Genomic DNA, 72089 nt, shown 5'->3' with positions numbered 1-72089 from the left:
ATTGTTGTTCTAGAAGGTGATCATACTTCATTAATTATTCTCATTAAAGGTAATTATCATGTCATTAGTCTTTACCAATACTTAATTTCCTTTTTTTCCCTTTGAAATCTATCTGTCGTTGATAGAGTTAACTATCCGCGAGATACTATTTAGTTGATTGACCTTAGTTATGCTTGTCCACTTCCAGGGAGCTTAAAATCTATGTGGTAAATGTTAATGGATAAACATGTTAAACCAAAAAAAATAAAAGCAAGTAAAACCTCATTGACTTCAATATTCCGGCTGAATTCAATGACTAACAAAAATGGAATATCCAAAGATTTCAATGGTATAGTGGTTCAAACTACTCTCATGAATAGAAACTTACCAAACACCTTCCCTAACTCCCAAACATAATCTTCAAAGTCATTACAGCCCACACAAAACAAAGGATCCCAATCCAATGTACCTCGTCCTACTTTTTTCTAAAGGGTGCTGCTATTCTAAAGAGTGCTGCTAGTTGGCACAACTCGATTAAAAAGTCTGTTGTATCCTTAATGAAGAATTGACTCCATAGTTGATATTTCCCTTCAAATCTTTTCCCTCCAAGACAAAGCATTTATTACACTTAGCATGCTTAATCTTTTTATTCTTCCAACACTTAGAGATCATAAATTGATATTTTATAAATATTTTTTTATTTTTCCCGCTAAAATGTTTATACATATAGACATACACCTAATTTAGTTATACAGTCAACCTATTTATACGGTCTACAATACAAACTACATGTTAATGTGCACTATAAATATCTTATAAACAATAGAAGAAAAAAAAACTAAATTAAATAGAAAACTTGTCTACTTCTTGACGAAATTTCATTTATTTTATAAGAAAAAAATGATTGAATTGAATCAAAACTTAGTAAAAAAATTTACTCAATTCGATACAATATATTTAGCTATAATGAAATAATTTAATGTTTTAATTAAAGTCAATCATATGTTGACTGCTGGTTTCACATATTATTTGCCATTTAAAAAAAAAAAAATTAAATAAAAACTTGTTAATTGTTCCTCAATCATATATAATACTTATCGATATTTTTTTCTAAATTAAATATTTCATTCAAAGTCAACCATAATGTTAACTACTTGTTCCATCCGCTGTTTTTGTAAAAGAAAACTGATTGAAATAAATCAGAACTTGTTAATTGTTACTATATTATATCTAATACTTACCTAATTGAGATAATTCAATGTTTAAATTAATGTCAATCATAGTATTGACTACTTGTTACATCTATATTTTTTTTTAAATAAAGATTGAATTAAATCAAAATTTAGCAAACATTTTACTCTATCATGTATAATACTTAGGTAAATTGAAAGCAATTCAATTCAATTAAAATCGACCATAGTGTTGACTGCTTGGTACATCCACTGTATTTTTTAGATTGATTGAATTAGATTTGAACATGCTTATTGTTACTCAATCGTATCTAATACTTAGTTAAATTGAGATAATTCAATAGTGCAATTAAAATCAACCATAGTGTTGACTACTTTTTATATACATTTTATCTTGAATTGAATCAAAACTTAGCAAACATTTTACTCAATCTTACATAATACTTAGCTAAATTGAAGCAATTCAATATTTCAATTAAAGTCAATCATAGTGTTGACTACTTGTTATCCACACTTTAAAAAAAAAATTGATTGAATTAAATCTAAACTCACTAATTGCTACTCAACTCTATCTAGTATTTAGTTAAATTGAGATAATTAAATATTTCAATTGAAATCAACCACAATGTCGGCTTTTTCACATATATTTTATTTATAATTGAATCAAAACTTACCAAACATTTTACTCAATAATTTATATTAATACTTAGCTAAATTGAAGGAATTCAATGTTTCAATTAAAGTCAACTATAATGTTGACTACTTGTTACATCCACTATTTTTGTTTAAATTGATTGGATTAGATCTAAACTTGCTAATTATTACTCAATTATATCTAATACATACCTAATTGAAATAATTCAATGTTTCAATTAAAATCAGCCATAGTACTATTGACTACTTGTTACATCTTTTTTAAAAAAAAAAAAATTATAAAAAAATTGATTAAATAAATCAAAAGTTGCTAATTGTTACTCAATCATATATAGTACTTAGCTAAATTAAAGAAATTTATTTAAATTTAATCATAATGTTGACTACTTATTACATCCACTATTTTAAAAAAATTGATTGAATTAGATCTAAACTTATTAATTGTTACCAATTCTATCTGATACGTAGCTAAATTGAGATAATTCAATGTTTCAATTAAAGTAAACTATAGTGTTGACTACTTGTTACATCCACATTTTTTTTAATTGATGAAATTGAATCAATAGTTATCAATTTGTTTTACTCAATCTTATGTAAGTAATACTTAGTTAACTTGAACCATTCCGATATTTCAATTAAAGTCAACCATAATGTTGAGTTGTTACATCCACTATTTTTTTTTTAAATTGATTGACTTAATTTAAAAAATTTAATTGTTACTCAATTATATCTAATGTTTAGCTAAATTGAGTTAATTTAATGTTTCAATTAAAGTCAACCATAAAGGAATAAATGAAAAAATAAAAGATGAAGAGAAAAGAGGCTAAATGAATGTTGGTCATCAATGTTAAATATGAACTCTGTTTCATCATAATCTTCAAAAAAAAAAAAAAAAAAAAAAGCCATAAAAACAAATAAAAGAAAAATATAAGCTTCTCCCGTCTCTGTGGTGACCAATGAAAAAATGAAGAATTTATATACATGTTAGTATGTACTTTTATAAATCTTTGTTAATAACTTTATTTCTATTTTTACTAGAATATTTTTTTATGTAACCACATATATAGCCTTATATCAAAAAGTACAAAGGTATATAGATCCGAGGAATTGGAAGAAGATATGCTTTCCAAAGAAGATATTTTTGAATAGTATTTTTTTTGAAAAATAGGCATGCAAAAAATTGTCTATACTGTATAAGAAAAAAAGTAGGTTGTATAATAAGTTCTACTTTTTTTTCTTACTATAGGTAAATGGTCATCAAATAGATGATGACCAATAAAACAACAAGAAATAAATAAATAAATAATGGGAATATACATATATATATATAGGTTGTATACTAGGTTCTACTTTTTTTTCTTACTATAGGTAATTGGTCAACACCTATTTGATGACCAATAAAACAACAAGGAATAAATAAATAAATAAATAAATAAATAAATAAATAAATAAATAGAAAATAGGAATATACGTATATATATACTATATAAGAAAAGCATACATTCAAAAAGAATGCACGTTTTTCTCTAGTGATTGTCATTGGGAAGAAAAATGTAATAATGATCTTGGGTGAAGAGAGTAAAATTTGAATGAATTTGAAATTTGCTTCTAAAATTTTCAGAAAGGGCATAAACGTAATAGACAATGATGGCGTTTGTGCAATTTGTGCCAAAAGTCCACTTGAATTTACATTAATACCCCTAAAAAGGTGGAGTTGTCTTAGAGTTATCTTAGAGTTGTGCCAAGTGATGCCATTTGTAGTTGTGCCAAATATATTTTTCATTTTCTAAAACAGAAATAAATAAGTAAAATTAATCTACCCCTTTTATGGATTTAACTTATACACTCACAAGGTAAATCCCATTTTTATGGACGATTCTACTAATTGTTTAAATCGTTGTAAAATCAACATTTCTTATTTCTTCCAAGTATCAAGTACGTACAACATGATTATCAATACCTCTATTTATAGAAACACATTGAGAAATGTCAAATGGTGTTATGAACATGGAATTAACTATTGAAATTATTGGGTAGATCATGAGGCAGGTGAGAGACATGACATTAAGGGCCTGTTTGGAAAGCCACCTGGTAATTGGAATTGGTGTAATTACTAGGGTAGTAATTACGCATCCTAGGGCCTGTTTGGAAAGCCACCTGGTAATTGGAATTGGTGTAATTACTAGGGTAGTAATTACGCAGCCTAGGCCCTGTTTGGAAAGCCACCTGGTAATTGGAATTGGTGTAATTACTAGCCTAGTAATTACACAGTAGTGTAATTACAACGACCTTTTGTTTGTCATAACGTAATTACAGTGTAATTACAAGGGTGTTGTTTGGTTGCACGAGTGTAATTACGATTAGTTTAATTTAAAAATAAAATTTAAAATTAATATTTAAAAAATATTTGCCTTTATAAATGATAGTATTAAATTAGTTATTTAATAACACATTGTTTCTTGAAAATATATTAATTAATAATCATATATTTGTAACTAATATTGTAAAAAATAATTGATATATATTTTTCAAATTAATAATATTTAATTTTAATTAATTATAAGACTTAAAAGAAGATTTTTTTTGTGAGAATGTCATGGATTGGATGTTTGACAAAAAAATAATATTTAAAAACATAATTCCATAACATTATTCAAATGTTTGACACAAAAAATCCATCAAATGTAAGTAAAAAATAAACAACATGCAATGTGAAAGCAAATAACTTAAAGTTGAAAATATAAGCTAAATTGAAAATCCAAAAGAAAAGTTTAACATAATACTCTTGTGTCAAATTCTACCATTACATAAGTAAGTTCCAACGTAACTGCAGTAAATAATTCAAACGAAAGGGAAAATATAGGTCTATAACCTCATTGACAACGAAATTCTACTTTAATAACGTCACTCGTTATATGGCAAGTTTGTGAATGACTCATTCTTTCCAGTATTAAGAGGTGTAGTTACAAAAAATAGAATAATAACACGGTTATGCTAAATGAATAAAATAAAAAAATAAAAATACGAACAATTACATGGAACCACAAGAAGTAAAGGTTGAAAATGAGAAGAAAGGAAATGAAAAATAAATAATATCAAAAAATACATTTTAAAAAATAAAATAATTTAAAAGTTAAAAAAATTAAAATAATAGAAATAAAAAATAAATTAAAAATCAAAAGAAATTAAAATAATAGAAATAAAAAATGAAAATAACTTAAAATAAACAAAAAATAAATAAATAAAAAAAAGTAACCTGTAATTACATGGTGTAAGTACACCCAATTCTCAACCCCCACCCGATTGGAGAAATGACTTTGTGAAATGTCAGATATTTCATGTATGGAGAAAAAGAAGATAACTATGTCAAAAAAGTTGACCAAATTCAAAGTCCATAAAAAGGGAAATACGTAATAAGAAAAGTAAGAAAGCAACATATACAGAAGACCCTTAAATAAGTCCTAATTAAATCTGAACAAATAGTTTAATTTTACACAAAATCATGATTTATAATCCAACCCAATCTACCATACCCAACTTCCACATGTATACTCTTGCCAACTTAAAATATAATTTCATATCTGTGTCAATTTAATTTGCCAAATAAGAGTGCTGTTAGAGTCATTAGCCACACTGTTAATAGCCCCAAAAACTATCGCTGCATACCACTACTGCATTGTCAACCACAAATGGGTAAAGAAAGACAAGACCACGTTATCATATCACAAGAGGAAAGGGGTTCCAAACCTTTCTAAGTGATAAGGGAAAAAATGAAAGGCTCAACATACTCCTTACAGATAATTTGGAGAGAAATAAGTTTTTTTTTTATTTTTTTTTTATTTTTCGCTCGGCGTTTGATATACTGGGGCCCGAGGAATTTGAATTTTCACATTAGAAAGTTTTAATTTAGGGGTAAAACGTTTTCTATTAAAGACAATAGAAAGTTTTAATTTAGGGGTAAAACGTTTTCTATTCCGTTTTTAGGACTTAAATTCAAAACTTCTAGTTAAAGTAATACTTGTTGCTCCATCAAAACATTTACTGATAATTTGAAGACAAACAAGTGAAATATCAGAATCTGTATTAGATATGATATGAAGGCAAAAATATATGGTTGGGAAGTGCAAGTACAAACGTAGGTACATGCCCAACTAAATGTCTAGCTGTCTCAGTGACGCAAGGCAAGCAAATTTAGTTACTCCACTTAATAAATGCATCCTTATAAAGTTCTACTAATACAAAGGTGGATCATTAATACCACACACAAAAATCTCCAGCCAATCATCTACACGTGGCATAAGATTGTGAATCTATTTTTATCTCTTGGAATAAAGATCCAATCCTCTGTTCCTACCTCCTTCGAGTATTCCACTAACTACTGTATAGTATAGTATTCCCTTGTCACAATTACATGTCATCGTTTGACTCGACATAAATTTAAAAAAGAGAAAAAGACGTTCGAAATTTATGGTCTAGAATAAATCTTATATATTTGTATCGGTATAAATCATTTTATTAAGATTAAAAGATAAATTTTAAGTTATATTATTTTTAATAATGAAAAAGTGACATTAGACAAATTAAAAAGGATAGAGTATCATATAAATTGAGATAAAAATTAGTGGTAAAGGACGACGTGAAAGCCAACAATTAAACAACAAAACGCCCACTTGTCCTCATTTACAATTGCCTGCGGGCAATACTCCTGTCTATCATCTTCGCATGTTGCATTGGATTTAATTTCTATAAAGTAACTTGATAACATAATCTTTTTACTATCAAATCACTTAAACGGAAGTACAGATAATTGCTTATTTGTTCCTTTTCTCATATTCATTATATTAAAAATAGAAGTTTCATTTTACTTGTCCGCTTTAGTGAATCAATAGAATATTAATTATATATTTTTTCATTTTACTAAGTACTCAATTTGATCCCAAAGCTTAGTAAATATGGGTAATTTAGTTAAATAAACATTTAATTAATGCTTTTTAAGGGTAGTGCGAAATGCATACTGGACAAGTAAACAAGAAATGATGGTACTTTCTTACTTAAAAATAATTTAATTTTAAACATCTCATCTTATCATCTAATGATATAATTTATAGTTACATAAATGTATATGATTATTTTAGACCATAAATTTCAATATGGGGGGCGTTTCTTACTCTGCTTTGCTTTTTTCAAGCTTTAACAGATACCATGCGGCACAAAACTATATGTTAGACAATTCATTTCCCATCCAAAATGAACTGTTAATTTCGTAATCCATGTAACACCTGTCACTCAAGGAACGATTTAGCCTTCTTCCAACTTTCCTCATTAAGAAAATGATTAATTAAGGAGCTCAACTAATCCAAATTAAAGTGCTTAAAATGATACTACAGTTTATCTGGAACAACATCTCTTAATCATTAGCTAACTCACACGCCACGCCTTCATATATGGGGGAACATGGCATATATTGACATGGACATGTGGAGTACAATTAACAAATTAAACTAAATTATCGCAGTTACATTTAAAATCTGTTCTAATATCTGCATGCTAGATTTAGATGCTATAACTTGTATCCCGCTAATTCAACTAATTTGTTTTAATACTGCTATTGGGTCATAAGTCATAAGGCCCAAGTAATGAGGTAAATCTTTTGATTTTCCGCTTTTACTTTACAACTAATTAGCCCCACTTGTTGTGTCACTTAATGTTCTTTAAAGAGTCAAATTCTTCTCTTTTTGGTGAAATTTGTTGCAACTTCTTTCACACCCTTTATCTTTTATTGTTCTTTTAACTTCTCCTTTAATCAAACGGCCTGTACTAAAGAATGAACTTTTTACCCTTTGGAATTCAGTTGTTAATTAATAAACGTTCTAAAATAGAGTAGAAATTAGTTGCAGTTGGTGTGTGCATTCAACTGAAGTTAACTCACATCTTTGATAACCGGCAAAGAGAAATTAATACATCCGTAATTTGGTGTTGAAACAGTCTGAAGTACTCAACTTCTTTATTGCGTAACTATTTGGAGCATGATATTAAATGTGTAGATTTTTTTTTTTTTTTTTGCTTCAAGCAAAGGGGCTATAATGTGTATATGCTATGCTTCTTATAGAAGTAATAAACAGAACTAAATTTAAAAGAAAAACAAAGATATGTTAAAAGAAAGGGCATGCAGTTCAAGTACAAATTTGTTACTAGTAAAAGTTAAAAAGTCGGCATCTGATGGAATCTTGTTGTATGATTGGTGCATTTTAAAGCCAAAAAAGAAAACTAGATTGCCACATCGGAGGATAATCAGAGACTTGATTTAGAAGTTAAGAACCACTAACTAGTAATAGGCCCCTTTTAGTCACTGTTTGAGAATGGTTTAAACCGCAAGGATTCCAAGTATGTTCTTCCTTTACCATGAGAAAAGCAAATTTTATTGTTGTTCCAGAAGGTGATAATGCTTAATTATTCTCCTTAAAAGTAATTATCATGTCATTACAAACACTTATTTTCCTTTTTTTCTTCAAATGTCTTCATTGCCTCCATTCAATAGATTGGCCGTTAACCACTTTATTTCACCTTTGAATTATGTCTCTTGTTGAAAGTCTAAACCATCCGCTAGACATTATTTATTTGATTGACCTTATGCTTGTCCGCTTCTATTAAGATTAAAATCTACGGTAAAGTTTAATGGATAAACATGTAAACTTCATTGACTTCAATTTCGAGTTGACTTCAATGCCAATCAAAAAGTGGAGTGTCCAAAGAATTCAGTAGTATGGTGGTTCAAACTACTCTTATGAAAAGATACTTACCAAACACCTTCCCTAACTCCCAAATTTAATCTTCAAAGTGATTACACACCACACAAAACTAAGGATCTCAATTCTCAATACAATGTACCACGTCCTAACTTTTCCTAAAACATAAAATAAAAAAATTGAAATACACCCATTTTTCTAATATTTAAGTTAAAGACTCCCAAGGTAAAATTAAAATATTGCACTATTAGTGTATTTTAGATTTGTTATAACAAGTAACTTATCTAATTTTATATACTAATTCCATTTAATTATGTACCACACAGTAGTTATGTTTTAATTGATCTAATTGTATAAAAATTCTTTCACCACTTTCAATTTTCAGAAGTTAAACTCATTTTTATGGTGAACTATTACCATAGTTTGCCACATGGCAGAGACCCAATTGGCCAGGTTATTGTAGTCCTCTAGCCTACTCAAACTGCCGTATGGCCACAAGCATTTAGCCACGTTGTGAATTCTCGTTAAAGCAATCGTCAAACTTTTAATGAGAAAAAGTGAGTCCACCTAAGCTCTACCCAACTTATTTGGCTTATTTGGAGTTTTGGACATCCACCCTATTATATGGTGGTACTCTATATATACACACCTCTTCTTGTTTCTAGCAAACCAAAAACAGAACTGTTTCAAAAATTCTTTACCTATCAAATAAGTAACCATCTACTTCTTCTTCTTCTCTTGAATGGATTGGACTAGAGGCCACACCATAGGCCACGGCTCTTCTGCCGCGGTATCCGTTGCCAAGTCACGTTTCTCCGATGACGTTTTTGCTGTTAAATCAGTAGAGCTATCCCAGTCGCACTTCTTACAAAAAGAACAGAAAATTCTGTCCAAATTGAGCTCACCTTACATAGTTACCTACAAGGGGTACGATGTTACAAAAGAGAGCAACAAACTCATGTTTAATCTTATGATGGAGTACATGCCTGACGGTACACTTTTTGATGAAATCCGGAAACAGGGTGGTCGGATCAACGAGCCACTGATCGGGTATTACATGAAGCAAATTCTGCAAGGACTAGAGTACATACATACAAGGGGGATAGTACACTGTGACATAAAAGGACAGAACATTTTGTTAGGTAAAACCGGGGCCAAAATTGCCGACTTTGGTTGTGCCAGGTACGTTGATCTGGCGGAGAGGGACGGAGGCGCAGAGCCAATTGGTGGAACGCCGATGTACATGGCACCAGAGGTGGCACGTGGGGAAGAACAAGGGTGTCCTGCTGATATTTGGGCATTGGGATGTACTATTATTGAAATGGCCACTGGTGGATCACCATGGACTAATGTGACCAACCCAGCTTCATTACTTTACCAAATTGCATTTTGTGGGCAATCCCCTGAAATTCCAGAGTTGCTGTCTTTACAAGCAAAGGATTTCTTAAGCAAATGTTTGAGAAGAGATGCAAAAGAAAGATGGACGGCTAAACAACTCCTCAAACATCCGTTTCTTGAAGAATCCAATTCGAATTCCACGAAAAATCAAGATTTTGTAACAAGCTCTCCAACAAGCATTCTTGATCAAGACATTTGGAATTCAGTGGAGGAATCAGAAACCATAAATTCTACAATACAAACAGTTAGCTCAATGGATTGTCCTTTTCAAAGGGTAAGAAAATTGGGTGTGAATTCAGGAAAACCAAACTGGTGTTGGGATGATGATATTTGGACCACAGTTAGAAAAACCAGTGAGCAAAATGGAGGAGTTGATGACAAGGTAGCTTGTGAGACAAAGACAGCTATTTGTGAAAGTCACGAAATGGTGCTGGAAAGCTGTTTTGGTAGTGCGGAGTTGGAAATAAATTGCTTAGATAATATTTTTTGCTGTAATATAGGAGTAGTACAAAAGAGCTCTGTAATTAGTAGTCTCACTTTTCCTAGGCATTTGACATATTCAGTAAATAAAATTCAGTGTTCATAAATCAGTCCCTCTTTTTACCATATGTTTGGGGTTAAATTCTCCTTGGTTCTTTCTTTCTTTCCTTTTTTTTTTTTTTTTTTTTTTTTTTTTTGGTGTTTTTTTGTTTTTGTGTGTGTGTGTGTGAGGGTTTCCACGTGTTCAGCACTTGCATTGGAGTCCTGAATAATTCAGATTCGTGTCTTGTAAGGTCCATTCAAAGTGGAAGCACTCTCTAGCACAATTTCTTCTCCATTCTCAAGGCTCGAATATGTGACCTCTGATTAGGAGTAATAGATCGTATCCATCAAATTCAACCCTCGGTGGTAATTCTGCTTTAATCATGAATATTTAGAAAGATTTTTGTAATAAAACCAAGCACATTCACTAATAACGGGGTTAAATTTTTTTTAAAGAAAGTTCATTTTTTTTTGTCGGTGTGCAGAGGTTAATTATAATGAATGATATGGGGCTTAACCAATTTGCTAAGGAGGGCAGATCACAGCTTTTAGGAAAGGAGAAAGATTTGTAGTAAATAACAAAACATGTTTCACGTATTAGTTCTATTGAAAATGACGACTCATATGCACATATGTGATGTGATCTTGCTAAGATTTATTTAATGAATAAATAATAATGCTGGTGAAAGCTACACTTATACATGATTTAATATCTCTCTAAAACTATAAGGGAAATTGAATTCACAATTAATACTGGGCTCCTACTTTCTGCCCACTCTTTCGTGCAGTTGGTATGAGTACAATTTATCATGTAAGAATATGTTTCGTGAAAAATGTGTTATTTTTAGAGTTAGGATTTTTTTTTTTTTTTTTACGCTCATCAATGACATAAGTGATTGCTTATCAATTGGTGTGACATTTTTTTTTTTCCAGGAAAACATCCTCGCGAACTTATTTTTCCCGATGAATTACGTAAAAAATATAAGTTCCATAAGTAATATTTTATGTTGATTGTCTTCCCCTTGCTTCACCTCCAACACTCCACCTACCCCCTCGCCCACCCCCACCTTTACCCACACCCACCACCACTCCCTGTTCCCCCCGATCCCCCAACCCCTCATTCCCCTCCATCCCATTTTTGTCTACATTAAAGGGGAAGAAAACAACAAACAAAACAAAAGCGCAAATTTCCTCACAGACTACAGCTCCCGCTATTCGCCGGGTTTGAGGAAGGACCGGACCACAAAAGTCTATTGTATGCAGCCTTACCCTGCATTTCTGTACGAGGCATTTGTGTCTAAATTATATATAAATATTCTTGAGACAACATTTTTTATTTTCTTATCAAACACAATCAAATAAGTTTAAAAATCACTTATTTTCCATGAAAATATTAAGTCAACAAAATCAGTTTTGCTATACCAATGCACCCTAAATAAAAGGCCTAGCAAGACTTTTGAGACTAATTTTTTGGGTATCACCATGATTTCGAAAAAATATTTTCAAGGGCGTTAGAAGATGAATGAGTGTCACCTTGGACATGAAGAGGAGACTTTTACTTTCTATAAAATGGCCCAAAATGCATTTGTTGGGCTATCTCAATTCTACACCTAATTTGGAGGAAAGTTAAAAATGAAAAATTGAACAAAAATCCACTTGCAATACTTTGACTCTACTCACTATCTGTCTAATTTTCAAGTTTGAAACACCAATTACTTGACTTCGCCTGCAACGTTGTTGTTATTTATTTGAGTATTTTCCTTTTTACAGGAATCAGTCAAAAGATATCAATTTTCTAGTGCGAGATATATTTGGTGGAAAACAGAATATTTATTATGGCATCTACCACTCAAAAGGGATATAACATACTCAAATTCCGTCTTCACTTGTTAACATTTTTACAGCCGCCAAATTATGAGCAAACTATCTAATTTAGATATTATCTTCAAACTACAATTTTAATTAAATGTTTAAGATTGAAAATCCAAAAGACATCACTCACCATCTTTTCTCCTTGTTCTTCATGTTCCATGTTAGTGCCGTTGACATGCTGCAGAGGAAATTGCACGACTTGACCGTCAAATGGGCTGGTCTTTAATTTTTGTCCTTTAGCAATCGAATTTATGGCCAATGGGCATAAGTTCTTAAGTCATGCTGGGCATAAATTTATGGGTTGTTATAATACCAAAATATAAACTTATGCCCACGAAAAAAGTCATTACATGAAAGTGACAAAATTAGCATCAAAGACAAAAATAAGGACATAAGTGCAAATGACGTGCTCGCCTCATAGTTTTTATGCACAAGTCCGACTTGGGCAATTCGTTAATTGCCCTTCGTTTGTTTTCGTCTTTAAATTTTGTCCCTCATATTTGAAATCTTTAAATTTTGCCCTTCATTAAAAACCCATGCGTTCCAGGTTCGAACTCCACGCGCAACAAATTTTAAAAAATTCGCAAGGCAAGTTTAAATTTCGCTATGCCCCCAACGCATACACCATGGAAGGAATTACCAAAGTTACGCGACCCGCATACTTATGCCTTATGGCGCATTTACATAAGCATGTCAGTCCCATAACTTTGATAATTCATTCAAAAGTTTATGCCGTGATCCGCATAAAAGTTTGCCCATTAAAAGTATGCCCCTAAGATAACTTTCGGGCGAATTACCAAAGTACTGATTTTAAGATACTTATGCCTTTATGGGCAAGATTTCAAGATGTGTGTCGGTCCAAGATAACTTTGATAATTCCTTCACAAAGTTATGCTCGGTCCCGCATAAAAGTTTAAGCCCATTAAAAGTACGCTCTCACCGCATAACTTCGCTTAATTATCAAAGTTATGGACCCGGGTAAGATACTTACGCCAAGTCCATAAGGCATTTAGGTATGCCGGTCCGCATAAAAATGTAATTCCTTAACAAAAGTATGCCGGTCCCAGTATACACGCGACCTTAAACCTTGTCTTGCGATTTTTTTTTAATTTATGCTTCGAGGCGAACAACTCGAACCTCATTATTTCGGCGCGAAAGCTCAAAGTTGCAATGCAAAGGGCAAAAATTAAAGACCAGCAATATGAGGGGCATAATTTAAAGACCACAAATATGAGGGGCAAAATTTAAAGACCACCCTAAAAGAAGGGCACTCCGCGCAAAAAAATGGCTTTGTTTGGCCTATTTCGTACATCACCATAGCAAAAACATGAAAAAAAAAGTAGGCCCATTTTATTGCAAGAAGTGGGAAGGGTTCCTGTTGACTTAGCAGTCCTTCATAATCCGTATGTGATGTCCTGACTTTGCCCGATCGAATCTTCATTTTGTAATTCTATGAAAATTTTCTAGAATTTGGTGCGTCACAATACCCACCGTTAAACCCCATGTTACGTTGTTTACACTTCATATATTCAGCCATGAGAGTGGGGGAGGAGTGTTAATTAGATGCCACTCATTTATTGAGGAATGAGTTGTTGTTTCCTCATCATGAGATTTTGGATAATTAATTTTATCAGCTAACGTTGAAGGCCTCTTTATGAATAAATTGAAAGGTTTTACACTAAACTTTTACCATTGTAATGTGTTAGATATTTGCATACTTGTAAGTGTAAACGGTTAGACTAAATGGAAAAATCAAATCTGCCACACTAATTTTTGCCACAATGGCCCAAATGGGGCTAGGACAATAAATTCACTCGGATATTTAAGTCATTTATGTGAATTCAATGACATTTCAACCCTTTCCTCTCAAAGTTCATCTTACACAATTAATGCATTTTGACCTATTAATTACTTTTTCTTTTTAAAAAATTACCTTTTAGATACTTTCTTTAATTAACTTTTAGTTGACGTGAATACATTCTTCTCTCTCCATAGGTTATACGAATTCGTTAGATTAATGGTAATGGTTATAGCAAGTAAGCTAGCCCTTAAAACTACAAAACAAGAAAGTTTGTCCCTTTATTTCAATTTGTTTGTTTCGAGCTTTTACCGACACAGTAGCTTGAAGAAATAGAATACTTCAATTAATTTGCTTTTTAAACTAAAGATATTTAAAATGTACTAAATTATCCATTAATTTTGTTGTCTTAAACATGCCATGTGGAAAAGTTGGAATTAAAGAGTTACTAAAAAGGGAAAAAGACATTATTTTTTAAACGGAAACTGCTTATATACCCGGTATTGGCCATAATTCACAAGAACATTCTGTAGTCTTAGTAAGAGGGGGAAAGGTTAAGGACTTACCCGGTGTGAGATATCACATTGTTCGAACTGTATAAGAGCAATAATCAATTTTAGCTCGATTAAAAAAGAAAGTAACACAAACAAATTGAAACGGAGGGAGTAATAAGGTAATACCAAGTCCAAAATTCATAAGATGACACAAGAGTACAAACAAAAGAGTTCAACTCCAATAACTTAATATACTTATATGAAACTAGTAACAATATTCATTCCATTACATTTAGCTTATCCTAAATATAAGCATTCTCCTGTGTTTTCCCTGGAAGCAACAAGTCAACATTTTTGCCCACTTTAAAGTTCATGTGTTTGGTAGAAACTTCTTTTGTTAGACAAATTTCGGATAAATTTATTTTGAAACGTAAAGCTGATGCTAGTACCTCCATTTGTAATGACACATAATAAATATATGTAATATTCTCCTTTCAACCAAAACAAAAAAGAATATAAGCATTCTAGAGAATTGCAATTCTTTTCTATTGTATTCTCTTTATTTTTTTCTTATCAAGTTTTCACAGTGTAATGGATTCAACTAGCACCATAGAAACGACTTCTCTGAAGTTATTTTTGGAAAAAGTATAAGCATCTTCATCTGTGTATGCAAACTCCGACATTCTAGCAAGGTTGAGCACTGGCATGAGTAAAACCCTTGGTACTGCTGTAGGTTTAAGGCATCCTCGATTTATATCCTTCCAACTATTCTCTATTATTTTCCTTATGTCCGTGGTTGCTTCTTCTTTTGTGACACCATACTCATTCATGTAACATTCAACACCTGTTACATCTCCTCTTTCTATTTCTCTCTGCATATCCATAAGAGCAACAATCATTAGACAAACAACACAAGAGCCGGAATTGCTATGTGAACTAAATGGTATAAAGAATCCAGATCATCAAGCTATATTTCTATATGTACCATAATGTAGTTGTCGCGTTTTGAGTCAATATAACTAATTTTCAGAGTTAAAGTGGATTATATTAATTTAATATTTTATTATAAAAACTATTCGAAAAATATAAGTATCAATAGAATTAAAAAAATATTGGTCAAAGTTCACGCAGTTTAATTCTCGAAAAGCTTACCGTGACTAGTATTTTGGGACCGATGGAGTACTTAACTTGCACAATAATTTTTGTTGAACTCATAATTGCTACGTAAAAGGAAAAAGTATATATATTTGTTATTCAATTATAAAATACCTCAATAGGCTGATTTACACAAACGTCCCCAATTTTTAAAGGGAAAAGGGTCAAATATACTCTTCTACTTTAGTTTATTGGCTAACTTTACCCTTCGTTAGCCAAAGTAGTCAAATATACCCCTCCGTTAGCAAAAGTATACACATATACCCTTGAATGGATGGAAATTCTCAAATCAACCAAAATTACCCATTTAACTAAAATTACCCATGCCACATAAGTTGGACCCGACCTGACCCGAAAAATAATTTCCCCACACCCCAATATACTCACAAAAAAAAAAAAAAAAAAAAGCTACAGAAATTAACTTGTAAAACTGCAAAGATACTAGATTAATCTCCTATTATAAGACAAATAATTTCTTTTCTCGTTTCTTCTTAACATAATACTATGCAAATTTATGCTTCGAAATTAAGAAAAACAAGTAAAGCTAAAATTAAAAAACACATAACACCAGTAGTAATAACTACAAACATACTCAATTAATCGCACTATTACTCGATAATATTTTCTTCTTCTTAACATCGCAAATTTCTGCTAAAACATTAGAATACACACACAATATATATATATATATATATATGAAACTAAGCTAAAATTAAACTACACACAACACTACGATAATATTCTTCTTCTTAATTAGCATAGCAAATATTCCTTAAATTTAAGAAAACACAATCACTTGCAAATTTAGAAAAAAAATATAGAAATTAATTTATATTTTTTAGGGTAGGGGGTGATTAGTTTTTGGGTTGGGTCGGGTCCGGTCGGGTCTAACTTATGGGGCATTAGTAATTTTAGTTAAAGGGTAATTTGGGCTAATTTGGGGATTTTCATTCATTTAGGGGTATATGTGTATACTTTGGCTAACAAAGGCAGTATATTTAATCATTTACTGGGCCAACGGAGTACAGTTAGCCAATAAATTAAAGTAGAGGGGTATATTTGACTTTTTCCCATTTTTATAAGTTGTGCTAATATAGGCGCCTTAGGAAAATTGCCTTTCAGAACAATGTTAGACTCAAGTATAATGTTTGTTCTATATATTTCTCAACCTTACTATCAAAATATTAGACTCATGTCGTCTAACGTTGACAATAACTTACAAAATTTTAGACCGTGGTCCAATATTTTCTCATAAAACTATCAGTTTGTTTAAACACAAATCAAAAGTCCATATATTGCCAGAGAAATAAAAATATGATCACAAAAATTTGTGTACCTCGTGTGATACAATATCATTGGATAATCTTGCAGTGATACCGGAAGCAACGAGAATTGAAGGTTCACTTGCAATCCAGTCGTAAGCCTCTTTGGTTGCTTTATTCCCCATGCCTAATAAAGAAGCTGTTGCAAGACATGGGCTAGTGCTAGATTGAATTCCATTCTTCATATACTCCTCCATTGTTGGGACTTTGTTCCCATGATACCATTTGGCCTCTTTAAAATAAGCCCTCACCAACTTCTTCTTCTGAATATTGAAGGTACAAGAGTAAAAAAATCATGAATTCTCCTTAATTAAAACGTTTAACTCAAAGGTGGGACTACGAAAGAAATGGATCTTGAGCCTAACTCAACTCCAAAAGCAACACTTCCTACACGCGCAGGCCTCGACAATATATATATATAAGAATTCAAACATGTAAAGAAATGGATATTAAGCCTAACTCAATCACAAAAGCTGGCCGATAAAGGGAGGACTGCCCAAGACCATATAAGGAGACTAAACACCCATACCACAACCGATGTGGGAGAATCAACAAATAAAGGGTAGGGATCAAAGCTACTGGATTCAGCCGCACCAATAAGTAGAATGGTAGCTCCGCCCCATATTTAATTTGTTGGATTAGCTAAATAATTGCTAACAATCCCCAATTAATTACCGCAGCTATAGAATAGTTGACTCGAAATGACTTGTTCTCCTTCGCCAAATCTTTCTCCACTTCACTGTAAACATCTAGAAGAGCATTGTAGAAAAGCTTCATATATGATGGTAAGTGTTCTGTAGCGTCAATGTTCCACCTACGTTTATGGCGGATACAGGTGAGATCATTAATAAAATTCTTAATTACTTACAAATTATTATGGCAAAATAAAAGTTGTAAACTATTCTCTTCGTTTCAATTTATGTGGCAAAGTTTTAATAAGCAGTGAGTTTGAGAAAGAAATAAGAACTTTTGAAATCGTGGTCATAAAATGCCATAATATTTATGTGGCTGTAAAACTTTTGAAACTTATGATCTTAAATATTTCATAATATTTGCTTGGCTATAAAAGTTTCTGATTAAGGGCATATATATGTGAAATGAGAAGTTTAAGAAAATTATTTGAAATATTAGAATGCGGTATTCTTTTTACAATGAACTTAAAAAAGGAAATGTTACCATATAATTAAACTGAAATGGAGAGATCAGTATGATTAAAATGTACAAAGAAAAGAATACTACTCCTACCTTTCTATTGCATTTGTGAGGAGAGTAAGTTCATGTAGCGTTCCATAGGTATCATAGATGTCATCAGTAATAGAAATGAAGCATAACACTTTGGTTATTATGTTCCTGGCAATCTTATATTGTGGCTCAAAGTACACACCCAAAGACCAGGTGTACAACTCAACTACTCTGTCTCTTGCAAAAGGTAATGCTTTCGCCAAGTCCAATTCTTTCCACCACCTAAAATATAAATTGAGATCTTAAACTTAGTAATTTTTTTAGGAAAAAAAAAAATTATTCAGTATTGTGATGTTAGTGAGACTATGTTGCTAGTTACCTTGTGATATCACACAGCTCCCTTTTATGCATCTTCTGCAATATGTTGAAGTCCAATTTTGCGAAATTCAGTAAAATTTCATCACATGATTTATCTTCTTGGTAAAACGATATGTATTTTCTCGTCGCTACCCTCACTATAGTTTTGTTAATTGGATACTTTAGTGCATTGCTGACTTTCATCTCTAGAGAATTGCTCAATTTAGGTAACAGTAGCTTCAAATGAGTGATGGTAAAATTAACTGCTTCATCAAGAATTTCTTCATCTTGTACTCTATATTGTGCTGCCTCGTACAAGCTCAACAATCCTGGCACGTCGCTAACCAATGTTTTTTTGTAATTTCCTTGATCGTCAATGAACTTCTTAAAAACATCTGCTTCATAATATTTTTAGGCCATCAATATGTAAAAGTTAAACTCTTATCAGCAACAAGCTCGAGTAATATTGTACAATTGCATAATGTTAAGTATTGGGAAGAAAGATTATACTACTCTCTTTGTCCTAACCAAGATTATACTACTCTCTTTGTCCTAACCCATAATGTGTCACATTTTTAAGAGCCCGTTTGGATTGGCTTATAAGTTGCTTATAAGCTGTTTTCAGTTTTTTTGAGTGTTTGGCTGACCAGCTTAAAGTTATTTTGTGCATAAAATAAGCCCAAAAAATAATTAGGCCCGTTTGGTTTAGCTTATCTAAAGCAGTTTATAAGCTAAAAACAGCTTATAAGCTAAAAAAAATAAGTTAGCCTACCCCAACTTTTTTTTTTTTTTTTTTTTGCTTATAATTTGTTTGACTTTAAACTTTCTTATTTTAGTTCTCCATCCAAACAGTTCTTAAGTCTCGTTTCAAAAAAAAAAAAATGTTATCTTTCCATATTAAGAGATAATTTATTATAAAATTCTCATTTAAGCTCAATGATATAATTTATTGTCACACAAATATTTAAGACTCGTTTTAAATCATAAGTTTCAAAAGTTCTTTTTTCATTAGACTCTGTATTCGGTCAAACAATGTAACATAAATTGAATAGGAGGGAGTATTACTTACCAGATGAGACATAATAGCCTTGTTGCCTGAGCAATCGAAAACTTAGAGCAACAGCATGAAGGTCACTTTCATTAACTTTACTAATCCATTCTTCATAACAAGTATAAAAGTTACTCAATGATTCCTCAATCTCATTTTCAAAATGATACGCTACTCCAAGCAATTGGATTGTGTTGATCAGGTCAAGTTCTTGCAAAGATTTGGAAGGAGATATCTCTAGCATTTTTCTCACTTCTTCTTTCAGATCCTCATGTTCCCTCTCTTCCCATTCAGTCGCTCCCTATACGAGTAAGTAAAAAAATAGTAGCATGTTGTTATTTCTTTGTAGTCAAAAAATTATTTAGAAACAGATGTGCGGGGATGAGGAAATGGTCTCCTATGGTCACTTCCAATTTTGAATTGTATTATTTTCAGATGTCTTGCGAGTGAAAATGAAAATCTCTTGTAAAAAGGACAAAAAAATAAAAATTAATTTGTAAATGACTACAAAATCAATTGCCCTAGATAGATCAAGAGAATAACTATAGTAAGATGTCGAAATTAGCGACGAACAACTCATGTCGCTAAACAACAAAAAATTGTCGGTAATCCTATTTCACGACGAATTATAAAAAAAATCCTAGAACTATTAATGATAAATTTCATAGCTAAATCATTTTTTTTAGTTTTTCAACTGAAAATAAATGGACAAAAGCATAGACAGTGTTAAAATTAAGACATGATCACATAATAGGCATCCAAATTTACCGAGAGATGAGCATAGGCAAGAAAATGGTCTCCCCAAATAGTAGGATGATGATTGTCACTCCGACGTGTAATCTTAGCCTCAACACCAAATCCATCCATTTTTCTGCTTCTTTTAGTGGAATTATTGTAGTGTTTAAATTTGGTGGAGAGAAATTAAAGACGTAGTAATATGCTTTTGGGTTTGGTAACAGTAATTGAAACTAAGAGAAGTGAATTACTTAAGAAATTCTGTTCAAGTTACTAGCTAATTGACAGACATGATGAGTCTATTTATAAAGCTTTGAAGAAAGAAAGGGGGTACTAGTGATGACGATTTAGGGGCCATCTGCTTAATCCCTCGGATTTAATTGGGAAAATAGCCATTTTGGACCATTATTTAAGTTTTCTCCTATGTTTCAAAATTGTCCAGTGATCAGCTATTTTTTAATACGGAAATAAAAGTTGATAAAAGTACTTCTACTTAAATATAGAGAAACTTTATGAGGAAACTTGTTCTGGGGTATCAACTGAACTCCATGAATCGTTTCTACAATTTGAACGGATAATATTTGAACGGATAAAGGTTTGAGCTCCTTCATCGAATTTGAAACTCTAGGAAATTTTTTAACTCTAGTACATCGTTCTGCAGTTCCACATGTGAAGCTGTGTCATGGAGTTATTTTATGTTTTAGCTAATGGTATTTTGTCAAGATGTTATCTCTATCTTATATAGTGGTTATTTCTCAGCTACATTTCAAATTGTGGCTAAATATTGACAAGCAGCCCAAAGCTGGCCCCGAGCTTATATTTATTGATCCCTCTATTTCTCTATTTTAAATATTGCTCCCTTCGTCCCAATTTATATAATGCATTTTGACTACGGCTAGGCATAAATATCGAAAACCGAAAAACAGGACCAAATCGAATTAATTCGGTTTTTCGGTTTTCGATTCGGTTACAGTTATTTTTTTCAAATAAATTCGGTGTTCGGCTATGGGTTACCGGTTCTTCGGTATTTCGGTTTAACTGAACTTACCATATGAACATTTCTTCTGTGATAATTTTATCTATTTATATAGTCTAATTTTCTGGGAAGTGGGGTCAATTGACTTCCCTCTTGGACAAAAATAACTCTACGTCTGAGTGCAATGGTTGCTGATGGTATATATTAATTAACTGGCACCTATCGACTATCGTGGACAAAATCTTGGATGTCTATTTAATTGCTATTTTTCCCTATACCGGTTAGTAGGAAACGGGCCTACAAATCCACGTGAGATCACACATATATTCCAACCAGTATTAATTTGGTTTTCTTTTCAATTGTATTATACTCCCAGTTAACTAGTTAAGGCTCTTAATGATGAAAAGTGGTGAAGTCCATTTATGAGTTTCTTTCCAGTCAGTTTCTATGTGTAACCATATGGCCAGGTTTGTGAATTCCAATGAATTGAAATAGCCCATTTTAAATTAGAGAAACACAAATAGCTTATTTTTAATTAAAAAGAAAGTCCATTTTACAAGTAGAAAATAGCCCATTTTAGGCCCATGTCGAAAAAATCGAATTAGAAAAATCGAAACTGAACCGAACCGAACTTCAAATAACCGAATCGAATTAGTTCAGTTTGGTGTTCGGTATCCTCTTTCAAAAAACCAAAATCGAAAAACCGAACCGAAGAACCGGACGCCCACCTCTAATTTTGACTTGACGGATTTTAAAAGAAAAAAAAAGACTTTGTAACTTATAGCCTAAAAAATCATACACACTTGTATGACGAAAAATTAGGGGTGACCAAAGAACGGTTTAAATTGAACTTGGATAGGTCGAAATAATGGAAGAATCAATAAAGGGATCATTGTCCTATCCTGCTCAAAATTTATATGAACTTAAGACGAATTGTGTTAAGATGCGCTAAACAATGGCCAATAGATCAATCAGCCCATAACCCATCATCTCTATAAATTTTAAACTTGCATTCTATAATTCCATCTGATATAAAAGAGACCCTATAATATAAAGAACATATATATTTCAGAAATCTCCCTCCAGATTTAATTAGTAGTCCCCTATTTTAATCCTTTTTTATAACAATTGTTAACTTTATTATTTTGGATGATAAAATTTGAATAATATTCGAAAATTATCCTTCAATTTTGAAGCTTTCATAGATGCACTGCACTTGAAAGGAAAGTCATAATTAAGCACTTGTTTGTAAGCCAAAATAACAAAAATAAGCAAAAGTCATAAGTTATGCTAATCAATGACAACCATTTATTTTTGTTTTAATAATTATTCATTCTATTGTTTTATTATGAACATTTCATCAGATTTAATAAATACTTCTCAAAGAAAAAAACTGTACTTCTCAAAGAAAAAACTATGTCCATGATAATCTCTAACTATAAGTGGATTAGGTGAATAACTTTTCAATTTAATCAATGACATATATGATACAATTTTATAATCAATGTTTCCTTTTCAAAAAGGAGACAAAGGAGATAAAACGTAAATTTTGAATGAGCAACTGTCACAAAAAATAAGAATATTCACCTTTTTCCTGTTTTCAATATTATAGATATATATTGATGAAATTGATGTTTATATTTATTGTACTACTATCTTATGGTGGCGATATTCATGTAAATCACACCACACCTTTCGTTTTCTTTCACAAATTTCCTTTCAAGTGCAGTGCATCTATGAAAGCTTCAAAATTGAAGGATAATTTTCGAATATTATTCAAATTTTATCATCCAAAATAATAAAGTTAACAATTGTTATAAAAAAGGATTAAAATAGGGGACTGCGAATTAAAACTGGAGGGAGATTTCTGAAATATACATGTTCTTTATATTGTAGGGTCTCTTTTATATCAGATGGAATTATAGAAGCGTAATAGAACATACATGTTTTTTGTGATCACAGTGTCCGAAATTACACGGTAATGTTCATGTATTTTTAACACAAAAAAGGCAACCCATGTTCGGTTAGAAAATGGTGTTGTCTATTCAACTTCATAACACCGCATATGTGGTATAAAAACGTACGTATTGTTTCCGAAACTCGATGAAGTTGGTTTATTTTTTTTTGCAATTTTTTTTTTGATCGAAATCATATAGTTGTCTTTAATTAATGTCAAATACGCAAGATGTGTTTATTAAACTAAAACAAAAATGAATAAACTTACTTCCTGCTTAAATTGATTAAATTCCTGCCTCAAACTTGTAAGGTCAACTGATTTGCTGGTAGATACGTCATCAACAGGAACACGGTGGACACTTGGAGCAGCTTTTTCTTTTTCCTTTGATTGAACCGACTTATCTACCAAATGATTTTTAGATGATTGTCCAACTGTAGAATTTTTTGGGAATGTGGTTGGTGACTTCTGAACAAGCAATGCTACTGTTGATATCTTCCTAGGCTTCTTGTGCGGTGGAGATTTTGAAGCATCGTTCTTTTGAGTTTTCTTGGCAGCAGCAACATGGGGAGGTGTTGTGGTAAAATCTGCATATTCATTTTCCTCTTGGTGTATTTGAGGTGGTGGTGCAGGTACATTGACCGGGTATGGACGCGGACCAAGCTTTGACCTGCCACATGGTCGGAACAATGTTGTTGAATTTAAGAATGTCACTACATAAATATATTGTGAACTGTCAGTTTAGAACCTCTCTGTATTTTACAAATACGCAGCAACTAAAATACACAAAATGCAAGTGTAAATACTAGTTGATAGGCATGTATTTAATGTAAGTATTTTACCTCACCGTCCTTAAACATGCCTGACATCAAGTAGTTAAGCATGGCTTTTGGTTCACTATTCTCAATTAAACATTCATGGGATTCGGCTTCCGGTTTAACCGTTAAATTAGGGTCAACATTAGAGCGGACTCATATATCCACCTTTGCATAGCAAAAGGAAAACCCAAAGTAGACAATAAAGCTGCTTCGACTTGTCCATCTTGTGGTGAATACTCTAAATCAAATCATCAAATGTTTCCTTACCCATGTATATTCATTGTATTGTTCACTCTCCACCAAGTCAAAATGATGTCTTGGGATTTTGTGACGTTCCTTTTTTCACTTGAAAGTATGTAATTATGAATGAAATACGGGATCGCAATCTTTACATCTTCATCGTATTTATCACCAATACCCCGATCCTTGTCTTCAAGCACTTATTTAAAGTCATCTTTAAAACACTATTGATTAACCACCGAAATATTCATCCAACAATATGTTAGGACCCTCGTCAAAAACAACTTCAACCCATTCAACACTTGAGCGATAATTAAATCAAACTCAAAAAATCGAATGTCAATTCCGTCCCATTAATATCGATAACAAACGCATCACTATTACTACGCTTCAACTCCACAACCATAAAACACCTAAATAAGACCGACCTGCCTCGGTGTCAACTTATAAATGCATATATTGTCCAAAAATAGTTTTGAAAAATAGCTTGAATTGTCTATCGGTCAGTTTGTCCTTCAACTCATCTTTAATGTTATGGTTCATATATGAAGCATAACGTATCGGTTGAGTGGGGGGGGGGACATTTAACCAGGAATTTTGAGGCCTGAAAGTTTGAATATAATGGCAACACATGAGAATAAAAAATATATAATCATACATAAACCTGTTATTAATTTAAAAAAATACACAAATGTGAGGAATTACAAATACATGATACATAGTTGATAATTTGATAACAAATATGGTTAGTGAAATACATGATACAGTTGTATGTATGTTTCAAATACAAAACTAATTCAAACAATACAAAAATACATACGAATGCTATCCCATCTATTAATGAATTGTTCAGATCAATAAATACATGCAAACAAAAAACAGTTATTAAGATGTTTAGCTGACAAAAGTTGAACAAATACACCTTTTATCGACACATACACATACTCGCTTTTAAAACATACATAAACCTGTTATTAATTTAAAAAAATACACAAATGTGAGGAATTACAAATACAAGATACATAGTTTGATAATTGATAACAAATATGGTTATTGAAATACATGATACAGTTGTATGTATGTTTCAAATACAAAACTAATTCAAACAATACAAAATACATACGAATGCTATCCCATCTATTAATGAATTGTTCAGATCAATAAATACATGCAACTATACTTACGGATGCGGTCAAAAATACATGAATCATTAACCGAATTTGGGCAACATGTAAAATACAATTTTATTCACAAAAAAAAAAAAAAAAATATATATATATATATATATATATATATATATAATCAAAAAATATACCTTGTTCACGTTAATTGTTGTTCTCGGTATGCCGTTGTCTCTACAACATTCTTCCCTTTGCTACTAGAAGCAACATCAGAGGTTTTTCTCCTCTTTGTGGCAGTATCAGAATCATTTTTTTCTCCAAATTAACAGTTGAAGGATTTCTGATTCTGACAGGATCATGGATTTTCTTAGATCTCCTTTCAGCAACCAATTTCTCAGCAGAAGCTGCAGCAACATCATGTTGTTGCAGAGAAATACCCAAATCAAAAGAAGGGGAATCTGAATTTTGAAGAGTATGTGGGATACCTCTTGTAACCCTACTAGATATGCTTTCATCTGCCATTAATTGATGTTTTTCACTACTCAAATTGGGAAACCCTAAGCATTGAAAGTTAAAAATCTTGAAAAAAGTCGAAAATATTGAATTAAATTGACCAAAATACACAAAATAATGAAAACTTACACAAATACACCACCACCCACAAATCTCGGCACAATAAATTGTAGTGAAATCGTGATTGATGGTAATGGATAGATTCTGGGGAGAAAAAAATTAATGGAAAGGGAGAGAGAAACGTAATGTATATTACGTGAGTTTCAAAAATGGGAAGTTGGGATAGTGTTTACCGTTATTTACGATGTATTTGATAAGCGATAAGTGCAAGTTCTTACGTTGTATCTAGAATGGGTAATTTAGAAAATTAATTAGCTATTATTATTAATTTTAATAAAAGGTAGTTATTAACATTAAATAGGTAGTAAAAGTAGCTATAACAAGTAAATTTTCCTAATTTTAAGGGATAAGGACACAAATGGCCATCCGGGTGAAACTATTGACACTTAGTGGCCCAAGAATCTTAAAGATCATTTTTTAGCCTTTTCAAAATAATTCTATTTTCTCGCCATTTTTCAACTAATTCCAGCATGTGTATATAAACTATATCATTCTTGTATAGAATATGTATCACTACTGTATATGTATAGAAACTGTATTATACGTATAGAGACTGTATCATTATTGTGTAGAATATGTATCACTAATGTATATGTATAGAAAAATGTATCACACGTATAGAAACTGTATCATTATCGTAAAGAATATGTATCCCAAAAGTATATGTATAGAAAATATATCATTGTTATATAATTTGTGTATAATAAATGTATAATCAACGTAAAATTTCTGCTTAATAAATATGTAATTAATGTATACTTACTAATTATACACATATTATACATTTTTCTATATATAGACAGTAGTGATACATATTCTATACAACAATGATACGATTTTTTTGAAGGCTCAATATGAATTTTTTTCGTTGATCTTTAGTGGCGACTAAAGTCACCAGAAATAGTCCTGTTCTTTTTGCAGCGAACCTTTTAGTGATGACTTTTCGATCTTTTGTGGCGATTCAATTGTTTTTTTGTAGTGAATGAGCGGCTAGCGCCTGTGATTAGTTTGGGCCGAAGGGCCACCTCGGGGTATTAAGCCTAAAATGGAGCCTTTTTGAACCTTTTTTTTTGGGATTTTTACATGGCATGACAAACTTATACTATGTAATTATATTTAGTAGCTATAGTTTGTCTTAATTACTTTCCATAGCAAACATTGATATGTTAATCACATTTAATAACTGACACGGTAAAACACAGTAAAAGAAATCTGTATCCCCATTTCACACTTTTCAAACCATTTTTCTCTCTCATCCTGTATCAATCTTCTCCGAATTTTTCTCCATTTCCCTTCTACACGATCCTCACCTGATTCACTCATCCTAAATTGTAGCCGCGCACTAATAGGTAAGTTATTGGGTAGTTTTTTTAATTTTCTATTGTGTATTTTGTTCTCTACAATCTTGCCCTCTATAATTTTAAGGAACAAATTTTACTTCATTGCCAGGGTTTTGCGTTTTTATGCAAAAAAGTGTCCGCCATTGTTAGGGTTTTTGAAGAAGCTTCGAATTTGGGGTTAATGGCGGACGGAAGCACTCCAAGCAGAATAACTAGAGGTATACCCAATAATGTGTAGTATTTTGATGATGCTCCATCTTTTGATTTGTGTATCTCTCAAGATGAACAAGAAATTGCAGGCTCTGTTGCTAGAATGGCTGCCTTTAGTAGTAATATCAAACGAAAAGATGTAGTTCAGACTCTATCAAATTCCAAAGCATCCGTACCTAGTACTGATAAGCGGAGAAAACTCATCGATGACGCTTCAGGGAGCAAGGAAAAAAATATTGTTGTAGATGTGCCTCAAAAGCGGTGGAGAGTCTTGTATTTCTTTTCATGAAGTTACGAATACAATGTATCTGTGTATTTTTAGTTTTTCAATGTTTGATACAATTTTTCCCCTTTTTATTGATAGTGTATTTTAATTTGATTTTAGTCGTGAATACAATGTCATATTCTGTGTATGTATTTTGTATATGATTTTACTGGTGAAAATACAATGCAAATAGATACACTGTATAAATTGAGTATTTTAGTTTTGATACAATATATTTTGTAATGAGTATTCTACATTATGCACCTTGCCATTTACCTTTTTTTAGAGTTATTGTATTTTACTTTGTAGTGGGAGTGAATACAACATAGCTGTGAACACAGTCCAAAAAATAGATACACTGTATAAATGTCTGTATTTAGATTTGATACAATATATTTTGTAATGAGTATTCTACATTATGCACCTTGCCATTTACTTTTTTTTAGAGTTTTTGTATTTGTATTTTACTTTGTAGTGGGTGTGAATACAACATAGCTGTGAACACAGTGCAAAAAATAGATACACTGTATAAATGTCTATATTTAGATTTGATACAATATATTTTGTAATGAGTATTCTACATTATGCACCTTGCCATTTACTTTTTTTTTAGAGTTTTTGTATTTGTATTTTACTTTGTAGTGGGTGTGAATACAACATATTTATGTGAACACGATGCAAAAAATAGATACACTGTATATATGACTGTATTTAGATTTGATATACTGTACCATTGATCATGTTTTTATCGATATTGTATTTAATCATTTCTTTGTGAAAGATCCTCCTGCACATTCGGTGCACATGAGTTGTTACACAAATACGGAGGTATTTAAACAGCTTAAGGACAAACTAACCGATGAGCAGTACAAATTATTCGGGGATACTTGCTTTGGTGTATTCCTCCAGATGCAGCATTGTGAGGTTCAAGCACGAGATTTTGAGGTCTTTGCATGGTGAGAGAGCTCACGGATAGTTCTAGATGCTTTTGATGGACATAAATGGCGGGGAATTGCGCTTTTCTATTAGGAATTCGCACTCATTCTTTTGGTTTGAAGTGTATTGGCCATGAAGACGATTTTAAAGTCAACCGAAAACGGAAAAACAGAATATTGGAACAATATTTTGGTGGTTCTAAAAAATTGCCAAAAAAGGCAGATTTGGTTGATTCCTTCATGGACAAAAATTGGGGCCTCAATGATGGCGATGCCGTTAAGATTGCTATATTATATTTCATACATACGTATATCTTGTCCAATGAGAAGAATGCTACAAGGATACCAAGGCTACATTTTGAATTGGTGGAGACTGGTAGATACAGGGATTTCCCATGGGGTAAGTTAGCATTCTGCGATTTGTTCAAAAGTATCAGCTAGAGGATGATTGTCGAGAAAAAGTTTTATAGGCTTCATGGAATGCCCCTTGCCATGCAAGTATGGTTGTACGAGTGTTGTTCATGTGTTGACAACACTCTTGCAGTTAAGTCGGGTGACAACATCCCCAGAATTCTTAATTGGAGGACCATAGAAAGCCAACCAACTTTTAAAGACCTGATGGACGGCATGTTTAAAGAAGATAACTTGGGTAATTTGTTGTTCCAACTCTTTGAATTTTTTATCTTAATTTCTCTATATTAATTTGTATACATACATAATCATGAATACATAAAATGGTGTATGTATATAAATTACAAATACATAACAAATTGCATTATATATTTTTATACACATATACGATGAAATTGAAATGTTGCTTGAGATCATTCATTTGACAACATAGTGCGACCATTAATGAGGTTGTTTGTCTTCAATTGCCCCGCTTGTCATTGGTGTGGCACTGAACTACCACCGCCCCGATGCTTGTAGATGATGATTTTAGTTCTACCCCACCTCACAAGAAACGTAAGGAGAGACCTGTTGGAGGTTCTCCATCCAAGAAAACAAGTCCTTGCCCCGAAACAGTTCCAACTTCCAACATTAATACCCCTGGGAAGATACCTTTTGTACAATCTAAAATGCCAGTTTCTCCAAACTCTAATCAGCAAGTGCATCCAAAAACCCCATTTGTCTAGCATGACATCCCGACAACCAACAAACAAGACGAGTTGTCTCTCATAAGGCAAGAATTTGATGATTTTAAGAAGTTGGTAAGAGTAATTTATAGCTTTCAATTATTTTTATATCATGTGTTAAAGTGTATGATAAGCATACTATATTGATATTTAATTCAAAATTTAGGTCAAAGACGAGTTTAATGATCTTCGCACAACGATTAATGACAACTTCACAAAGGTTCTTCTAACTATCAAAGGGAATAATGATTCGGACAAGGTAAAACAATACAATTGAAAACACTACTATATTCAAGTCAAATAAATATACCTTTTTTTTTTTTTTTTTTCCTTACGGGGGAAATTCCATTCTCAAATTTCAGCGACATGACATTGGAATACATCGCTCAGTTGATGACAACATCTTTGATATACCACCAAATCACAATGAGACTTGCACAACTCATATTCCAACTGAGGTAATTTGTCTGTATCAGCATTTTTATCTGTATTCTTTATTTATATTTCATTGTATTTCAATTTTATTGATGTCTAATTATATGCATACATGAATATAAATGAATACAACTGCACTGACTGTATACATGAATACAACTCCATGTAGATATGTACTGTCTGTATACATGAATACAACCTGAGAACACAAGTGGCTGCATACCCTGTATTGTATACATGATTCTATATATGAATATAATTTACTGTGTATATATGACTGTATATGATTAAATCTGCAAACGAATAGAATATTTCTTAATTACCGAACTGGCTGTATACATGAATACAACTTAAACTACATATGTACTGTCTGTGTATACGAATACCGATATTTGATATAACTGACTGTATGTGTATACATGACTGTATCTATGACTATAAGTATACTTTGTATATATTACTGTATATGATTAAATCTGCAAACAAATACAACTTAATGTATTCACTACTAACAACATGTATATATAGATACAGGTGACAATTTTTTGAACATCGATACAATGTTAATACTGTATTTCCTTACACATAGGGCTTAGTGGGGGATGCTTGTGTCACCAAGGGTAATTCTAGTGGAGATACAGTAAGGGATGATACAGAAGAGATTCACGAAGGAGGTGTCATTTTTGGACGACACATTGAATCAGAGGTATTAAACCGTATTTAATCCTATTTTATAACTCTTTTGTTCAAAGTTTTGGTAACTGTTTTATAGTTTACTTAATTCCGTTAAAAAGTGTCATCTAATGTTATCGTAGGGCTTCAGATCTTAGATCCCAATTGAGTCATCTCAAAGAACAGTTGATGTTGTCCACATTGCTCTTGATGTCATGCATAGCAATGAAGGGAGTCCCATGTCAGTTGGTGACAAAACTGTCCATTTACGCCCTGATGAAGGTGTATCGTCTACTACAGTTTATGATGGTGCAGCTGATTCAAAACAAGAGAAAAAGCAGAACATCGGTGATGACAAATAGATTGTTCAGGGACTACAACATGTGGCTCAGTTTGAGTTGGCGGACGAATTGCTTCCATTTCAAAATACCATATCAAGAAATGTGATGACATTGTGTAAAGATAGACGTCCCGGGCCATTGCAAATATCCCCCTATATGACAAATTTTGGCTCAACTTCGGGTTTGTATTATTGCATATTTCATTTTTGTATGCTTGTATTCCATTTTTTCTTGCATTTTAACTTGATTTAAGCGAATTGCGGAGTAGTTCAGTTAAGTGATCGAGATATTAGACAAAAAACACCCATTCGAGAATAATTCCATCACGGGGTGACATGATGAAAATCTCTTTGCTGACTTCTCAAAATGGTTGAGGGAGGGGTTGCTTGTTAGACATGATACCAACTAAGTTATTTTATCTACCACACTTAGCTGTTTTAATAGATTTTTTTCAATAATTTTGTTACATGTATTTTGTATTTAATTTATAGAAAGAATAAAGAGGACCATTACAAAAAAGGGAAGGCAACACTGCCAAATTTTATGGACTTTGGTATTCAGAAAATCAATGACAAAAATTGGTTCTACCTTTTGTCAATGGATGGACAGATGTGGAATGATGAGGTGCGATGTATCTTTATTTTTCAAATATAGTATATATTAGTATGTCTTCCACGCCATCGTTTATATACTTTTTTTATGCAACACATTGATGTCATCTTTTACTACTTCCGAAAGAAAGCAAAGTATGACACAAGTAGCAAATTCAAGTTTACCACCGTCGATCGTGTTTTCATGACAAAAATTGATGCAATAAACAAAGTGTATGCTAACCCGGATGGTGCAACAAGCGGTGGAAAACAGGAAGATATTTTATGTGAATACGTGAAAGGCCACCGGTTGCAATGCATTGTCCGTGGCATTTTGTTGACTATGTATTTATCCCAGTCAACATGAAAGATAAAAATCATTGGCTGTTGGCAGTCCTATCATTCATGGACAGACGTTTATATGTTTATGACTCCTACCGATTAGCGGGTCATGATGCAGCTGTTAAGGAGGAAATAGACAAACTGGCCTCACTGTTGCCTCTGTACTTACATCTCACTGACTTCTATGTTGAAAAAAAAAGGAATTGATTTTACTCATCACCCGCATACAAAGACAAAGCACCGCCGATAAGTTTGAAGTTGTGTTTGTTGACAATGCCACAAAGAAAGTCCGTAAAGATGTACGTCTGTTTCTTTATTCTCTATACTTACATATACGCAGATAAATTATTGTTTTAAAATACATATCTTTTTCATATTTGTAGGGACTGCGGGATATATGTTGTTGCATTTGTGGAGTATATGAGTCACGGAGAAGCTATTCCACCCAAAGATCTTGATGCCGAGTTACTTCAGATGAGATATGGTGCACTTTTGTGGACGCTCAGAAGAAGATTGAAGTTGATGCCGTAAGCGACAATGAGGCTCCTCCAAATTAGAGTTGATAGATTTTGATCAAGTTGAATTAAACATAGTTAATTAGATTCAAGTTTCTTAACTGTAAAACAGATTATGATGGTGTTTTCATCCTTTATGTTGTTGACTTTTTGATGACTAAAAGGCAATTGTTAGTATGAATACTCAATGTTCAGTTACTCATTTAATGAATACATTCTGATTTTTTACAATGTATTCATGTTTTGTTATATCTCATAGTTGTATTCAGAGTTGAATCATTTTCGTGTGATGCAACATATGTTGGATACAGTGTTGTATCTCATAGTATGAATAAACAATACACAATTTTGATGGTTATTTGAATAAAATGAGGACACACACCTTGTAGTTAAGAAACTTTTGGACATGCATTTCATCGAATGATGCAACAATTATTTTGCATTCATAGTAATATTCACACATAGTTGTATCTGTAATCAGCATATGTTAAATACACCCACACAAAATTGTATCTGCACTCAGTAATGTATTCACTTAAAGGCTGTATTCACACAAAATTATATTTGGGATTCAGAATATCTTGGATACAAGTTAGTGCAAATAGTTGTATACGCATTCGTAGTTGTATTCACACGTTGTTGTATCTAGTATCGCAGATGTTGAATACATCCATCGATTTAATTTGCACCGCACTCGCAATGTATCCACACAAAGCCGTATCACACAAAAAGCCGTATTTTGGATTTAATATCCGGATACAAGTTAGTGCAACTAGCTATTTTTTGTATGCAGAGTTGTATTCACACATAGCCGTATATGCAATCAAAGATATGTTGAATACAGCCAAACAAGATTTTGTATATCTGCAATCAGTAATGTATCCACACAAAACTGTATCCACATAAAATTGTATTCTGGTTCCGGGATATTTTGGATACAAATCATTCAAATAGCTGTAGAACACAGTTGATTGATATCATTCCTTCAAACAATCTGTTTCTGCTTTCAGATCTTTAGTATTGTTTAAGTACTAAACTTTAGTATTGGTTTAGTTTTAAATCATGAACAAAATACACCACAAACACTTCAATGCTTTCATATAAAATCGTTTCCTTTATTCAGTGTTCCAAACAAACATACCTTTGCAGTTGATTTGGTCCAATATTGAAAAACATTAGAAAGCAAGATTTAGAACGGAAACACCAACTACTTTCTTCGAGGCTCATTTGTACAAGAACGCCTATTGTGTCCAACATGTCCACACCTACTACACGAATTTGTACGTTTAGTTAAAAACCATTCAGATAAAAAATTATCGCACTTCTTCTTTGGCCTTCCAGGCGATCTCTTGTATCTCGGTGGAAAAACTACCTCTTCCAAAATGTATCCAGGTATTTTCCATTCACTCTCATCGGGTAGAGGATAAACTGGGATATCATAAGTCTTCATCACAACTTCGGTGTTTGTATATTTTTGAGCAATAGTTGTCGGTCATTGTGAGATTTTTTTTTTCTTAAGAACAAAATGTACGCAAGGGGGAATCTCCTCCATCGAAACTCTTTGCAATCGCATGTCTTTTTTTTCAATACAAACTATGAAATGCCGCCCCTCATCAATTACCGTGTGCACGTATTCGGTTGACGGTATTACCTAAGAAACCATACAAAAATATATTAGCATGTTACAGGCGTATTTCGACTAATATATAAATATAAGAATCATACAGACCATGAAATATACCAAAGAAATTAAATACACAAAATACATACGTAAACTAACCGTCATGCATGCACGCATTTATGCTCATTAATGGAAAGCATTTCATTGAATTTCTTCCCAAGTGTTGTGAATGTATATGAACCATTTTGTCGGTTAGTGAAATTCCAGCGCCCAAACATAATCCTAACTTCTTTAAGAAAATCAAATATTTGCAATTCTCTTGCTTGTACGAGAGCCGAATTGATAGACTCAAAGCGATATTAGACGTCATTGTCCATGCTCTATTGTCGGAGCATAAAACCCGTACCACTTTTCCCTTCCGCTAACCTGTGTAATCCTTTACACGAATATCCACCGCCGCAACCATTTCCATTAGCATGTCAAATTCATCCTGTGTATACGCTTTTGCCATTGCATAGTACACCCCACTCAGCACCTTGTGACTCTTTTTATATTTATTGTATACATTCTTCCAAAGATGCCATATGCATGCAAAATGGGGAACATTAGGATATACATTGGATACAGCCTTGATGATGGATTCATGGCTATCATATACAACACACATGCTCTCCCGTAGCCCATAAGCTTCCTTGAACTGTTCGAAGAACCATGTCCAAGACTTATCATTTTCTGAATCAATCACGCCATACGCCAAAGGTAGTATATTCCCTGCAAAATCAGTTGAATACATAATTTTTTTTTTTGAGTTCTATGAGCTTTTTATATAACTAAAATGATCGATTTTGAAATACCTGCACCATCCATCGTGCTCGCTGAAACAAATGTCCCATTGTATGCTGTTTTGATGTGGCTGCCATCTACAACCACGTTGGGGAGACAACATTCAAACCCCTTTATAAAGGCATACAATGCTACAAAAAGATACAAGAACTCATTTTCAGATGTTTTCTTCATTCTTATATGAGAACCTGGGTATGTTTTATCCAAAATGTATACGTATCCCGGCAATTTCTTGTATGACTCGGCTGGCTCGCCCCTTAACTCCGTCATAGCCTTTTCTTTAGCACGCCATGCTTTCATGTATGGCACATCCACCCCAAAATCATTTTTAACATCATCTACTATATCACTAGGCACATACTTCCTCTTATAATTTCTAAATTTTGGCTTAATAATGCCAGCTATAAAACCACTACTAGCTTGATGTTGCGTATACGCCTTATCCTTCAATGGACATGTATGTTTCTCCACGAACTCTCTGATTTTGAATATAGCTGATCTGTTGATACTTGAAGCATTCAATTTCCACTCACATTGTCTAGAAAGACATGCAAGGGTGTAGCTGCAATAACGGATATGTATATATACATATACAAATAAAAATACACATCATATGATTATTCAAAATGTTGAATTTAGAAAATATATAATAATCAAAACACACATATAATCATGTATTCAAATTTAGTAGACATACATGTAAGCAGTTTAATACGCTACCCTAACATAACAGTATTGAATTTATAGAGACATACAAATACATCAAAAAAATCAACTAACTAACCTAACGAATTTGACCTCTCTGTTTCGGAATTGAAATCTATTGTCAATAGCATACTTCGTCATCACAGCTTTCAAAGTTTCCTTATCATTGTATACCTGATTTACCATGACTTCTTTGTGATTACGGTTTGAAATTATCAAATCGTTCTCTCCTCCGAATATAACTATTTCCTTACTAGAAGCTGATGCCGCCAGTGCTATCGAATCATTAGCATCCATTTCTTGTATACCATTTGTATCCGCTATTGCTAGGCTACCTTGAATAACAATTTTGCCCGATAGACTGTATTCACGCGTCCTATCAGTTGTTGTGATACACAACGGATACATCCCGAACTGCCTATTCTCTTTCTTCTGTTCAACATACACCCGGACACTCATGTCATTGTGTATTTCCATAGGCATGAAATTACCGTCGATCATATATTTGATAGTGATTTTTTTGATACTTGTATCTATTCGCACCTGCTTCGCTATTGCATCAACTAACTCATCATACGAGGCATACTCTTTGAAAACTACTGCATCTATAGAGTAATTAACGGAGTTAAATTGTTTTAGTAAAGTTTATTCATTTTTGTTTTAGTTTCATAAACACATCTTGCGTATTTGACATGACCAGCACAACTATATGATTTCAATCAAAAAAAAAAATTGCAAAAAATAAACCAACTTCATCGGTTTTGAAACAATACGTACGTTTTTATACCACATATGCGTTGTTATGAAGTTGAATAGACAACACCATTTTCTAACCGGAACATGGGTTGCCTTTTTTTTGTGTTAAAAATACATGAACATTACCGTGTAATTTCGTACACTGTGATCACAAAAAACATGTATGTTCTATTACGCTTTCTATAATTCCATCCGATATAAAAGAGACCCTACAATATAAAGAACATGTATATTTTAAATCTCCCTCCGCATTTAATTCGCATTCCCTATTTTAATCCTTTTTTATAACAATTGTTAACTTTATTATTTTGGATGATAAAATTTGAATAATATTCGAAAATTATCCTTCAATTTTGAAGCTTTCATAGATGCACTGCACTCGAAAGGAAATTTGTGAAAGAAAACGAAAGGTGTGGTGTGATTTACATGAATATCGCCACCATAAGATAGTAGTATAATAAATATAAACATCAATTTCATCAATATATATCTATAATATTGAAAACGGAAAGGTGAATATTCTTATTTTTTGTGACAGCTTGCTCATTCAAAATTTACGTTTTATCTCCTTTGTCTCCTTTTTGAACAGGAAACGTTGATTATAAAATTGTATCATATATGCCATTGATTAAATTGAAAAGTTATTCACCTAATCCACTTATAGTTAGAGATTATCATGGACATAGTTTTTTCTTTGAGAAGTACAGTTTTTTTCTTTGAGAAGTATTTATTAAATCGATGAAATGTTCATAATAAAACAATAGAATGAATAATTATTAAAACAAAAATAAATGGTTGTCATTGATTAGCATAACTTATGACTTTTGCTTATTTTTGTTATTTTGGCTTACAAACAAGTGCTTAATTAAGAGCATTTTTTCTATCTTACAAAAACACCAACAATGCTTAAAATCTATTTTGACTTAAAAGCACCCAAATAAGCCAATCCAAACAGGCTCTTTGTCAATTGTTGTGTCACTTTATGAACGTATATTTTAGTAAATTTTATTCATTTTTGTTTTAGTTTAATAAACACATCTTGCGTATTTAACATGACCAGCACAACTATATGATTTCAATCCAAAAAAAAAATTGCAAAAAATAAACCAACTTCATCAGTTTCGGAAACAATACGTACGTTTTTATACCACATATGCAGTGTTATGAAGTTGAATAGACAACACCATTTTCTAACCGGAACATGGGTTGCCTTTTTTTTTTTGTGTGTTAAAAATACATGAACATTACCGTGTAATTTCAGACACCAGGATCACAAAAAACATGTATGTTCTATTACAGTTTCTATAATTCCATCTGATATAAAAGAGACGCTATAATATAAAGAACATGTATATTTCAGAAATCTCCCTCCAGATTTAATTCGCAGTCCCCTATTTTAGTCCTTTTTTATAACAATTGTTAACTTTATTATTTTGGATGATAAAATTTGAATAATATTCGAAAATTATCCTTCAATTTTGAAGCTTTCATAGATGCACTGCACTCGAAAGGAAATTTGTGAAAGAAAACGAAAGGTGTGGTGTGATTTACATGAATATCGCCACCATAAGATGGTAGTACAATAAATATAAACATCAATTTCATCAATATATATCTATAATATTGAAAACAGGAAAAAGGTGAATATTCTTATTTTTTGTGATAGTTGCTCATTCAAAATTTACGTTTTATCTCCTTTGTCTCCTTTTTGAAAAGGAAACGTTGATTATAAAATTGTATCATATATGTCATTGATTAAATTGAAAAGTTATTCACCTAATCCACTTATAGTTAGAGATTATCATGGACATAGTTTTTTCTTTGAGAAGTACAGTTTTTTTTCTTTGAGAAGTATTTATTAAATCTGATGAAATGTTCATAATAAAACAATAGAATGAATAATTATTAATACAAAAATATATGGTTGTCATTGATTAGCATAACTTATGACTTTTGCTTATTTTTGTTATTTTGGCTTACAAACAAGTGCTTAATTAAGAGCATTTTTTCTATCTTATAAAAACACCAACAATGCTTAAAATCTATTTTGACTTAAAAGCACCTAAATAAGCCAATCCAAACAGGCTCTTTGTCAATTGTTGTGTCACTTTATGAACATATGTTTTAGTAAAGTTTATTCATTTTTGTTTTAGTTTAATAAACACATCTTGCGTATTTAACATGACCAGCACAACTATATGATTTCAATCAAAAAAAATAAAAAATAAAAAATAAACCAACTTCATCAGTTTCGAAAACAATACGTATGTTTTTATACCACATATGCAGTGTTATGAAGTTGAATAGACAACACCATTTTCTAACTAGAACATGGGTTGCCTTTTTTTTTTGTGTTAAAAATACATGAACATTACAGTGTAATTTCGTACACCAGTGATCACAAAAAACATGTATGTTCTATTACGCTTATACAATTTTCAGAAGGCCAACAAATACATAATGTTTAGTTGACATTACCAGCACAACTACGAGCCTCCAATCCAAAAAAATTCCAAAATAAAAACAACTTTATCATTTTTACAGATATAATATGTATGTTATTTTACCAAGTACGCAGAATGTTTTGAAGTTGAAAAAAACACCATACGTATCGGAAAAAAAAATTCAATTAAGATCAGTTTGAATGAGACATTCATTTCATAGCAAAAATTTCTATAATACTACAACATGTCAATAGAAGTTTTTGACACAAGTATTCAAATACTTAAATAACCAATCTATCTTCGCTAATAAAGTTAAATGGATAGGAACACAAGAAAAATTCACTTCCTTAGAGGCTCAAAACTACATGAACGTCCTTGTGGCCCAAGTTGTCCACAAGTACTGCAAGCATGTCTGCTCTTTCCAAACAACAATTCACTTAAAGGCTTATCACGCCTCTTCTTTGGCCTACCAGGTGGTCTCTTGTATCTTGGTGGCAAAACCACATCCTCCAAGATGTTTTTGGGAATGTTTCATTCACGCTCGTCGGGTAGAGGATCCACAGGTACATCATATGTCTTCAACACGGTCTCCGGTTTGAACAAATCAGAGCAATAATCATCAGCAACCAGATTTTTCTTTTTAATGACAGCCCATGCATGCGGGCAGGGGATTTCATCTAGTTGAAACATACGACAACTGCAAGTTTTGCTATTCAAATTAAGAATGAATCGCCTTCCTCCATCATGTACTGTGTACACGAATTCGGTTGACGGTTCTACCTGAAAAAATAAATATTACATGTATTTGTTATTGAACCAATTAGAATTTTAAAATAAATGAACAAACCATTAAACAAATACATATCAATTTTCAAAGAAGCATATATTAAATTTACATTAATACTAACTGTTCATGGATACCAAATACACATCTATATAATGTGTAGAAACACCAAATTAGTACAAGTACAAGTTTGTCAAATAAATTATAACAAGCATTAAACTGAAACATACCGTCATTCGTAGACATAGATACTTGTTGATTGATAGCATCTCCTGAAACTTTTTACCGAGTGTAGTGAACGTGTATGTTCCATTTCTCCGGTTATTGTAATTCCATCTCCCAAACATCCTTCTAACTTCTTCGAGAAAGTCATATATAGGCAGTTCTCTAGCTGCTAGAAGATGTCGGTTAATGCACTCTGCTATGTTAGAAGTCATTGTCCACCCTCGGTTAACAGATGCATACAATCTAGCCCACTTGTCTCTACCAGCCGATTTCAAATACTCTGCCACGCGCATATCTACCTTTTGAACCTTCCCCATCAACTCATCGAAATCATACTGCGAGTATGCCTTTGCCATGGAATAAAAAACAAGATTCAGCACATCATGGCTCTTCTTGTATTTTTTACATACATTACCCCCACAGATGCCAAATACATGCATAATGTGCAACTTCTGGATAAATTCTACAAACAGCCTTGTTTATACTTTCATGCCTATCTGATACGATACACATATTCTCTCTAATTCCATATGTTTCTCTGAAATGCTCAAAAAACCACGTCCATGATCTGTCATTCTCAAAATCAATCACACCATATGCTAAGGGAAGTATGTTGCCTGGAGATACAGTTAAGAAGAAAAAAAAATACATTTTGTATTTGTCTAAAACAGATAAAATATATATTGAGGTAATAAATTAATATGTATTGTTTTGACATACCTGCACCGTCTAATGTGCTTGCCGAGACAAATGTTCCATTGTATGGTGTTTTTAAGTGGCTTCCATCAACTACCACAATTGGCCGACAATAATCAAAGCCTTTGATAAATGCATACAGTGCTATAAAAACAGAAATTCATTTTTGCGGGTTTTACGCATTCTGATAGGTGAACCCAGGTAAGTCTTATCCAATATGTATAGATATCCATGTAGTCTTTTATAAGATTAAGTTACATAGAGCCGAGGGTGTTCATCCGAACCCCCTCCACAAAAACACCGTTTTTATAAGGTTAAAATTATTTTTTATGTATATATAGTAGATGTTGAACCCCTTAGGCTTCTTCGTATGTTTACTTTTTTATATTTTGAACCCCTCGGTGGAAACCCTGGCTCCGCCACTGGGTTCACCCATTAAATCGTTCATCGCCTTTTCTTTGGCCCGCCAAACAACCATGTATGAAACATCCATTCCAAAATCACTTTTGACGTTCTCCTCAATGTCTTTAGGCGTATATTTCCTCTTATGATTTGATATTTTTGGTTTGACAATCCCACTTATCAACCGACTTGTAGCTTGGCATTGGGAATAAACCTTTTCCTGTAACGGACATGTATGTTTGTCTTGAAACTCCCTAACTCTAAACGTTCCTAACTTACCTACACTTGACGCCCTGAATTTCCAATCACACTCTCCTGATACGCACACAAGTGTGTAGCTACAAAAAAAAAAAAAAAACACACACACACACACACACACACATTAATGTAAAATACACATAAATGTATTTATTCTTGTATTATTAATACAAAGGACGTATGAGTAATTTTACCATATGTAAATAAGTTAATCAAATGCAACCCGGGCCAAACACATTATTTATGAGTACAAATACATACAAATCAATTTTGATTCTACTTTATAATAAACATACACATGTTGAGAAATACTTCCACTCGTACAAATTAACAAACATACATCGTCACGGTTCAAATACATAACAACACACAGTTGCAAATACATAAACAAATGCACATTTTAATACCTTATTGCATTGCTCCTTTTCGTCCGATAGTTGAACCTGTTTGTAATTGCATAATTCACCATCACAACTTTTAATGTATCTTTATCCTTGTATACTTGATCGACGGCAACTACTTTTTGGTTCTTGTCATCAATAACCATACCCTTGTTGTTTTCGAATAACAAATTAGCCTTTCCACAACTTGATGATGCCAAATCACGGGAACCAACTGTTTCCATTATATTCGTTTGATTCGTGTATCCGATTTGCAAATAATCACCTTCAACACAACTCTCACCCGATATACATATCTCCATGCTTCTATCAGTTGTAATGATACATAATGGGTACATTGGTAATGCTTTGTTCTCTTTCTTCAGTTCCACATACACCCTAACACCCATATCATTGTGAATTTCCATTAGAATATAATCACCTTCAACCATGTATTTTATGTTTATGTTTTTCATTTTCTTGTCCAAATTCAATTGGGTTGCAATCGTTTGTAACAATTCCTCATACGTCGAATACTCCTTGAAAGTCACAGCATCGATTTTGTAATTGACATATTTATTCTCATCGTTCCAAATACCAGAGTGTCTAATCAACGATGAAATATTGGCCATTTTATATAAAAAAAAAAAAAATCCTTGAATCACTGTCTCAACATAAAACCTGTAATATGTATGCCCTACATAATATTCACGTTCAAATTTGAACAATTTATACAAATTAGATTTACAGCTCACCAATAATTCAAATAATTCAAATACAACATACACATATTGAATTACACTTCAGAAATACATAGTTTAGCTGATCATGCATTATACTATGCCATTTAGATTCAGAAAAATAAAAGATATGAACTGGATTTTTTTTTTTGATTCCTAACCATTCATGTACATTAAAATACTTTCAACCGTAATTTTCAAGAGCATTATTCATTCATTGACACGCTTACAATGATATTACATCATTATTTTCGAATATCAGTTAGATAGATAGAAATCAAAAAAATTCAGAAGAATAAAACAACTTTGACATTATGCTCCAAGAAAAAAATTGAAATCACATAAATACAACTTGAATAGACGAAATTTGTGAAATCAAAACGGTGTTTTTGCACGAATTACCTGATGATTGATCGTGTTTGTTTTGTTAATGTATTTTCAGAGGTGTTGAAGATTTAATTTGAAATTTGAATTTTTACGTTTTGAATGTTGAAGAATGCATGGAAGAAGAGATACATGTAAGGAAAGGGAATATTACAGCTGATTTTGTGGAAAAGAAGGTAAAAAATATCTTAATTTCTCATTTAATACCACCACCGTTGCAGGCTAAAATAAAGGAGCTCTCCTTTCCTTTTTTACAGAGCATGCTCATGTATTTGCGGCAACAAATACATGCGAAAACATACACAAATACCGATTTTTAGCTACGAATGGTAATATTAAAAAGGGTAGCTACAAATGGTAGGAAGCTACAATAAGGTAGTCATTTGAGAAATTTTACCTTAAAATTACTCTTGCCCGAACCCACTGAATGCTAGGTGCATTATTTGCTTTTGAGTTTGTTTTGTTGAAGTAAATTGCACAGTTTGTCCTTCAAATGGGTTGGTCTTTAATTTTTGCCCTTCAAATGGGCTGCTTTAATTTTGCCCTTCAAAATCGAACTTATGCCTAGCGAGGCATATGTTCTTTTAGGGAGCGGGCATAGTTTGTGGATATTATAATGCGTAACTTATGCCGCTCTAGGCATAAATTCGATTTTGAAGGGCAAAAATGAAAGACTAGCCCATTTGAAAGGCAAAAAATTAAGACCAACACAAAATAGGGACAAAAGTGCAAATGACCCTGTTTTGTTACCTCTATTATAAATCTTTTTATGAAAGGTAACATAAAAATTTAAAATTAAATTATTTATAATAGAAATACTATTCTTTAAGATAAATTAAAACAAAATATCACATAAATTGATAACGGAACTCGGACTGGGAGAGAAGTGTTTGGACTGTGGAGATGTGCACTTCTTTTAAGATTTCTGTTTCAGTATTTGCGTCTACTTAATGATTTTTTTTTTTTAATTTTTTGATAAATAAAATTTTGGCCTTTAAAATAGTTACACTCTTGGAAAAACTTCTTTGAGAAAAAAAATAAAACTTAACTTAGAAGAAGAACTATTTCTCAAAATTTAAATAGTTTCATCCCAATTTGAGTGTCTTACTTTCCTTTTTGGCCTGTCACAAAAGAGCGTCTCTTTTTATATTTAGTAGGATGACAATTCAAACATCCTACATGACAAGTTTAACACCACAAGATTAAAGGACATTTTAGTACATTACACATATTTCTTATTTATGGCAACAAGATTTAAAAGTCTCATTTTAGTCCTTAAACTTTGTGTCACTAAGACAATTAAATTGGGATGGAGGGAGTACTACTTTTCAATGGTAAGAGTAGGGCGGTGACAAATGAAAAGTCCCCTCAGCTAAAAATGCTTTATTTCATAGAATTGTTTTCTAAAGTGTTAATTAGAGTCGACATCAAGGTAGCTAACTTGTTCAAATGGTAGCATAAGAGAGATCACAGGGCATGATCATATTGGGTGGTGTTTTGACAATAATCTTAGAAATTTAAAGGTTGATATTAATTTTTATTATCGATTGAAAATTGAAATAAGTGACATACTGTAAGATGTAGTAAAAGGAGAATTACTTGCACTCGTCGGTTATGTAGAGCATTCATACCTATTTGGTGTAAAATATATTTTTTTAAGAAAACATTTTTCTAAACCTAAAATTATAATTTCATCATGAAACTATTTCGTACATGGAAGGAAATTAAATTGAATAAATGTGAGAAAAAAAGCATGGCAGACTTGAGTCAAATCTCCTAGTTTTATCACGATGTAGAAAAATATTTTCAAGGGTGTTGGGAGAGGCATGAGTGTCACGTTGGACTGGGAATTCTCTCTTCTCCCTCAAGTTTAACAGATCTTTTTAAGAAAGCAATTAGTTATAGGGTTTAGGATTAAAGGTGTCCACTTTTTCCATGCATTAAGGACAATCCTTTTAAGAGATATATAAAGGACCTAACTAGTCCAACTACTCCTATACATTAAGGACCACTTTGATCTTTTCTCGACTACTTTCCTGCATATAGTACTATATTAATTATTATATGAATGAAAGAAGAGTATGTAGGATTTTCATAATATAGAGATGGTAAATGCTTGATTTAAAAATACACGTAGTGTATTTAAAAGTGCGTGATATTATAGGGGTGCTTAGCTTAATTTATTCAACATTGAATGGCGTTTTCTTTTGTTAAATCTTTTTAAAGATGCAATTGTAAGAATGCAGAAATTAATAACCCCGCGTTGATATAAGGTTTATCGAGTATCACGGTTTCGACTTTATACATGGTGGTGTGACTACTCGTCAGATCAGTCCCACTGTAAAGACCAAACATTTTGGGTCATAGGCACTTCCATCCCTATTTTGTGCTGGTCTTTAATTTTTGTCCCTCATAACAAACAATTTTATCGTGGGATATAAGTTTACATTTTTGCATCATAATACTTCATAAGTTATGTCTCGCATGACTAAAAAATTTATGCTCCATTTGGCATAAGTCCAATTGCTGAAGAGCAATTCCTGAAATTTCTTCCAACATTTTCCCTCGATACATATTTTACAACTAATTTGAAGTTCCAACAGACAGTGACTAATAGTCAATAGTGGACTTTGCGTTGTCTCTCCATTCAAACCCTTATCCTTTGTTTTCATAAGAGAAAAAAGGGCAAATACACCCCTCAAACTTTGAGATTTAGAGATATATTTCTCGTTAAAAAAAGGGGGCATATATATCCTCGTCATTACACAAATTGTGCATATTTGCCCTTTTCTTAACAGACCTATATTTAACGAATTAAAAGATTATTTATCTTCTTTTTTCCTTTAAACGTTGACATGTGGTCTTTCTAAAAATAAAAAAAAATCAAAAAATTGTTCATCATGTTCATGTTCATGTTAACCCATTTGTAAATCTCAAGTACCTTACTTGTTGCCGAATTTTGTATATTCGCAACCTATTATATACTGCAATTTTTTATTTTTTATAATTACAATAATTTAGCCTATTATAATATTTATTACTTTATTACATTATCAATTTTATGTTTATCACATTAATTTATATATATTTATTTTATAAGCGGTTCGATTCTATAAAAAAATTACGAATCAAAATGTGCGATTCCGTCTCTTAAATTACACGTGTGGTACAAAAGAAAAACAAAAGCCGTAGAAAACGTTAGTTGGTTCTTTCTCAGATTTCTATTCTCTTTGTCTCAGTTTATTTTCGTCTTAGACTATTTGGAAAAGAATTTCTTTTATATTAAATAATTAACTTTATAATGTTTAATTTGACATTACTGAGATGATTCATGTAGTCATAAAAATGTCTAAGGTTTGTTTTAGATTATAAGCTTAAAAAATCTTCCTTTTTCATTAAAACTCTTCCCAATCAAACAATTTCACTAAATTGGGATGGAGGGAGTAATTTATATGTGAGACAGTCAGACAGAATGTTTAAAATCTGCTTTAACCCCAGTTTCTTAGTAATTCTTTTTTCTAAGTTACTTCTTTTCGGTTTTCTGTAATCGTTGATTTCACTTATATTTTTCAAATTTGAAGGTACAATAATTTGAAGCTGTTCTTATTATTGACTTACCTGCAAGACTTATTTAGATGCAAGATTCTAACTCTTCGAAAAACTTTCCTTATACGTGGTTTACAAACGTATTATACAAATGACACTTTCCATAGTTAGTAATTACTTTCTCCATCCCATAATAAGTGTCTGCTTAGCCAAAAATAGGCATATTAAGAAACTAATAATGCAATGTGAAGTTTACCAAATTACCACTATATTACTTTTTCTTCTTGATTAGAGCATGCACAAGTAGTAGACCTTTTGACATAAGGAATCCAACAATACCAAGTTACTATGTGGCTTTTTCAATCATCATTTAGATGTTACTTTAACTTGTCAATTTTTGTCTAAGGGTAGAAATGAAAAAAGCTAGCCAATTTATGTCTTGATTTCCTAAGGTGACACTTATTATGGGACAAATTTTTTGGCTAAGGTGACACTTATTATGGGTCGGAGGGAGTATAACTTAAATTCAAATTTCATATTTTACTCTTAATGAAATGACCTATAGATTTTTATGACTTATTTTAGACTACAAGTTCCGAAATTCATCTTATTTCTTTGAAACTTCATGTCCAAATCTTTTATAAATTTCATGCATTTTTTTTTTGGTGAAGAAATTTTTTATTGATCTCCACGCGAACAACTTAGAATGCAAGAAAAACAAGAGCTATCTCCCCTCTACTTCTACTACTCGTCTATACAGTTAAACAACCTAGCTACAGTTAATCAACCACTTTAGCCAAGTATACCCATAATCCACTCTTTATCAGTATGACTTTGTTTTCTGCACAGAAAAGTTTCTCATCTGTATTTGCATTCATGCTTTATTTGGTCTGTAACTTGTGATGGCCTCAGCATCTTGTGCTCCCAAAGGGTTGTGTTCCTTGCCTTCCAGATCCTATAAATCAGGCTAGACAGTGCCACTAATATCAATTCGCTGCATCTTCTCCCCTTGGTGCCTCTTGCTAGTCTCCTCGATAATCTCTCCAACTCCCAATTCTGCACTCCCATCCCTAACCAGCTTAACATTGCTTGCCTGTAATGTAAGCACTGTTTTGAGGAAGGGAAACTCAAAGAACAGGTGCTCCACACTTTCTAGACTAGCACCACACAGTAAACAGTCCTTATCTGGGCTGATTCCCATTTTGTTCCGTCCTTAGTCAACGACAGTCTCCTATGCATAGCTAACCAACATATAAAACTAGTTTAGGAAGATTTTCCTTGCTTCATACCCATCTGCTCTATGGCCAGGTTTCTAGCTCCACTCTCCTCTATTCATATCCACTCCCAATGGTGTATTTGACATTTATTCCTTTCTAGCCCTGCTGCACCTGCCCTACTGAGAAAATGTCCCTCACTCTACAGACTTTCTTCCAACACCAACATCAATCAGTAGGAGTAGGGTGTATGTACTGCCACCGATTAGTCCCCTTTAAATGAATGATTAACCCATCTGACCCAAAGACACTCTGATTTTTGTCTAAACTAAATCAATTTCATGCATTAAAAGCTGACAAATAGTTTAAACTAAATAGTTACTAATATTCTTCTCTTTTTTTTTCATCAAGATTTTTCTTTCTTTATGGTTATCTGCAGAATATGGACAATTCCTTAGTCGGAAATTTTCAATACAATCTGTACTCCTCTATCCAGCTATAATATTTGTCGGTAAATGCGTTAAATGAGACCACTTGACGAAATATCAGAGCAACGTTAGGCGTAGAAAATTATAGTTGAAAATAAATAATTATAGATTTAGACAATACATGAAAAGTACCTAGCTACAGCCTACAAGTTGGAACCTTCATGTCACGAAAACATGGGTAATCCTTGTGTTCACAATATTCCAAGTCCCACCCGTCAAAGCAAATGCCAACATGATACAAACACAATGAGTTTAATTTATTGCTTAAATAGTCACTGAAACTATCAGAAATAAGTGAGCTTAAAATTATTATTTTTATGTGAAAAGTCACTTATCTTATTTCACTCAAATATGTTTCGCAATATTTCGATTTGTGAGTCCCGCCGGTCAAAACAAAATGCCAACATGGAGTAAGAAATGCGTTACTTACAATAAGGTGATAGTAATAATAATTAGAGATTATACATGAAAACTAATCACCTGAAAGAACACGAGAGAAGTAAATATCTTTATTTATTTATATTAGACAACGCTAAAAAGGTATGCTTACACTCTATCCTCCCCAGATAGAGGTAAGCAGGTCTGCGTACACTCTACCATCCCCATACCCCACTTGTGAGATTAGACTGGGTTTGTTGTTGTAGTTAATGTTAGGAAGTCTACAAGAACCATTGTCTCTGGTCCGGATCACAAATACTCCTAATAAACTACAATACCAGAATCGTCTCAGTAGACAACTCATGAGTACATTCTCAAGGATTTAATGAAAAAATCGATGATTTCAGGGTTCACATACATGATATAAATTCAATAGAAGTTCACAAAGTCAAGAAGATTAGGAAAATGATAAGAGAAACATCAGTTTATTTCTCCGGTTCATTGAATAAATGCTCTTAATTACTAATTGTTACTACTTGATTGAAGAAGATGGCTTGAATGAAACTGCATTAATGCGTTTACACACCATCACAATGTTGATTGGCTATTTTCAAAATAGTCTACACTATATTGCTTCCCAGTTAAGTGAAGTTAAAGCTGGAAACTTTGTCTTTGTCATGATTTTTGTTAGGTCTCATTACCAACTAGTTAGCCCTCATGATTTTGATGGTTCCTAATGAGACAAAATAATCTTATACAATTATAATTTTTATTAAAAGTAGTGGCGTACGACAAAAATTGAAAAAGTAATGGAGTACACTACTTTTTTCTCCCATTATGTTCGTATTTTCTTGTTCTATATAGAGGAAATCTGCTTACCATCTCGTAAAATCATCAACATGTAGATGACACTTGACACAGCATACCATAATCCTTTTGCTACCAATGTGTAGGGATATGGGCATGTCCATATCCAATGTATTTATCTTTTGAACTTTTATTTTTGAGACAAAGATCTAACTCAATCCCTGCACTACAAGGCGGCTTAATTTTATTAAAAATAAAGAATTAAAGGATTTTGCTATTCGTTTTTCTAAAAGACCATATAATGTAATATGAGCGTGAATCAAGATTATTTTTACTGGCATAAAGGAAATTTATTGTCAGAATTTCATTTCTTAGTGAGTTAAGGTTTAGGACAGCCGTAATACTCCTTCCATTCCAAGTTATATGGCGTGGCACAAGGTTTAAAAAATGAAAGACTATTGAACTTGTAATCGTAAATATATCATAACATTTAGTGACTATGAATACGATTAACTTTAGCAAAAGACAGCAAAAACCAAAGGCCTTAGGCCCATAATTATAAAGGCCCCATTTTTTTTATTAGTAATGATTTAATTATTTTTAAATATTAGTATTATAAATAGAAAAGTACAATATTTTCATTTATTCTAACTAAGAAAATACTAATTAACATAAAAGGAAGTAAAGTTATATACTCCCTCCATCCCAATATGTTTGAAAGTAGACGAGATTGGGGAGTCAAACACCTTTTTCTTTGACTACGATTTTCTTCGACTCTTTTCATATATTGTGAATTATTAGTTATGCAGATTTATAGTACCTTTTATGTAGTATTCAAATATGTAAATTTTATTATAAAATACTCAAAGAATCTATGTTTAAAATTAAGTGGAAAAAAAAAGTTGTTTGACTCCCTAAACTGGTCTAACCTTCAAACAATTTGGGACTGAGGGAGTATTAGCTAACTAACGGTCGACTTAGGGTTGCCGTCAACTTCTTCTTTCTTTTATTTCCTGCGCATCTTCTTCATCTTGGTTGTGACTTAATTCTCAAGTTCTGCCTCATTTATTCTCCATTTTTAGCGTAAATCTGAAACAACAAGCACGTAATTAGAAGTTCAGATTAAGAGCGAAGTTCACATGCTTGATCAAAGACCTTACTATTGTGTCAGTTTTTTAAATAGTGTTTTGGTTGAGCTGGTTATGTACGAGGATAAAATGAGAAGGGTTATTGCATTCCAAAAAACTACAAAGGTAGTTACTGTCTGCAATGGTAGAAGGAATTTTTGGTGAAAATGACTAGCAATTGTTACTGTTAAAAGCTGAGACTTGTAAGGTTGTTAAGTTACTTAAATATTATTTTATATATTTAAGATATGTGCAAAATATTTAGTAGTTAACTATAAAAAAAGTATTAATAATTGTAGTTAAAGAAAGTGAAACATGTATCATTTATTTATTGATAGAGTACACTCAGTGCTGATAAGTTTTTACCTCTCCAAATGAGTGTTGTCACAACTATAGAGAATAGTTAATTTGGTGAAAACAGAAGAGGTAAAAACGGAATGCAAACCATTGCGCACTATCATTTTGATACAGCAGTACTCCATCAGTCTCAACTCTTAATTTATACAAGAATTGACATATTTGGAGAGTCAACAATTCTTCCTTTGAGTCAATTTCAAACATAAATTTTTTGAGTATTTTATAATAAAATTTACATATTTGAAAACTACATAAAAAGTACTACTCCCTCCGTCCCAAAAATATTGACACTTTGCACTTTTTGAGAGTCAAATTTCTGAATTTTGATTGTGTGTTTGAACATAGAATCTTTAATTTTCTTAAAATAAAATTTACATATTTGAAAACTAGGGGGAAAAAGTACTATAGGTCACTATAATTAATAATTTAAAACACTTAAAAAATATATGAAAAACTTACGATCAAAGAACAACTCGTTTGACTCTTGAAAAACAACAAATGCCAATTTTTTTGGGACGGAGGGAGTATAAGTTTGCTTAATTAATAATTCACAATATATGAAAAGAGTTTTATAAAATCGTAAAGAAAAAGAAAAATTTATTGACTTCCCAACAGTAGCCAACCCTCGTATAAATCGGAATCGAAAGAGTACTTTTTATTGATTTCCTTTATTTGTCCCCTGTTCCTTCAAATCAATCAAAACCTTAACAATTTTAAATTGTTGAAATTGCCAGCAATTCAAGAGCAAATTTATGAAGAAATTAAAAGCTCATCACTCCATGCTTTTCTTTTCTTTTTATCTTACTTGCGGTGTTTTGCCTTTTGGGTACTGGCAAGACTACTACTAGGACGACGTTCCTTCCTATCCTAATTACCAAAAGTGGATCAAGAATTATCATCATCCACTACACACCTAAATGGAAAAAAAAAAAAAAAAAAAAAAAAAGGGTGATTCTATATCTTAATTTCAAACATTGTTCCTTAGAGCAACACCTTCTATCAATAAGAGATGTTCCGCTAAATCAGTCCAAAAATATTCTTATTATTATGGTGTGATAGTGATACTATTATTTCGAGCTAAACTGTGCGATTTTTTCCGTGAAAGTTTCAAGATTATCTCTACATCTCATTTATAATAATATACCATTCTTTTCAACTATCAACGTGAGATTTTTGTTCCCATGCACACTCCATATATAAGAGATTTGGACCAGACAAAATTTGGTCCCATTGACACAATTTTTAGCTGTGAAGTACTCGAGAACAACTCATAGGAGCACAATATAAGCTACACACTAGTCCACATTGGTTAGCCGACTATTCTCCTACTTATGCTTCAACGAAAGTACGTACCTAATATTACTTCTTTTTCATCCACCAATTTTTTCCTATTTATACCCAATTTCACTGATGAAACTTGACTCATTATTAATTTCCAATGGAAATGCATAGCAAAGATGATGTGTGCCCAACACAGAAAAATGCTACTATTACTATATCACATAAGAACAAGTTTTTATCAATATTAAGCAGATTTCATGCGGGTTATTTTAGAATAAGCCTTTCTTTATGCGGCCAAGCATGGATTGGGTTCCTCTCCATTTCTCATCTCTCCATTTTCCCCAAGTTCTACTTTAGATTAGAGACACATGGCATGAGTTAGAATTAATGACTAAGATTTAATTGACTAAAACAAGGCCCTAACCATGATTACATAATTAATAACTTATCCATAAATATATTAAAGTATTTTCTCTCTCTTCCTATTTTAATTTTCCATCTTTTTTTCAATCATGACAACTCTTTAATGGTGATATTTTCGAGAATATAGACAACTCTTTCAGAAATATATAATTACCAATTGAATAATGGAGTCTATATTATGTGAATTAGTAAGCATCATAATTGAAAAAATGGAAAATATCACCAATTGAATAATGGGTCTATTAGGGAAAAAAAATTAAGTGGCAGAAAATAATCGAGTAAATCAAAAAAGATATTTTACTGGGTAGGAAAAGTAAAATAGGAAAAGAGAGAAAAATATTCTAATATATTTATGGATAAGCTATTAATTATGTAATCATGGTTAGAGCCTTGTTTTAGTCAATTAAATCTGAGTCATTAATTCTTACCCATGCCATGTGTCTCTAATCTAAGGTAGAACATGGGAAAAATGGAGAGATGAGAAATGGAGAGGAGCCCAATCCGCCAAGCATTATTATGGAAAACATTAAGTGAGCCATCGGATGATATTCATAAATTTAGAAATATTTTTCGAAGGCTTCCCTCTACAGCCTTCATTCTGTTATGGTCATTAGCCTTATTCTCATTAGCATCACTCTCTTTACTATATCTATTTCGTGTCATCTTTCATTTCGAAAGGGTTAAAAGTGAGTTCTTGCACCATGTTGGAGTGAATTACCTTTTCGCCCCGTGGATTTCTTGGCTTGTTTTGCTTCAAGCAACCCCATTTTTCAAACCCAAAGAGGCATATTTTCTTCTACTTTGGTGGATCTTTGTTATACCTATAGTGGCACTAGATATCAAGATATATGGACAGTGGATCACAAAGGGGAAGCGCTTTTTATCAGGAGTGGCGAATCCTACGAGTCAATTATCTGTTATTGGGAATTTGGTAGGAGCAAGGGCAGCTGCCCAGATGGGATGGAATGAGTGTGCACTTTTTTTGTTTGCAATTGGAATGTCACATTATTTAGTGCTATTTGTCACACTTTACCAGAGGTTGCCAGGAAGTAGTTCCATTCCGGCAATGCTAAGGCCAGTATTCTTCTTGTTCTTAGCTACTCCAAGCATGGCAAGCTTGGCATGGGATTCTATTTATGGAAAGTTCGATATTTCATCCAAGATGCTCTTTTTCCTCTCCCTCTTTCTTTTCCTTTCACTGGTGAGCATTTTAAAGTTAAACGCTGATATTCCATTTATTGCATTTCATATAATCGTGTTTGATGCGAGGCAGTTTAATACCCCCTCGTCCCAATTTATGTGGCACCTTTGGGATTTCGAGATTCAAATAAGTATTTTTTTTAACCTTAATATTTTCATATGTCTTTTAAATATTTTGAATGTCAATTATTGTGACTTGCAGTGCTTTTTACATAGTTCCCAAATATGTAATTTTTTATTTAATTTTTTTAAAATGAAAGATTTCATGCCTGAATTTAAAGTTAAAATTAAACTGTTTGACTCTGAAAATTCAAACTGTGTTATATAAATTGGGACAGAGGGAGTATCTAAGAGAGACAGAACAATTTTGATATATATTTAAAAAAAAAAAAAAAAAAAAAAAAACTCACAACATGCTGTGATATTTCTATATGGCTATAAAAGTAAGAGTTTAAGTTAATAATTCCTACGATTCAAAATAAGACTTCACTTAGTTTCTAGTACACCCCTTAAGAAAATGGAGTAATTTCTATAAAAAAAAATAGGTATTTGTTGACTAAACTATCTTTAATTAAGGGTTAATTTCAAAGACCTCCCCGGAGGTTTGGCTTTGTATCACTAACCTCCCTTGTGATTTGAGATATTACGTTCACCTCCCCTATTTTAATATTTTTATAACGAAACTAATTTAAATGATATATTGTCCATAAAGTTCCGAAACTACCCTTATCTGCCACTTAAATGTAAACCTCCTCTCTAATTTCTAAAAAAACTTAAAAAAAAAAAAAATCAAGGAATTGATATTTCGTTTTAGTTTATTACGTAGCAACCTGCAGTTCTTGCACATAAAAATTTTTGTTATTCATTTTAGCTTTTGCCAATAAAAAATAACAACTAGATATCTAGTTCATGTGTCCTTGCATTGATTTATATGCCTAAACTATGAATCAGTGATGTTCTCGCATTGACTTGTGATTACTCCTTTAACTTCAGCTCATAATTTTAAAATTTTAATTATCATTTAGTAAATGAAAAAATGTAAGTGAACCACAACAAATTCAATAAAAAGTAACTTACGGTCTATAGACCTACTTTAACATTAAATATGGCATGCTATTTTCTTCAATCTTTGCAGAATCCATCAATAAATCCAATTATCGGGTAAGGTACGTAATTTATTTATTTTTGTCATCGCTTTATGATTATCTGAGGTAAAATTGTTAGAGAATGATATTCTATTAGATATATTCTAACTCCATCCAATTTGATTAAGAAATATATCTACTTTTTCTTTGAGGAAAAAAATAGATCACTTACAGCTTTAATTTGTGGAGATGGCATAACAGATAAACATGCCAAGGAATTTAATATTTCGCTTTTATATCAAGTTATGAAATACTTTTAATTTTTTTAGAAATTAGAGAGGAGGTTTACATTTAACAAAAGGTGGTAGATAAGGGTAGTTTCGGGATATTATAGATAATTTATCATTTAAATTAGTTTCGTTACAAAAATAACAAAATAAGGGAGGTAAACATAATATTTCAAATCACAAAAGAGGTTAGTGTTATGAAGTCAAACCTCAGAGGAGGTCTCTGAAATTGACCCTTAATTAAAATTTACATATTACTCCCTGTGTCCTAATTTGCTTTGTCTTAGTCTCCTTTTTGATCTGTTTCAAAAGAATGTAACAAGAGTACTACTATTTGTTTCTTCCTTCTTCAATATCTTTGGTCTGTTTTCTTTGGATGTAGAAAAGTGGACACAAAAAAGAGATTGATGTCAACCCGGTTAAATTGACCATAGAAGTATTCGAGTACTAGTTGCCTTTTGCATTTTGCAAGCTTCTGTAGCAGTCGTCATCTCCGTTGTACGACATGATGTTGTTGGCTACCAACTGTTCAAGTCTTAATCGCCAGCGTCATCTTTAAAATGTTGTTTTTGTCAACCTAAGGCACCAATAACATTTAAGTTGTCTACTTGTCTTATTTGGAAGTACTGTTCTATTTAGAATTAAGGGTCGAAAACACACCTCAAGTATCACAGTCTTTTGAATTTTTATTTGAATTATCAAGTGTGCGAATTTCCTACATATATTATCACTAACTACAGAAAACACACCTCAACTATCAGTTATTCACTTTTCCTACTTAAACTATCATCAACTAGTTTACAGAACACACCTCATTAAAAATGAACAACTGATAGTTGAGGTGTGTTTTGCAAATTAATTGATGATAGTTTAGATAGAAAATGTGAATAACTGATAGTTGTTGTTGCTCAAGTAAATTAATCGCGGATGATGAATAAAATTATCACACGTGATAATTCAGATAGAAAACTAAAAAAAAGGGTAATACTTGATCTCTTCTATTTATGAAAATGTATGACTAAAACCGTTTCCTAATTTGTTGAAAACGTACAGGTATCAAGACCAGCGTTATTTAACAGATCAATGAGGAAATTCAATATATCATGGTGGGCATATTCTTTCCCTTTGACAGTGCTGGCAATGGCATCAGCTAAATATGCCCAAGAAATGAAGAACACTGCTTCACACTTATTAATGCTTCTCCTTTCTGGACTATCAGCAGTAGTGTCACTTGTCTTGATGATCTTCACTGCGTTTAATTCCAATTCATTTTTACCGGGCCATGGTGATGATGCAATGTCCTCACTACAAGAAATTACTGGAATGACTACAATTCTTTGGCAACAAAAATAATATTATTGGCAAAATTTAATATTTAGCAATAACTTAATTTTATTGTTGGCATATATGATGGAACTTTTAAAAATGAATTTTTTTGTGTTGCCAAACAATTTAATTTTTGTTGTCATATTATTGACTATTGTTGCAAAAAGTACTTTTGACAATAACAAAAAGTACTTTTGATAACAACAAAAAGAATTGTTGCACGTCATAACAACGATGGAAAAAGTTTATGTAACAAAAAAAATATTGTTGCCAAAAGTACTTTTTTGAGCAATAGTCAATACTATGACAAAATTGTTGACAAATGTGTAGTGTCTGTACTAGTAATCAACGTTGGTCAATTGTATAATTGTAACTATAGTTTTTATTACTTACTTATTAACTAGTGTCTGTTCGAATTCTTAGAACGAAGACGACGCACGTATTTCTGATCAAAGATGGAAATACCTAAACAATTTTATACGACTTCTAGTCAACTTTAATTTTTTACTTGTTGATAAAATTGAATGATATGTGAAAATAATCTTATTGGTCTTTATTTAAATTAGTAGTAGTACTCTATTTCAACTTCGGTTCTTTTGTTATACAGCTCATCAACTGCACAACATATTTAACCTTCAAATAAAAAAAAATGTATAAATTTCTACTATATATAAATGGGATAAGAGGACGAACACATGCAAGAAAACTTGTACTTTATGTTTCATTTAAAAGACATTTCAATTTTTCATTACTTTCATATCTTTTATCTTTTCCTATAAATACTTTTGTATCCTTCTGCCTTTTTACCGTTAGCACGTGTCTTTTCATAAAATTGCCATCATCTCTATCCCTATCTACATGTGACTCTAGCATTTAATTTGTACCCCACTCAATATTATCTATGCCACTTCAACTTTGTTTCATATTTTTCTAAGGCCGAACCCATTATTCCATTTAGATACTTCAGGTGGATAACTCATGTTCCATTTAGGCACTTTTCGCTGACATAGCAATTTGGGTGAGTTCCACGTTAAATAGGGGCGTGAAAATGCTATTTTGAAGTTGGGAACATATTTTTCTTAGTTTTTAACTATTTTCTTTTTGGTTCTTTTCTTTATTTAGTTATGGGGTCCCACACACCCTCTTCCCCACACTTCTCCTTCTCCAAATTTCTGAAAAAATGGCAGCCCTCTTCCCTAAACTTCTCCTTCTCCAAATTTCTTAAAAATATATATGGAATTAAAAGTTGGTGGACCTTATTAAATTGTTAAGAAATAAGGAGCAATTATAAAAATATCATCAAAAGCCATACATTTTCTTGATTGATTGTTATGTACCCATCATTGTTCTTGTCAAATATTGCAAAAATACTCTTTAACTCAACCTTGTTATGACTTTTTGAATTACTACTAATGCTCTTCTGTTCAGCCATAGTTGTTGAACTTAAATTTGAGTTCTTGAAAAGAGGAGGTTGAGATGGAGTTTAAGTTTTGAAAAACCCATATCCTTTCTTTACTTTTTTTTTTTTTGGTTGATACATAATATGTTTATTGATTTAACTTGTCGCGTTAAAAAAATGATAGGAGAGTAGAAGGTCGATATCAGGTGGTGTTGCGGTGGCAATGTGGTGGTGGATGGGGGACGGAGGAAGTGTTGAGAAGGAGAGATAAACAAGAAGAAGTGAAAAAAAAAATTGTAAATGCGGGGATCTGGTGAAGAAGACGCAGGAGGGGGGGGGGTTGTGTGGATAGAAATTCTCAAGAAAAATAAATAAAAAGTTTTTTTTTTTTTTTTTTTTTTTTTTTGTAAAAAGAATAAATTTTCCATGTGTCCCATACGAATTCGTTTATTTTTTCACATAAGAGGCGCTTGGCAATACGCGCTTTAGCTAATTCTGAAATTGTGCAAAAAGTGCCTAAATGGAACATGGGTTGTCCACCTGAAGTGTCTAATGTAACACCCCCTATCTTTGACTTAAGCTTTGACCATGATCCTAGACTTAGAGAAGTAGATAAAGGATGTGAGGATTGGAATTTTCCTGTTCAGTTATAAGATGGGCGTTTACGCCCATGAACAGTGACCGTATTTCAGTTTACGAGTCGTAAATCAAGTCGTAAACCGTTACCACAGATTTCTGGACATTTTGAAATTTTACATTGTTAAATACGGACCGTATTTCAGTATACGGCCCGTATTTCAAATCGTAAACTGAAACCAAGAATTTCTGAACATTTTGGAAATTGGCATTTTGATGCCACATGGTTAAATACGGACCGTATTTCATTTTACGGCCCTTATTTCAAAATTTATTTGGAATTTGAGAAAACTTCCTTGATGAAAGTTGTAGAGCTTTGAAATACCTTTCCAACGGTATATTACGGGGGTCAAACGGACATCTGTGCAAGAAGTTATGGCCATTTTACTGAACAGAGGCAGTGCTGTCCATATTTCAAAATACGGCCCGTATTTTGAAATACGGCCAGTATTTAACTGGGCCGAAAAATTTATTTTTCCAGAACAGTATATATTCGTCCATATCAGTTCTAATCATTAAATATTTTCATTCCTTCAAGCCCTAGAACGACCTCCTACCCTCTCTCATCATCAAGAACACCAAGGTAAGCCTACTCTAATTATTCCAAGTCAATTCTAATACATATCCTTGTAATCTAAACAAGGAAATCATCATTTCTAAAACTAGGGTTTTCAAGAAAACCCATCTCAAGGTTCAAGAATTCAAGATTTTGGAAATCCTCTTCAAAGCTCAAGTCTTTAATTCAAGTTTTGGAGCGACTAAGGTATGAAGAGTTACTATCTACGTGTGGGAACATCATTGTTCTTCCCCACGCCTCATAATCCATAAATTATGATTCTCTACTAAAACTAGGGTTTCTATACCATGCTCATGATAACCCTAGGTCTATGTCCATGATTATATTATGTATGAATTGTTATAATTCCATCATTGAGTTCTTAATATTTCTTTATGATTATTGAGAATCGTCCGTAATCCATGAAAACCCATATCTTGTATTCCATGGGTTCTTGCATGCATGTTTTTAAATAAGATGATTATTTCATGAATATCCTACATATCTACAAGTTTTCATGCAACTGTATTATATAATTACTTTCATGCTATGATACAAGATACATACATACTAAATACAATTTATTTCATGAAACCATAGTTACAAGTTATTTCGTGAAATCATGATTACAAGACAAGTACAAGTTAATTCACGAAAATCATGGGCTTCTTAGCCAATTATATCATGTTCATGTCTTTGGGAGTTGCACGAATTACCGAGAAGGCTCAGATAGCCTGAAACTACGTAGCCACCGTAGGAAAAGGATCGCTCCGCCCCGCTAGGACGATACCTTAATTTTACAATCGAACGGATCCATCGTGCACGTTACCACCTTATACCCCGGCAAGGTATGGGGCTCGCTGGTCCGGCGAGGTACTGTACTCCACGTACCCACGTGGTGATATTATATTGTCGGTTATGAAATGCTCTCCCTACCTACCATGTTTTACTCATGCTTTATATTATATATGTATTCATGTTCATGCTCGTAACTGTGTTTCGGCACCACGTTCGGGGCTCTTATCTTTGTTACTTTATGTCCCATGTTGTTTCATTCGCTTGCTTTACATACCAAGACATTCAACGTGCCGACGTCCCCTTTATTGCCCGGGGCCTCGCATTTCACGATGTGTATTGATATATAGGACACACACATCCGCTTTCGCAGGGACGCATTCGTATCACTTATGGTAAGCCCCATCTCATTCGGGTTTAGTCAACTTTTGTTTTATGATTTGTTATGCATCTAAGGTACGTCGGGGGCCTTGTCCCGCAAGTATGTTTTCCCGGCCGACTCATGATGAGGTTTCATAGACTAGACAAGTCAATTATGTTATGTCAGACATTCGGAGTCGTATAGCCATTTTGGCTTATTCATGTTATTCCCGCATTCATGATTTAAACAAGTATTTCATTAAATTATTATGACATCTCATGTTTTATAAAGGCTCATCATGCATTCACGTTATATTCCGCTCATGTTATGCCTCATGATGATTCAGCAAGCCATGTGGTTCGCTCGGTCACATGCAGTAAGGCACCGAGTGCCGTGTTTCGCCCAGGCCATGGTTCGGGGCGTGACATCTAAATGGAACAAAGGTCACTTGAGGTGTTCAAGTGAAAGAAGTGGACGACCACGAGGGGCTGGCGATGGGTTTGGCCTTTTTCTAATATATATAAGTGTCCAAGAGGAACGAACACAACAACAATAAATTATACAAAAAATTATTTGAGTTGTACACTAAATTTGGACTTATTTCAATTGTACTTGGTTTCTTTCATTTTTTTCAGTTGTGGGTCCACTTCATCTAACAAGTATTACTACTTGGTTTGCCACCTGTACACGTGTATTTCACTTTTACGTTATCATATTTCAAGTGTGCAAGAGGGACGAACACAGCAACAACAAATTGTACAAAAAGTTGTTTGAGTTGTACACTAAATTTGGACTTATTTCAATTGTACTTGGTTTCTTTCCTTTATTTTTTCAGTTATGGGTCCACTTCATTTAACAAGTACTACTACTTGGTTTGCCACCTGTACACGTGTATTCCACTTTTACGTTATCATATTTCTTTACTTTTACACTTCATTTTATTACTCTATTATAGAAAGCACATAAGATTGTACTCTAAACAGGGACTAACATGTGTACATTTCAGAAGTTTAACATTAATTCTACCTGTTGTGTGTTTACTTTTTAGGTTCCCACGTGTCTGCAGTGTCTCAATTGTCCTTTCATTTCCTTCATTTGGCATATACTCTCTCTATCTCAATTTAAGTGTCTAAGTTTGACTAGACACAGGGTTTAAGAAATAAAAATGGACTTTTGAATCTTGTGGTTCTAAATTAAAAATGTGTATAATATAATAAAATATCCCTTGAATCTTGTGATTATAAACTTGATATGTAGGATATTTGAATTGTCAACTTACTAAATATAAAAAGAGGCGAACATAACCAAAATAAGACAAATTTTAATAACAATTAAGAAATTAAGGGGAAAATTTGAGGAAAAGAAACAAAATATGGAGACTCACTAAGGAGAATCGCGGCATCCTTTGCAAAATATAGAAACTATAAAGACTAACTAAAGTGAGTAACCAAATTAATCATGTTGGGCTACATGTACTACTATACTTGGTTTGCCACATGTACAAGTGCATTACACTTTTACATTATCATATTTCTTTACTTCTACACTTCATTTTATTACTCTATTATAGAAAGCATGTGAAATTGTACTCTAAGCAGGGACTAATATGTGTACATTTCAGAACATTAATTCTACTCTTGTGTGTTTACTCTTTAGGTCCCCATGTGTCCGCAGTGTCTCAATTGTCCTGTCATTTCCTTCATCTGACATATACTCCCCCTGTCTCAATTTAATTGTCTAAGTTTGATTCGACACGAAGTTTAAGAAATAAAAATAGACTTTTGAATCTTGTGGTTCTAAATTAAAAATGTGTATAATATAATAAAATATCCTTTGAATTTTGTGAATATAAACTTGACATGCAGGATATTTGAATTGTCAACTTACTAAATATAAAAAGAGGCGGACATAACCAAAATAAGACAAATTTTCACAACAATTGAAAAATTAAGGGGGGAAATAAGAGGAAAAGAAACAAAATATAGAGACTTACTAAGGAGAATAGTTGTATCTTTTGCAAAATATACAACAACAACCGTCCTCTTTTTATGCTTTTTATTGAAATTGCCTATGCCTTTCTAAACATGTATGCCCCACTGATAGAAAGAAGCGTCGCGTGATACTCTATCCTCCTGCACCCCACATGTCCACCATTTACGCAGCACCACCCCCCACATGTCCACCATTTACGCAGCAAAGAGGGACCAAATTCAAAAGAAATCCAATCAAATATTTCTTAATATTACAGGCCCTAATCTCCATTACATCAGAAAAACCTATAAATCTGTCTCTAGATAAACCCTACTTTTTGGTCAAATCGAGCCATTTTGATATTCAGAAATGAGTTACAAATTCATCTATTGTGATCCATTGCTCTGGCCTATTCGAGCCATGAAAGGCCCGGAATTACCATCTTTTCATAACAATAAATTATAAAGTTCCAATAAAAAAAACCGTCAATAAGGAAAAATTGAGAATCAAATAAGTTTCACTTAACTCCATTTAGCATTTGGGTTTTGTCAAACAATACCTTGAACACCTTTGATCTTAAATTAGCAGCCAAAATGAGGTGGATCATTACATTTATTCTCAAATTTTCAAAAATAATATTCAATTATATTTGTAGATTATACGCAATCTTTTACTAAAAATGAAAAAAGTTAACTAATGAAGCCCTATAATATTTTATGAAATGAATTAATTTCATCTTGCAAAGTAGCAATCCTAATATCTTGAGGCAAGGAATTAAATATGTAGTACAATGGTTGATAATGGTAGTAACTGAACAAAAATAAAGCTACGGAAGGAAGACGGCAAAGGAGAAAGTCTATGTATATATCTCCACATATTAATTTTTTTGGGTAATTTTATACAATTATTTGTTTGTAAGGATTTTATTAAATTCTCAATTTTAAGGACAAAAAAAGCTTGTTTCATTTCAGAGAAATTTAAATGTGTTTACTTGAATAATATAGGGATAGGAATCTCGATTACACAATAATTCACAATAAAATATTGAGATAATGGTCAAAAACATACTTGAACTATAAACTTTTTTGCTAGTTTCACGAACTATCAGATGTTCTCTTTTCCTATCTAAACTATCACCATTTAAACACATGTCTAAAGCAGGTTTTCTCCCCTCGAGTTTAAACAAGAATTGCTATAAGAGTCTTAAAAAAACAACAAAAAGCCGAAAAAATCCACAAAAACCAAATCAACTAAAAATTAATTTAATTGGCTTGAATGAATTGCAATATTTAAAAACTGAACTTAATTGATTTGAATTTTTTTTTTCATGAGAAAATAGACTCATATCAAACCATGAATAGTTGAATACCCTTATGTAAGACAATTGAAAGTCTAGCTAATAGTTTGACGAGCGTTAACTCCTGAGATTATTAATCATATCTCTCTTTCATGCCTGCAGTAAGTTGAAACTTAGTTTTGCAATTAAGAGAACATGATTATGTGATTTTCCTTCGTGATAGAGATGTATATATGTATCTGTTTCTTAATTTATTTTTAAATAATTAAATCAAGGAAAATTTGCATTAAACATCCATATAAAATGACGTAATAGCAGATACACCTCTTGTATTTGAAAATAAAACTCTTACACCCTCTATACATGGAAAGTTTTATACAAATATATATAATGATGTTATCCCTATTTTTCTAAAACATTTAAACCCTGGAAATCTTATACAAATTAAGGAGTCACTACAAAAAACGCGGCATTTAGCCACGCGAAAAATCGTGGCTAAAGGGCACCTAAACCGTCGCTACCAGTATCTCGCCACAGTGAGTTAGCCACAGTTACAAGCGTTCCCATCAGGGGTGTCGCTCGCTCATTAGCCACGGTTTTTGCGTCCGTGGCAACCTTTGTTTGGCCACGGTTTCTTTTATCTTTAGCCACAGTCTAACCATGGCTAAATTTTGCAGCAGAAAAATGAAAATATATTTGGAATTTTTAATTACCCACACGAGAACCGTGGCTAATTTAAGGGATGACGTAATTAGTTTACAAATTCAGTTATACTTTTTAGCCACGGTTGAACCGTGGCAAATGTGCTCAGTTTTTAAAAAAAAAAATAGAATTATTTCCCTACATTTTCCTGGTATCAATACATAATGATAAGCATTCACTAATACATTGGGCATAATACACAAGATCAAAGTTTCAATGTTCTACTTATCATATATTTCAAAACATAAGTTTCAAGCGTTGAATACACAAAAAAGACACCACAATTACTAGTGTAATGGAAATACAAAAAGTTAGGTACACTACATATTTAGTGGTTCAAAAATATACTATGCACAAAAGGCTAAGAAGAATCTAAGTTCAAACTAGGCAACTCACTACCAAATTTAGCTTGTAAAAACCTATGAAGAGTTGCCAAGTGATTCTCATTTTGCGCAAGCCGTTCCTTGGTCTCCACAAGTTGTTCCTTGGTATCCTCAAGTTTTTCTTTGGTCTCTTCATATCCAATGAGCTTCTCTTTCAAGGTTCCTACATGCTTCTCTAGGTCTTCAACACATAGATGAGACATATTACTAGAACCACCAAGATTCGCATGACTAATTGAATGTTTAGGCATTCCAAAAGAAGTCGAGGGGCAAATATTACCACCTAAACCACGCACACGACCAGAATGTTCAACTCCATATACTTTTCCAATAGCATCATTAGGATGAGCCAATATCTTCAACGGAACACCTAAAGTGGCAAGATGTTCTTGATCGAGATAGATGCTCCGATATTTTATCCTCAAGTAAAAGAAAAGAAATGAGATATTTCATACCAACGCTGCTAACATCCCAGGGGAAAAGAAAGCATTATCACTAAATTAGAAGTCCAACTACAAACTAGGAGAAAGCAAAACAAATAATCATTTGGGTAATGGTTAACAAATAGATCAACATGTTAGGAGAATGGCCTAAAGACATGTACAAGCAAGAAAAAGACACACTAAAAAAGATAACGACAACATAGTTGATTACTACAAGACCTTATTTAATATTAATGTCTTTATAATCATATTTGCAGATTGGGGATGTGGCTTGAATGTGACATCTTCAAGCTCAAATTGAAGACGTCGGAAATAAGCACCAGCTCTACTCAGTTTTCCATGAATAACTAGCATATGCATGTCCAGCTAGAGTACGAGGCTGGGCATCAAAGGTGAAACAGGATAGAAGTGTGGGGTAGTAGTCCTTCAAGTACTTGTTTACTAATTAAATCAATTCCTACTTCTTAAAGATGAAGCAACATGCAAGGGGTAATTAGTAAAACAGCAAGACTATTGACCAAGGTGTTATCGTCACAAAAGATAACACTAACCAATAGTACATAAGTATTCAGTATGCATAACAATATTTTAATGTGCATTTTAACCAATATTTTAACCAATAGGGTCAATATGCTACTGCAGTTGATGGAGAAAGGGCATTTTAGATAGAAACACTTGAAAATATAAGATGATTAACCAGTTCCATTTTTAGCTTAAACTTAGTGTGCACATAGCCGTAATGAAGCAAACAAATGTAAATCTTCAACATGTTCAGATAGATGGAAAAGTTTGTATTGAATCCTATCAGATAGATGACAAGGGTGTGGCTAAAACCCAAGGACAGACTGGTACTTAACATATTTTACCATCCTAGAGCCTAAAACACAGCTCATGCCTTAAGGACAACAAAAAATAGGACAAACACACACTCCCTATACATTTAGCATGTCAAAATGCATAACTGGTGAGACAAAATAGTAGTTGCACCCAAAATCCTACTCCTCCTATTTTTCAAGTTCAGCACTCCACACTCACCCACTTAGTCAGCTATTGAGTTCAGGAGGGAAACCAGAGATGATGCAGGTTTTTCACTATTAAGGACTTATAGTTAAGCATTAGAAGGTTCACAAACTTTCATGTATAACACCAAACCAAACATATTGTTCTCATCATATACACATAATAGAGGGAAACAAATAAAGTCCATTTTTGAGAAAATTATCACGTAAAAACAACATTATAACCGAAATTTGAAAATGGATAAGTGTTTGGAACTTACGGCTATAATCTTCCCTTCTTCATTCACATAATTGCCATTCTTTTTCAAAGAAAGTTGACTAAATAACCTCACTTTAAGACACATGTGCCTTCCATGTTTTTTCTCCTATCATTAATCAAGTATAGATTAAAAAACAAAGTAGCATGCAACACATTTTATTTGATATAATAAAGTGATTTTCAAAACAAAATTCAAGGTAAAGAAACTTACCATTTGACGACCTCTCCTTGCATTGCTTTTGCTACCACCGCATGCGGGACTTTAAGTTTACTTCGATTTCTTGTATTTTGTTCACTTTGTTTCTGCGATTCTCAAACATCAATTTAATTAATTATATATATTGATTTTATTGGACATGAATTAAGTGAGATAACTAGACTTTTATGAAAGAACAATTACCTTCATCTTCTCTTCTTGATAGTGATGCACAAAAGCAAACTTACTCAATAGAATCCACGTATTCAGAGGATTAGAAAGTATCTTTTCCTTACTTTTGCTAGGGTAGAAGGTTTTATTTCTTAATGTATATTTATAGGCCCTCCATCTATCGCGTAAAGTATGCATCACCCATTTAATTCCAACAGCATAATCAAACTCAAAATTCTCCTTCAAATGTATTTACATTCATGAATCAATATTTAATGAAAAAAGATATACTAATTGAACCTAAAAAAATTAAGATAGTTACCTCAATAAGTCGCTAATCGTAGGCGATTTTTCGCGTCTGGCATTCTATCCCATCGCTCAACTGATATTGGACAAATTATTGACTTTTGAGAAAGTTTGCCAAGAAATCTAACAAGCAAGTTTGAACCATTATCACTTCCTTGTCCGTCCCCGTTGAGTTCCACCATAATTTTTTTATTTTTTTCCAAGTTTCAAACTCGATCTACTTGCATCTTTTGAGTTGTAATTTCTCTCCGAAGTATCTATCATTTAACAAGCAATCATCAACATTAATGAGAAAGCGGAATTGCATTCTTATGTTTCCAGGAAAGTGGAATTCAATTCTTTTGTTAACAACAACATAAGATGAAGAGTTAAAGTCTTCATTTCACACACAAACACACATTCCATACCTAAACAAGAACAAGCAAACTTAAAAACTTCCAAGATATAACGAGTTTTAAACAACCAATCAAACTCCATTATTTCAATTCAACGCTTGCATTAAGTTTATCTCTAACCTCGATATTGACAAGTAAGGGCTCCTCTTTCTCTTTCTCGCACGTGAGTTAGCTTCATTAGAGCTTGAAGAAGAATTTAAGTTGTCATCACCGAGTGTAGGGGTTTCTATGTTCTCATTCTCATGTTGGGCATCAAGTTGATCACGACTAATTTGTTGCTGCAGATTTTGAGAAGTTGGGCTATTATTATCAGCTTGCTGTCCTCTTAGACTTTCCAACAGTGCTTGAGCTGAATTCTTGCGTTTTCTTTTCATGGTCTCCTAGAATATGATAGTTTTCATGCAGAGGTTACTTTAAAGGATGAAAACTTTAAGTTACTTAAATCTGTTGAAAAGAGGGAGAAGACAACACTACAAGGACAACTAGAATAAACTGAAACAAGCCAAGTAGATTAACAGGTCCTAGTTCTATTTCCATGACACAATTTTGTGTGAAGATAATTTCACCAATTAAAACCAGTTTCCTTAGAATGCAACTTGATGAGCTAAGAGAAATTTCAAACTAAATGAGTCAAATCCTTGCGCAAATACAGAGCATAAATGGGTGTGACTACCACTGTATTAAACCAATATCAGTACTAACTAGGGAGTGACCAGCAAAGGAAGCTACTGGCACTTGAGAAGACTCACCAGATGTTTTAACCAAAGAAGAAAAGCTAGCTTTTTAACAGTGGCTCACCCCTGATGAGCCTTTATAAGCACCTCTTCCCCGCACAACAAGGAAAAGAAAAAAAACTTCATCAAACTTTACAACACCTATTTCTATTACCACAAATTAAAATCTAGAAAGCACTAATCTGCATCCCTCAACAACCAAAAAAAGAACAAAAAGAGAGAAGGAAAAACAATTCATTCATGGTAATGTTTGCCTTCTTCTATACAATACAAAATAGTTGAGTTTAAGTGAACAACTAACATCAATAGCTCAATTTTCACCTCCAACCTAAACTTCTTGCACACAAAAATATTACATAAGCATTCTTACACATCACACAAGACCTGATACCCAACTCAAGACACACACCGCAGATGACCTACATGGACATTACTTCAAGAGAATTCCATTCATCAATCAAGTTAATGTACCTGATTGGACGAACCAAATGAGTTTAGTTCATTTTTCATAGAGGCAGGATTTCTAATTCTTAAAGATTTGATGAGAAACTAAAGAAATTTAGGGAGCATTCAAATGATATCAAATGCGTAAACTAAGGCCGAAAACTACAACAAAGGAACTGATATTACATCGATGCGATACTAACCAGTTGAGAAGAAGCAGATTAAGAATAAGAAATCCAGCAACCAATATCCAATAGCAGTTCAAACCGTAACTTCTCGAATCACTATCCAAAACTCGACGAACAGCCAGCAAACAATAAGAAGTAAACAGTGGTTTGCTCTTGTGAAATATGAATAAATATTGCATTCATACTAGGTATACGGATCAACAAAGAGAATTAATTAATAACAATAGCTAGACAACAAAAGAGAATCGCATATTATAACACATAGCGCTAGGAATTCTCTCCGGCATTTCATTTAACTGCAGGGTTGCAATTCAAATAACCCATTTAACACAACATTTCTTCATTCATGACTTGTATGAACATATAAGACATGATACTTTTAATAAGCAAATCTCTGATGCTAAACACACTGCTAAGTGAGGAAAATAAGAAAAAATCAATTTTTTATTCCATTTTCACAATTTGAACTCCTTATAATAATGTTCATCATTAAGGTTTATGTTCTATCACTAGTTCTATTGTGTCACCATCGCATAGCACTTACTCAAAGTTCGGCAAAGACTCAGTAGCTAATATAAATCTGTGATCGAATAGTCCAATAGCTTCTTCTAATTATCTAATACCATAATAAAGTCACACTTTCTCAACTCACTTCTCGAACAGTTTCAACATAGGCTACACTTGCCTATAGTTTAAATCCATTGAAATTGAGTTATGAAAACAGAGTTACACTTAATCCATAGTTGGTGTTACATATAGATGCTTCGCTCCCAGTAGTGGTAGTTTTATTAATCAAAAATCACAAAAGCAATTCCACACACAAAAGTACCTCAAAGTAAAACTCACGAACACAAGCGACCAAAGCCAAATTTCTTTCATGCATAGGGAATTTTCTTTCCAAAATTGTTCCTTTCCCTAAAAACTTTCAGATTTTGCACAAAAAGAAACCCTAAAAGGAACCCATTGAAGATTGAACAAAAAAATTTACCACTTTCAAACATTTGTTACCTGGAAGAAGTGATTCTACAATTTTCCGCTACTATTCGAAGCTATGCACGGTGAATCAGTTGAATTTTCGTGAAGCAATCGAACGAATTTTTGGTGGAGTACGAATTTTGGGTGAAGTTCTTGGGTGGAAAGAGTTTTTGTTGAAAGAGAAAACTAATAAACGCCAAAAGAAAAATAATTGGGGGGAAATGAAAATAAAGGGTGGGAGTGAAATTTAGTACCCGCCTAATTTGCCCACGAAATTTTACCATCGGTTCTAACACCGTAGAAAATTTATCATTTTTTGGTTAATTTTGCCACGGTTTTTGGAACCGTGGCTAAAAGGCGCTTTTTTGGTAGTGTGTTCATCAAAGTAGATTTAAGAAAATTCGAGAAGGAACAATAAATAAGAAAACTAAAAAAAAAAAAAAATCCTATATAATAAATACTACAGTAAAAGATACAAATGGATTCACACATTTAAAGTGCAATATAGTTATTACTATTAACGGGTATATTTTGTACAAGTAATATGTGGTCATTTCTCTTTAAGAGGTTTAAAAGATACATATTTTAAAATATATTTCTTTCTCTCTTTTTTATCAAAGGTGTGGATAATTTTTTTAATTAAAAGTTTTTGTTATCTTAATTTCATAAAATTAACATAGGAACGATTTACTTGTAATTTTAATTTGCGTTTTGGTAATTATATTTTAATATACTTAGTTAGTATATATATATATATATATATATATATATATATATATATATATATATATATATATATATATATATATATATATATATAATGTTTTTAAATACTACGCGCTTAGTACCATTGTAAGATTAAACTATTTTTTGCTAAATTTGTATAGAATTCTCATAGTACAAGGAGTGTAAATGTTTGATTTCAGAATATCAAGAATGTTTTGGGTGATATTGCATGAGTTTTTAGTGTAATTTGTTAATTAAATTAATCACCATGATGGTGGGGTTTAGGCCGATCCAACCAATTCACTATTGCTAAAAATAAATTACAGGGGAGTCAGCATTCGAAGAACCAGTGCTTTGGGATAAATAACAGATTTACCTATGCCGTTTTTTTTTTCTTTTTTAACTTAAAATGGGGTATATTGCTTTTCCTAACTTTACTATACCTCTGATGCCATGATGGATGTCTCTTTCAAGTGTCAAGAAATTTGGGTGCAAAGTAAATGGACAAATGCTGTGCACAATTGGCTAATTAATAAATCATCAACTTTGCTGGTTTCTGTTAGACAGTAAATCATGTTCCTGTTTTTTTTTTTTTTTTCACCCAAAACAAAAAGTAATATTATTAAGCAATTATATTGTCCGAGTGACGGTAACTATTACTTCTAAAAGTCTCAGGACAATCATAGAGGAATCACTTTTCCAAAATATGAGAAATAATGGCTGGTAAAAAGCGTATGAGTAGTAGTGAAAGTACTGGCTAGTAAAAAGCGTATGAGTAATAGGGAAAGTAAAATCCATTTACAGCTAGCACCAAGGATATAACCTGATGGTCAATGAAGTGGATTGAGAATCACGAAGTCTCAAATTTCAGCAGAGATAAATATTGAGTGATTTATTCTCATCTATCCTAGTCTTGATAAACATAATTATCTGATACATGTTGACTGTTGTTATGGGGCTGTTGAGCTTGATCTTTAATTTATGTTGGATTTAATAGTATTTATACTTAAATTCAAAGGCTTTTGAGTTAGATTTTGATGACTTTAGAATACCTGAATACTGTCACTTGTACACGTCCCACAATTTCATTGTTTTTTTATTTGACTAGTCATACTATGTCACTTTTGCATGTGGCATGAGCATATTGGTTATTTTATGACACCAATTTGAGTATGTGGGATAAGATGATATCTTGAATTTAACAAAGTAAACTTATCATTTATAGCTCAATTAATTTGGACTTATTTATTAAATTCACATATCAAACTTATTTAATTAATCCATTATACTAACCCACAATATTTTTTTTGGATTAATATATATTGACTTTAAAGTAATCAAAATTATTTTACGGATTTAAATTCAAGGGATAAAATTTATATGTTTTTTTTTTTTTTGGTA

The 72089-nt window shown here is 32.4% G+C and overlaps 5 protein-coding genes and 1 long non-coding RNA gene across 7 annotated transcripts; 2 read left to right on the top strand and 4 right to left on the bottom strand.

The window, feature by feature from the left end:
- Window positions 1–9186: 9186 nt before the first annotated feature.
- Window positions 9187–10588, top strand: LOC132037314 (mitogen-activated protein kinase kinase kinase 18-like). Its single transcript, XM_059427809.1, has one exon. It carries the CDS (start codon window positions 9312–9314, stop codon window positions 10551–10553), a length of 1242 nt encoding a protein of 413 aa, XP_059283792.1. The 5' UTR covers window positions 9187–9311; the 3' UTR covers window positions 10554–10588.
- Window positions 10589–14851: 4263 nt separating this feature from the next.
- LOC132037663 (sesquiterpene synthase 15b-like) lies at window positions 14852–20804 on the bottom strand. 2 transcript variants are annotated; one of them, XM_059428210.1, is made up of 7 exons: window positions 20486–20804; window positions 19739–20018; window positions 18692–19067; window positions 18376–18594; window positions 17806–17944; window positions 17145–17393; window positions 14852–15525 (listed from the first exon to the last, which is right to left on the bottom strand). In XM_059428210.1, the coding sequence occupies exons 1-7, from the start codon at window positions 20582–20584 to the stop codon at window positions 15235–15237; spliced, it is 1653 nt and encodes a 550-aa protein (XP_059284193.1). In that variant the 5' UTR covers window positions 20585–20804; the 3' UTR covers window positions 14852–15234. The 2 variants fall into 2 exon arrangements, with proteins under 2 accessions (XP_059284193.1, XP_059284195.1); XM_059428212.1 differs by having other exon boundaries at window positions 18692–19064; window positions 20486–20802.
- Window positions 20805–33430: 12626 nt separating this feature from the next.
- Window positions 33431–36603, bottom strand: LOC132038411 (uncharacterized). Its single transcript, XM_059429084.1, has 5 exons — window positions 36224–36603; window positions 35451–36001; window positions 35023–35367; window positions 34117–34240; window positions 33431–33488 (listed from the first exon to the last, which is right to left on the bottom strand). The coding sequence occupies exons 1-5, from the start codon at window positions 36601–36603 to the stop codon at window positions 33431–33433; spliced, it is 1458 nt and encodes a 485-aa protein (XP_059285067.1).
- Window positions 36604–39773: 3170 nt separating this feature from the next.
- Window positions 39774–40715, bottom strand: LOC132037657 (uncharacterized). Its single transcript, XM_059428202.1, has 2 exons — window positions 40359–40715; window positions 39774–40124 (listed from the first exon to the last, which is right to left on the bottom strand). Exons 1-2 carry the CDS (start codon window positions 40707–40709, stop codon window positions 39876–39878), a joined length of 600 nt encoding a protein of 199 aa, XP_059284185.1. The 5' UTR covers window positions 40710–40715; the 3' UTR covers window positions 39774–39875.
- Window positions 40716–52574: 11859 nt separating this feature from the next.
- Window positions 52575–56759, top strand: LOC132038410 (S-type anion channel SLAH1-like). Its single transcript, XM_059429083.1, has 3 exons — window positions 52575–52720; window positions 53330–54035; window positions 56460–56759. Exons 1-3 carry the CDS (start codon window positions 52575–52577, stop codon window positions 56757–56759), a joined length of 1152 nt encoding a protein of 383 aa, XP_059285066.1.
- An 11025-nt stretch (window positions 56760–67784) lies between these two features.
- On the bottom strand, window positions 67785–70151 carry LOC132037586 (uncharacterized). Its single transcript, XR_009409928.1, has 2 exons — window positions 69996–70151; window positions 67785–68001 (listed from the first exon to the last, which is right to left on the bottom strand). It is a non-coding gene; the product is annotated as an uncharacterized LOC132037586 (long non-coding RNA).
- Between the last annotated feature and the right edge of the window lie 1938 nt (window positions 70152–72089).

Source organism: Lycium ferocissimum, chromosome 11 (assembly GCF_029784015.1).
Source record: "Lycium ferocissimum isolate CSIRO_LF1 chromosome 11, AGI_CSIRO_Lferr_CH_V1, whole genome shotgun sequence".
In the NCBI taxonomy this organism is placed as follows: Eukaryota; Viridiplantae; Streptophyta; class Magnoliopsida; order Solanales; family Solanaceae; genus Lycium; species Lycium ferocissimum.
The sequence above is the reverse complement of the archived record's forward strand: the minus strand, read 5'-3'. Positions and strand labels throughout refer to the sequence as shown.

Excerpts from the sequence above, each read along its gene's own strand:
- LOC132037314 (XM_059427809.1), top strand. The coding sequence starts at position 9,312 with ATGGATTGGACTAGAGGCCACACCATAGGCCACGGCTCTTCTGCCGCG.
- LOC132037663 (XM_059428210.1), bottom strand. The coding sequence starts at position 20,584 with ATGGATGGATTTGGTGTTGAGGCTAAGATTACACGTCGGAGTGACAAT. Across the intron at positions 18,595-18,691 it reads GAGCTGTGTGATATCACAAG|GTGGTGGAAAGAATTGGACT; the intron begins GTAACTAGCAAC and ends TTTATATTTTAG. Across the intron at positions 17,394-17,805 it reads TCAACTATTCTATAGCTGCG|AAGAAGAAGTTGGTGAGGGC; the intron begins GTAATTAATTGG and ends TTCAATATTCAG.
- LOC132038411 (XM_059429084.1), bottom strand. The coding sequence starts at position 36,603 with ATGAGTGTCCGGGTGTATGTTGAACAGAAGAAAGAGAATAGGCAGTTC. Across the intron at positions 35,368-35,450 it reads GAGCACGATGGATGGTGCAG|GGAATATACTACCTTTGGCG; the intron begins GTATTTCAAAAT and ends CTGATTTTGCAG. Across the intron at positions 34,241-35,022 it reads TCGTGTAAAGGATTACACAG|GTGTGGACATGTTGGACACA; the intron begins GTTAGCGGAAGG and ends TTCGTGTAGTAG.
- LOC132037657 (XM_059428202.1), bottom strand. The coding sequence starts at position 40,709 with ATGGCAAAGGCATACTCGCAGTATGATTTCGATGAGTTGATGGGGAAG. Across the intron at positions 40,125-40,358 it reads ATCTATGTCTACGAATGACG|GTAGAACCGTCAACCGAATT; the intron begins GTATGTTTCAGT and ends TTATTTTTTCAG.
- LOC132038410 (XM_059429083.1), top strand. The coding sequence starts at position 52,575 with ATGCATAGCAAAGATGATGTGTGCCCAACACAGAAAAATGCTACTATT. Across the intron at positions 52,721-53,329 it reads TGCGGCCAAGCATGGATTGG|CCCAATCCGCCAAGCATTAT; the intron begins GTTCCTCTCCAT and ends AATGGAGAGGAG. Across the intron at positions 54,036-56,459 it reads TCTTTCTTTTCCTTTCACTG|GTATCAAGACCAGCGTTATT; the intron begins GTGAGCATTTTA and ends GAAAACGTACAG.